Genomic DNA, 60,948 nt, shown 5'->3' with positions numbered 1-60,948 from the left:
GGATTATGGTATGGTTACTCACTTCCAAGAACACAACCATCAAGTGTAACAGTCATAATTATCAATCGACAGAAAGGTACTCAGAGTTTCTTTGATGGTGATGGATAGCAGAATTAATGTAGAATATGAAATACCCTGGGGTAGAATCTACCCCACATCACATCCAAGGTTACAGGTTAAATCAAAACCTTATCATTGATATAACAATTGATATTTATTAAATGTAAATCATACACATTACATATCTCTCTCTACATATATATACAAGCACACACTATAATAATACATAATACTTATTTCCACCATTCTATGCATAAAACACAGTTGAGCAAGCAACATTATTACTTTATTAGTTCAATCTTTTGCACATAAAATCTCATTACATGTGTGAATGTATTTATGAAGTTATATTTACAAGAACATATATTGTCATGCATTCTTTTCTTTGTACAAAACTATTTTACAAAAGAAGATTTATTAATGTATTAACAAAATCAACAGAGAAAGGCTTCTGTATATCTAATACAATTGTTTACTCTAAGAACACTTCCTGTAGGATCTAGTTTCGTGATTCATAATACACATAACGAAATATCAGTTGCAATACATGACATTTTATCTGTATATGAGTATTCACTAGTAAGAGTTTTTCAGAGTAATATATCAATTTTAAATAAAAAACAATAATAGTTTTCAGGCCAGCCAAGAAATGACAGTGTGTTACAGAAAGAGCACATTTGTGACAAGGAACCAGCTGATGTAATTTTAAGGAGTTTTATATTATAATATTGCTGCTTTCAAAGCTAAATAAAAAGTTTCCATTTTCTAAGCTGACAAAAATGTACAAATCACTTCTGTTTCATAAAATGCTGTAAATATTTACTGAAACATCTTTCAGAGGGAATGTAATTTTCAAGAAACTAGATCAGCACTTTTTGCTTTTTAGTTGATTAACTACCTTACATTATATGTGCTTAGAGTAGTTATGATAATTGTTTAAATTTTTGTTCATTAACTCAAGAGTTTATCCATACCTTCCTGGTGTTGAAATGTTTGATGATCACTTAGATTCATTTTCACTATTTTTATTTATAGCATGCTGTTTATATATTTTAATGAAAGTAATGGTAGATCGTGCCTACAGCACTCATTCAATAGAATATTAGTCCAAAGAGGAATTCCTCTATGTGAGTCATTTGAACCATAGCACTGCTGTGTACATTGTTTCTACCCAATCAATGTTAAGGCAATAATGATCTTGATTATAAATGTTATCATTCTTTCACATCCACAATAAAACATTTTCTGATTTACACAGAAAAAAGGTTGCTAAATGTGCTAGTTTTCCTGGACATGTTCTACTTATACTTTAGTCTTATGTGCAGCATCTGTGAGGAATTTTAAAGATGGTGGAAATTTGAGAAAAATTCCTCCTCAGAGAGGTGTGCTTGAAACACATTTAATAATGTTATTAATTATAAGTTTGCAAATTTTTTAATCAAGAATTTATTTTAAAGTCATCATTTTTGAGCTGACAATGTGTCAATTTAACATTATTTACTAACATTTCCTACATTATTTACTATAGAATTTTATATCAAAATGCCCTACATTTTGAGACAGTGTGTCCTTTATCCTTGTAGTGATCGGGTAACCCATACTCAGACAGCAAAACTTTGTATTGTTCTATGACTCTACTGAATATAATAAATATTGAATTTTAAAATTCATTGTATTGGAAGACAGTTGATTTCAATATTTGGTTGAGGACAACATAATATCTTAACCCAACATTCCTTACAGGACTGCTTTCCAATATTAATTTAAGTACACTGAATTAGACTAGTCATAATGGTTGAATTTTCTAAATAACTGCTGTTACTGGTGTTGGAAATTTGAAGCACAAAATGCCAGTATGGTGAGAAATTAGATTTTGACATCAGGCAATGTTTTCTTTTTCTCTGAAGTTTTATGTTCCTTCCTTCTGCCTTTCAAAAAGTTATATTTACGTACATTACTCTTCAAAAAATATTTTCATGCTGTCAGGAACTGAAACTGTAAGAAAACATTAATTTTTCAGAAAATTCACAACAAATGTGATAATATAAATTAATATCTCTATCTTGATTTAAGAATCCATTACATGTGAATGCTCCAAAAATTAACTGATTTGCAAGAATATGGGTTTTCTTGGCTGCTAATATAAAATCTGACTAACTCTGTATTGTTTCATGTAACTGTCAAGCAGATTTAAAAGAAATTAAATACTTATTTATTTCCGTTTGTTAGATCACAATATTGCACAAAAGTACAATAAGAAATCGTAATTCTGACAATTTCACCATGATGATAATTGTATCTGTAAACTTATTTGTTGTTAGTACTTATATTATGAGTAGTCATATCATATTTTCAGTCATAAATTCAACGGTTTCATGTTTAAAATAATTTAACTTTGAAACTAAATAAAATAATAATGAATGAAATGAATGAAACACTTGACTATAGAAGATACCAATATCTGGGTGACAAAATATTCCAATGGAAAAGGAGAAAGATAATAAAGGTAAACTGTATCAATTTTGTCTGTATTGAAATAAAGAAGCAGCAAAATCGCCTCTGTTTTGTACATAATTAACATATTAACAATATTTTTAAACCATTTGATCATTGATGCATCAAAATTAAATTAATTTCTTGTCTACATATGGAAAGGACATGGATCAAGAAAAAAATCATTGTTTATAAGATGTCCTGGATATGTGTCAAAGTGTCTAGCAAAATGTAAAACACCATACTCACAATTATTTGGCCAATGATAGTGTTGCAATATTATATAGAGGAAGTAATTGAAAATCAATGAAAAAAGGTTATTTTTTGTAACTTACTTTAAAATATGTTTTTATTTCATTCTCATTTTATTACAAAAATTTCATTGTCATCAATTTTGGAGGGAGACTGACTAGTATAGATAAAATACATGTCTTGCTTACACAGATTAGAGGAATTGTATGATCTTTATGAATAATTATAAACAATAAAACACAAGAATGAAATCTCACACTTCACTCTCTCTCTCGTTAAAAAAAATATGTTCATTGCACGTGTCCATCTACTTTCTTTAGCTTATTGCTGATGGAGGTAGGGTCTGAACGAGTAGCTTTAGATCACACCCTACCTAATTTTATCATGATAAAAAGTTGTGACACTGTGTCAGAATGTAATGATTGTCAATAAATAAAGACATATAAAAATGTCCATTAAAATTTAAAGATTCAAAGATGATGATCTGTTGCTATGTGACAAACACAGGATGTTGGGAATTTAAAGACACGAACAGCAGGGCACTCCTCTGGAGTATCTGGATCCCATGCTATCAAATGATGGTGCGTGTAACGCTGTACGCATCTAGACTTTATGCCACAATCTGCCAAGTTTTTGCACACTCCACCGGGATTTTTGCACATGTCCATAGCAACTCTCTGTGGCATTTCTTTAGCCTGTAGCACTACCATCCACTTGCCACTAACTTCCCGGGCATAACCTGGTTCCAGGTAACGGAACTCAGATTCGCAGACTTGAGTTTTCTTGGATCCATATGATGCCCAAGACCAGCCATCCTTGTTTCCTCTCTCATTGTTTGCTTTGTTGGTTTGTGTAGTTGGGGGGTCCAATGTATCCGGAATTGGCACATATAGTGAGCCAAGTAAAGCCTTGCAATTCTTTATCTGTTGAGCTATCTGGAGACTGGAAATGAAGCATTCAATTACAATAAAATTAAATAAATAAACTGTAATGTAACCTCAGTTCCATACCTTTCTGAGTGATCAATTAGGTTTTACTTGCTAATCTATGCTTTTATTTTAATCAGAATTGTAATATATACATATTAAATTTTTCTATAGTAAACATCAGCCAGGAGTGATTATAAAATATTCTATTAGCAAAGCGTGAAGAGGAAAAGTTAGCTGGGGGGATGTTTGGTAGAGCCTTGGGGTTAGTTGGAGGGATGCATCTCTGCATTTACATGATGACAATGGGGCAACTGGGGGATGCTTTGCAAAAGTTTTGCTAGTTGGGGACACCATCCCCCCTCACTTCTAGCACTGATTTTTAGAATAGTGAAGAAACTTTTGTCTGTTCAGTCTCTTGATTTTGTTACCTCATACTTCATTCATGTCTTTTGTAGAAGTGAAAAAACAATGTAAGTGAATTTATGGAGGAAATTCTGTTGTAACCACTGCTAACCAGCTACCTTCCTAAATGGCTGAGATTCGAATAAGGAAGTACTGTTTATTTTGCTAACAAATGTAACAGTAAATTCAGATCTGATATAATTTGATGAGTATATGACAAATGACTGTATGTAAAAATATCTTGTGTTTACATAGGTATATAACATACTTGCAAATCTGTATTGGGAGGTTTACCCAGGCAAAAAAAAGATAAAGTGCTCCCCTGTGCTTTGCACCACACCATGAAGGCGTATAGGGGGTGTGGAGTTAGGGTCCCACACTTTCTTGATCACGGCCGAAGGTAGTGGGTGATGTGATCTGCACCACGCCCCTGGCCACCTTTACCCCCCAGATTTTCCTCCAGGTACCCACTTCATAGGATGCTGAGTGGGCGCTGGAGCCAATTGGACAGGTTGAAAAAGTACCGATTCTCCACCAACAGGCATTAACTAAAAGTTTCCTCTATAGTAACCAAGTTTGAAATATTCCTTTCTTTCTTACTTTTACATCACCTTTGTGTCACTTGATGAGGATGAATACTGATAAGATGAAACTAATGCACACCCATGCCCAGACCAGGATTTTAACAAAAGATTTTTTTGAGTATGATCATGAGCCGATTACTTAGCTGCTAAGGTGGCTATTATTTATGCATGTTTCATAAGACTATAGTAAGAAATATCGCTCATTGCCAGAAATTCAGTATGCATGGTGCCAGTGTTTTTATGTTTTGCACAATACTAACTACAATAAATTACACAATTATCATAACATTTTCTTCTATGCATCAAAAGGTGTGGGAAAAAGACAAGAAATAGGGATTCAAACACAATGTATCATAAATTTTTTGTTTGCATTATCAGCAAATGAAGGAATAATATCTCAGACGAATAATCTAATCATCATCTGAAGCAAAATCTTTCAGTTGTGTATAAGAAGTTTATATTTAAACAATTATATTTATGATATATATATGACATTCTTTCATTTTCTTTTTTTAAATAACCACTAATTGAAACCCCAAAATATGTTCATAAATATAATTTACCAATGATTCTGAAACAAAATGAGATGAACAATTGTAAGTTTTTTTCCCAACTATAAGATATTGTTAATCCAATAGCTATTCATATCAATACAAATATTAAAAATAAAAATATGTATTTAAAATTTGCAAATTAAATCTTTCAAATAAAATGCAACTAAAATTGTCATTCGACATATAGCAAGACTTATACTTTCAAGTGCTTATTGAAGATTTTTCATTGAAAGCTATGAACAAAGTTGTTATTTCTTTATTTCTTTAAGAAGAATTATTAAAGTTGAAAATATAATTTATGTTTAGATATGGGAAAAACTGCTAAATGCGGTAATCCCAAATAAATGTAAATAAAATAAATAATTTATGTTCTCTACCACAAGAACAATGACAGTTGAGGTTCAGAAAAATATTTATCTAAAATACTTACGTAGGATACCGTGGAGGAGATGCACAGAAACCAAAGTCTTCAGCTCCACTACAATCTTCAGCCAAGATTTCCTTCAGAGTTGCTTTCTTTCCAGCTGTCTTCAGGGAAAGTTTTGTGGAGAGTGCTCGAGCCTTTTCAGTTGTACTTGATTCTGCAAAAGTTGGTGCATCGACTACCCTTATGATATCTCTGCTGGCAGATCCTCTGAAATCAGTGGGTGGTCTGTTACCTACAAGAGGTAAAGCTTGAGGTTTAGGACTGACTGCATTGAATTGGTGATTTGAAATACCGAACGGATTCTGATGAGTTGTGGCTGAGGCTTGCAACTGTGATAATCTTAGTTGTGGAGAAGGTGTGAAGGGACTTTCATTACCAAAGATTGGTGGTATTGGTGGACTTGGAGGTGGGAAGACTGATGAAATGCTGTTCGGTGTGGAAACTCCATGGTTTGGTTGGAAGCCAAGCACGGGTACGTTTGGTGTGGTGGGCAATTGTGCTGAGACTTGCTGACTGGGAATGGGCCTAGTTGCTGTGAACGGTAACCTCTGAGGGAAGTTTTGAGATTGTTGAACTGAAATTGCTCCTTGGTTCTCAAAATTTGGTGGCTGAAGGTAGTACAGAGGTTCATGCTGAGGACGAACCTGCTGTTGCTGTTGAACAAGCTGTTGTTGAGGAAGTGCAAGTGGTTGCTGATGGGAAACAATTTGTTGTTGCTGATTATGATGGATTATTTGCTGTTGGTTTATTGGCACTTGAAATTGATGTTGAGGTGCTGGAATTTGCACTTGATGTTGCTGCTGTATCAAAGGCTGTTGCTGTTGTTGTACCTGCTGTTGATTTTGCTTTTGGGGAGACCTTGTACCCGAAATGATTGGCCTACCCGTTGGCTGCACCGGTGAAAATCCATACTCAACCCTCAGTGGTCGATCCTTCTCCTGACCCGGTCCAATAGCATTTTGTGGTGGGAAAGGTTTTTCTGGACGATTAAATTTTCTGGGGAAAGGTGGCCGCACCATTCTGAACGGCCTTCTGAGAGGGGGGAAATGAGATCGTAGAGGTTTTGGTTTCACCATGGCATTCTTCGGTTTCATCAAAGGAGCTCTACCCCCTCCACCACCACCAGGGAGTCCACGTGGTTCATCCAGGTAGCGTATATACTTCTGCCTCAATTCGGAGTGTGCCTGCGCAGTAGACGCGGCCCATACCACTACCACCAGTACACATATTAACCTCTGGAAAGAGAGTAGAAGAAAACTGTTTTAAACCTGAAATTTTTTACATCTATTTTTACAACCAACAAAATATGAAAACAAGTTCCTAAACAATTAATAACTTGGATTATTCATATATCTAGATAATCTGGATATTTGGATGAGATCTCCCTGCTACTAATAAATCAATGCTGACCAAGGCAGAAATTTATTTTAAAAACACACTATACACGTGACGTTTCAACCTTCTAGCAAGGTCTTCTTCAGACTCAGAACAAACTTTGAATCAATCAATCAGATTCAAAGTTTGTTCTGAGTCTGAGGAAGACCTTGCTACAAGATTGAAACGTCACGTGTATAGTGTGTTTCTTAAAATAAATATCTGCCTTGGTTAGCATTTTTAGTGGAAACAAGGCTTAACAGTGTTATTAATAAATCAAATATCATGTTATCTGAATAAATGAATATTTGGATATATCAAATTGGGGTATAGCCTGGTGCAAATTCTCAGAAATGTGGCTGTAAAAAGTGTAGGAAGCATTTTTGAGGAAAAGCGGACAAACAACATTTTCTGAATGTAATTGATGTTCTGATTCCGAATATTTTGTTTGCCACTCTCGATTTTGATGTTATGTGCAGATTAGAAAACATAATATTTGGATTCAGCATACCTAAAAACATAATGTTTGACACCAAGATCACTATTTTCTTTCTGCTCCTTCAAATGTTATTAGGAACTCATTTCGTATGGCCGCCATTTTGTTTTTCAGCGATTTGGAGCACATAGCTTGAAATTTCAGATTAGAAAACATAATATTTGGATTCAGCATACCCAAAAACATAATGTTTGACACCAAGATCACTATTTTGTTTCTGCTCCTTCAAAAGTGAATAGGAACTCATTTCGTATGGCCGCCATTTTGTTTTTTAGCGATTTCATGCATATAACACCAGAGGGATAAAGCAATAATTGTTTCCAGGGAGGCAAACAACACTTCCTCAGGGAGGGCAAAGAGTATACTTCGAAATTGTGGCTGTACTTTATTTTGAATTAGTTGAATAGGAAATAACATTTACTTTACTTTCCAACGTGAAAAGTTTAATGAATCAAATGATTTTTTTCCCCACTGGTTTTGCAGGGGAGAGGGCAATTGGTCTCTCTTTTTACCTGCTGGATACGCCCATGGTTCAACCTTAGATAAAATGAAAGTGTGTTTAAATTTTTTAGGGTTTGAATCAACAGCTTCCAATGTTGAGTTATTCGCAATCCTAAGATATAATCTCTTTACTGCATAGAGTTATGTGTGTTGCCTAACTTTAAGGCGATAGGCGAACTTCCTATATTGACTGTGCGGATGACTGTAGCTATCACTTTGTATGTGTCTACGGTATGGGCATAACTTGGGACCTAACTTGGGGGGATGGGGGAGAGGCAGAATCGAACTTGTGGCTTAACTGGGGGGCGGGGCGGTTCAAAACCTTTTCTATCCAATAAAAATAGTATCCAGAACTATCTTGTTAAATAACTGTTAAATTCTGCGAAATTACTTTGATCCTCAGGTCTGAGGTTAAGAAAAGTACCATTAACTTGTAAATTTTAATAAACCTGCAAATTTTGGGGGATAAGTGCCAACCTTTGCTTGCCCCGCCAAGTTAAGGCTATGTTAATAAAATAAAGCTGTTGAAGTAAGTTAGGCAGCAATTGATATTTTGTCAAACAATTGTTGCGCTTAAAGTTCTTTTATCATAGCAATTTGTTGCTCCAGGTGCAATTTTTTCCCATTGTTGGTTGCTTCCAAACTGAAGTTTCAGCCTAAAAAGGAAAGCGTAATTTTAAAGATCGCACTGCATGTTTCACAAAGTTCATGTGCACATCTGCATTGATCAATAATTCCAGAGGCGAAGATATAGTACAAGCAATGCAAGCACTGCTTGCATAATTCGAATATCATTTAATGTACTTAATGTTCTAACCGTATTTAGTTTCCATCGCACTCGATTTCGCGAAAAAATGCGGCCGCAAACTCCCCCAGCAGCTCTGTAGCAAGCACCAGCCTCAATGCTTGCAGCCGTTCTGCGGGAAAATAAGGCCTCCGAAGGAGTCACATGGCGAAGCGTGAAATTCTGGTGGAACCCGTCCACAAAGCTTCTACAAAAAGCTGTGCTTTCCGAGCTTGCGTGATTCCCGAAAATAGCCGAGTTCAACCGAAAGCAGAAGGATTCATCTATGGGTACGTTGCCAGCAAAAACTAGTAACGAATATTTGTCTTCATGAACACGTAAACAAGATCGCAAATATAATAATAATTGTTAGTCATAAAATAACTAAAAGAAGTTATTATCACTGTTCTAAATTCCATATATATCATATTATATTACAAATTATTTTAGATTTCGCGAAATGTAAAACGCGTAAAAAAAGTTGACATTGGGAGTTGGGGCAGTGGAATTTCTGCTCCCCCGTGAAGAGTTTTCTCAGGGAGGGAGGGAAGATTGGACGGACCTTGGTCCTGCACCCTGCTTCCTGGTCGGTCCAGCTCAAATTACGCCAGAAGTGTTGACCGCTACCAGTGTTTGAAACTGCCAAATTATTTACGCAGTAATTCAAGTGAGCTCTTTCACAAATTTTACAATCAATAAATTGACTGCTTTGAATAAAACTTGGGGTGAAAATAAAGCTATCTGAGAAAGAACTATCTACTGATATTTGTACATGGCATAGAAGTAAATCGTATACATTCTGCATATTATGAGCACAAGAATATGTTTTAATGATTGATTGATTGTTTTAAGTCCACTTTATGCACATTAAGGCTAATCGGGACTGGACCTACAGTTTAAAATGGGATCTGAAACACTTGTGCCTCCACCGGGTATCGAACCCGGAACCCCTTGATTACAAGGCGACGACACTACCACTGCGCCATCGGGGAGGCCCGAATATGTTTTAAGTTATATTATTATGACGCAAGTGGTGTTCCCAGGGTCTTTTTACGGTCCCCATTTTGTCATCTTTTCCTTCCTTTGACGTTTTTTCTTAGATATACTGGGCCAAAAGGGGGTTATGTCTACCATCCACCCCCCCGCCCCCTTCGCCCCGGGCACGCCATTGAATGACACTTTATTACTTAAATATTAATGTACATACTCGTTCTGCTGAAATGATTCTGATTCCTCCGCGTAAATTTTATCTCCAAACTGATATATCTTTCCTTTGTGACGGATAAAATTAAGGAAATAGGTTGGTATCACTTTCTGTTGTTTCAGAGATTTTCAAAGTGATCTTGTGTGGATGCTTGCATTTGCAGTTGTGGAAAGCGCGTGGGATAGCGTGAGTGTTTGTTGCTTCGTGTTTTGTGCTGTGAATTTATCGGAATGAACGCGTATTTAGGAACGGTTGATGTGAAGTGCGGGTGTATTATTGAGCAATTGAAAATTGCTTCGTTTAGCTCGAGAGAGATAAGTGTTAAAATAAAAATCGTGGAAGGGGGTCGACCAACACCGCATTTACCGGACTTAAAACAAGTTAGCCCAAGGGGCTTTGTGCGACATTTCCAAATCAATTTGTACCACAAGAAGAATGGAGTATGAATATCGTCACTAAGGGTGGCATCCAATGGACCAAGAGTTTGAAATTTATTGTGGTGAGTACATCGTCTATGCATGTGTTTCTTTGCTTTGAAATGAATTTTTTATTGTTTGTGTTTAACTTTTTATTTAGTGTTTAAGTTACTCCAATGCGGTTTTTAGGGTGCCCAAAAATACTAAATTACATCATGCAGCGTAAAATAAACAAATGATTCCCATTTTTTTTTATCTAAATCGGTTTGGTCACCGTTTCACCATATTAAATAATAATGAACAAATAAAGGTACTAATAAGTAAGTAAGAAATTCCGTCTCCCTTTAGTCGTATGCGGAAAGTTCGCATATGCAAAACGTTTAATATCATATGAATAACGTTACCTGGATTTTTTTTAAAAAGTAAATGTGACGTTTGCGGATCATATGGTTTATTTTTAGTACAGTCACTTTATTACGATATTTTGACAAATCCAGCGACTGGGTAAATGAGGCTATAAACCTTGAATCTTTCCCCTCGGCATGTCGTTGTACTACATGTTTTGTTGTACTGAAACATTGCTTGCCTCCTTCGTAAGACTACGCTTCGCTACTGAATAATTCTATATAATTTAGCAAAATTGTGTGAGCTGAGGATCTGGGTTCGTGAGCCCCTGCCTGGCTACGCCAATGGAAATAGTTAAATGGAATACATTTACTCAAGCCTTGTAGTGCATGTATGGTTTTTAACATCCAATCAGTTGAGTGTACACTTTAACCACAGATAAGTTAATAATTAACTCATCTGTGATTTAACTAAGTTTTCTTTGCTGGGGGATGGGGGATAGTTATAATTAGTTAATAATAGCACCGAGCTTGTTTAAGTGACGTCATCACTCGCCTCCTTGGTAGACCTTCCTTGCCGTTTACAACAAGCACGATATAAGATCTGGCAACACTACGTGTGATCATTTCAGTTTCGATTGATTATGTAAAATTCAAGTTGAAACATGTTTTAGACATTATTTCATTGAGTGTAATTTAGTATTTGAAGGTTTACTACGGAGATATATTGTAAAATAAACAAATAAATTGACATTAAAAAGAAAATAATAACAATAAAAGCAAGAATGATGTAATTACACGAGTTCTATAAAATTCTTATGACCTATTTTTCCTGGATACATTTGGTGAGTATCACATTTTTAAAATCAGTATTTTTCTATTGTGAATCAGTAACAGTTTTTTACTCCTTAGATAAAGCTTTGACAGGAAAATTGAGGAAATCTGTACGAGATTTGAAAAATGAAAATAACTTTTTAGCAATGTCAAACATTACGTCAATTTACTCAGTACTCAGTTCTTTTATCATTTTATCATTCTATGCAGTTTCCAAAACTATGCATTTGACGTGAACAACTCCAATTCCATTAGAGTGTTGCAGGCAGTATCACTAAAAGAAATTTAATATTCCTATTCTATCGTTAATTTGGGACATATTTCGTTGTCCTACTCTTTATTTCGTTAATTGTACGTTTGAGTCGATTACTGTGAAATAAGACCACAACCATGAGCGGATTAAACAAAGGGAATCAGTGTTCAAAGTGAAGGGGGATGTGGGGAGGGGGATACGCGTAATATTCCCCCAACTGTTTCATTGTCACAACGTTAAACCACAGATTAGGGTGATTAAACCATGGGAACCCCTCCCCCCAGTTAACCCCTAGATTTGACCAAACATTCAGGCGCTGGAGAGGGTAGTGATTGATATCCGTCACAATTACAGCTAGAACGTGCAGAACGCACGTACAGTGGGATCCTTGAGTATTACCGTGCAAATTGTCCATGACTATTTTCATTTATTTTTTCTCTTACATCCGATGTGTTTTTAAGCCATGGATTTTTATGTACGATGGTGCAGAAGTTGTCAACAGTTTGTTTTTGAGTTTTCTTTTAATTCTTGAAGATCTTTTTGGGTCAAATAAAGTGCACGAACATGGTGATGGACAATTTGCACGGTAATACTCATGGATCCCACTGTACATTACATCTTCAATTAAAGTAAAGAGCTTTCGCCCGTTGTTTTAATATCTGAAATTTACAATAAATTTTTATTAGATATAATGGATGATAGAGGTAAAAAGAAGGTCAACGCTCCTAGTCAATTTCCAACAGTATTATATATGTATGTTCATGCAGTTTTTTGTTAAACGTGCGTTCATATTGTTAGTACATGATTTTTTCAATTCATAGTAATCCATAGTGTAGTGTGTGTGTGTGTGTGTGTGTGTGTGTGTGTGTGTGTGTGTGTGTGTGTGTGTAGGCTATGTATACACACACACATATACGTGTATACGTAAATAATAATATTGGTATGAGAGCTATAGTATGGTGAACAGTATTGTGGCAGGAGGCGATGATCAAATTTATTTTTGAAGAAAACAACAACAACATGGATTTATGGAAAACTGATGAAATCTACTACCAACAATTAGTAAACAAAAAGTACTTTGGTTTATAAAATTTAGCACGCTACTGATGCTAAGCAATCCAACACCATGGTTTACTTTACGGTAAAAATTATCACTAAATTGTCTTATACAAAAAGTTTAACTAACCAGAAAAATCTTTGCAAAGAGATAAGAAAAATTTACTGCTAGCTTACAGTGTTTTTGGATAATTATCAGAACCGGTAACCCCAGTTCACGTAAGCTATCTTAGGGCCTCCCCCATGGCGCAGTGGTAGCGTCTTTGCCTTGTAATCAAGGGGTCCCGGGTTCGATACCCGGTGGAGGCACAAGTGGTTCGGATCCCACTTTAAACTGTAGGTCCAGTCCCGATTAGCCTTACTGTGCATAAAGTGGACTTAAAACAGCAACTCAACTCAACAACGTAAGCTATCTTGGCAGATCAACAGCTCTGCTCAGGAAAATGCCTTGACTTAGCTACACCACAAGTCATTCCAAATGATAGGCGTTGATCGTTCCTGACATACATTTCCTACGCCCTACGTCACCTGACTCTCGAGTTCAGAGCGCTGGGCAATAGCAATAAGCTTACGCTTTGCTTCGAAACAAAGATGATATAATCTTGAAGATGGAAATGATTTCGTCCAGGGTCATTAGGAGTTCGGTCATTTCTTTATACGCCCTGGCGACTTTGTAGGTTAGGATCTAGAAATTTCTTTTCCTTCCTTGATTTGAAAGGGGAAGGTTAAAACAGCGTATTTGATTCTGGCGTGGAGGGATTAAATTGTTAGTAACTTAGTGGGGTTAGTCACTGGACGAATTGAACTTTGGTTTGCTTTGAGGCGGGTGGAAAGAAATATGTTGTATTTCTGGAATCACCAGCATCATCATTAGTAGCGGAAACACCAAAGCAACAGTGGCAAAAGTACTATTAGTTCTACATTTTTACGCTTTTGATACCAGTATTTTGGTCATGAAATGCATGTACACATGTATAAAGTAAACAGTGTTATATTTCAGATATTTATGAAGGGCAAAGAAAAGAAGGAGATCCGAATTAGTCCAACTGTACTACTCATTTTCCTACCTTCCGGTATTATTTCAGTAAATTATTTACTTATGTTCTTTCCAGTCTTTAGTGTGTCAGCTTCTTTTCTTTTGAGCAGTATAGTTTCTAAGGTACGAACTATTTGTTTTATAATTTTATTGACAACGAAGTAGATGATTTTCACGTCCAAATTCTTAGGATCTAATTATAGTATACACTTCTCAATGATAGAATACGGTAATCTAGAAATATTTCATCCATATACTTCTTCCATGCTTTCACATAGGAATGTGTCTCGGTCAAAAGTTGGTTCCGTTGTCGGTTTCGTCTCGATTTAAAAACACCCTTCTCGGTCTCGTTCTGAATCCCGAAATATACAGTATGTCACATTGTATAGAGGACATAAAGGTAAAAATTTTTTCCCCTACATTTATCTTTATGACGCTTCGTTTTGACTCTACGATCTCTTGAAAAACGTATGTTTGTTTCGTTGAGTTTTTTTTAAGTCCACTTTTGCACAGATAGGCTAATTGGGACTTGACCTACAGTTTAAAGTGGGATCCAAACCATTATGTGCCTCCACCGGGTATCGAACCCGGGATTGCTTCATTACAAGGCTTCGACGTCTTGAAAAACGTGATATTTATCCTAAATATATATATGTAATTGTACGTACAGTACAGGCTCGCAATTAACATTAATGGATTGACTTTGTAGTTACCATAAGCGCAATACATGATTTATCTGTATGAATCGGGTAGATATCAGCTTGATATACATCTGAAGAAGTATCACAGTGGAGTAAATTGGTTATATGTTAATTTTTCAGTAACATAGCAAAGTCTCGTCTCATACAAACGTAAATACTTGACAATCTTACCGACTCTTCCTACAGATTATATTAGGCTCTACGTTCAAGCCTACACCACATATCCAAGAAATCCCATGGAATTTCAGAATCCTGGTAGTTAATTAGACACCACAAATACGCTCCATTCAAAACAGCATAAAACCTACATTCACACGACATGAATTGGTACGCTACCTGCATGACATCACCAAGTCTTTTGGAGCAGGAACCGGTACTATCAGAGAGCAGCACCATCGCTTTCTCCATGCATTTAGACATGACCCCTTTCTATGGAAATATGACGTCACTCTTAGATTCGGGAAGTTCTCAGAGATGAACGAGGCGTATACTGCTGTACGGCACAAAATTGTACCGTGAGGAAATATACAGAACTCTAGATTCACATATTTATTCAAATTAATAAATAAATGTTCTACTTGAGCTGAATGGTTCAGGCGCTTTTTTACATGTCTGGCATATACTACCAAATACGTACTTCTGGTTTCACGTGATCGGAAACATATTATCGAGAAGGTTTATGCCACATCTACCATTGATTTTTGCATCCGTACATTTAAGGTAAAAGGTAAAGTTCCCCGTGTATACAGCACCATGCCAAAGGCACATTTAGGGGATGTGGGGGTAGGGCCGTACACATTCTCGATCTAGGCCATTTTGGAGGAGATGTGATCAGCACCACTCTCCGTCCGCCTTTACCCCCCAGTCAGGGCTGCTCCCAGGTACCGATTGATTTGAGGCTGGGTGAGCCGTACATTTAATGGAATCATTTGGATTTTTTTTAAAATTAGCGTTGCTCTTCTTCAACTTTTGGCTAATCGCGACGATGAGGATGAGTTATGGTATGATGAAATTGATGAAGGGGAAAGGTCACCCATGTCTAGGCAGGCAGGGATTTGAACCCGAGACCCGTGGCTTAATAATAATAATAATATAATAATAAGGTTACATAATTTAGAACTACATAATTTGTATTCATGTCCAGATATTATTAGAATAATTAAATCAAGAAGACTTAGGTGGGCAGGCCATGTGGCACGAATGGGAGAGGGAAGAGGAGTTTACAGGATTCTTGTTGGGAAACCTGATGGTAAGAGACCTGTAGTAAGGCCAAGACGAAGATGGAGGGACAACGTTGAGATGGACCTAAGGGAAATCGGTAGGGATGGAAAAGAGTATATAGAACTTGCTCAAGATAGGGAAAGATGGAAGGCCTGTGTTGCTCCAGCCATGAACCTTCGGGTTTAAGAAGGCTAGAGAGTTAGTTAGTTAGTTAATATAATAATAATAATAATAATAATAATATATCTTTATTGAGGGGGCAAGGTTCAGCGTACGCTGTTCTTCCATGTAACCCTTGTCAGAATACAGTCTACAGTTACAAACGGTATATATATATATCCAATAAGAAAAAAAAGAAAAAAAGAAATAATAATAATAATAGTATGTAAGTAAGTACGTAAGAAAGATGAAGAAAAATGTATGGACAATTTGTTGTCAATTAAGGACTGTAAAGATACAATTAATGAGTATATGTATAGGACATAAAGCTACATAAAACTGAATTTTAAATACACTCATTAAATACAATATTATATATATATATAGGCACACACACACACATGTACATCGGTGCACGCTGTGATAACCACATAACGGAAACGTTTCACGAAACAGCGGTTACCATCTGAAAATTTCGAGACTGCAGCACTATCAATAACAAAGCGTAAATATTGTAATTTTTACATTTTAGAGGTTCTGTTTTCATTGTTAGGTTCTGGGACATGTTAATAAGTCTCAGTTTCGTATGAAATAGGAGTATCCGGTAAACACGAAGACAGGAGTGGCGTACAACGGAACACAAGGCACCGCTGTCTCTCGTTTCTCGAGGTCAAGCCCATGCAGTGTTGTCCTCGAATTTCTACACAGAGACTGGGAGTGGGAGAAAAGTACGTGATCAGTGGGTCTCCAAAATGCACAGAAAACTGAGAAATCGTGATCAAGGCTCGGTGTGGGTGAACTTGACCCTGAAATTAATCGCTCGTCTATTCTCAAATGCTTAGGGCAATGACAGCTTGCCAGAACCAATATGAGGTTATCGCAGTGTGTGAATTGTTTTTGCTTTTGGACAGGGGCGTCGCTACCGGGAGGGTGTAAGGGGCTCTACCCCTCCGTAAAATTGTCTTAGCCCTTCCTCATCCTCTCCACCCACATCAGAAATTTCTAGAATTACTTAGAGTGCGCTGAAGGTAAGATCCGGTGTGGGGACCGCCTTTGCGGCAGTGACCTGCTGTTGCCGCGTTTACCTACGAAGAAACTTGCGGTTAAACAGCCAATTAGGTCAATAACTACAAAATTCAGTACACTAATTGTATGAAATGTAATATATACGTATATGTATGTATAAAATGATGGAAGAAAAGAGTGCTGGACGACAGAAACGCCAACTTAAGATAAATTTTGTGTAAAAAAAAGGTAAAGTGCTATCCTGTGCTATGCACCATGCCATGAAGGCGTATAGGGGGTGTGAGGTTAAGGCCCCACACTTTCTTGATCACAGCCGAAGATGGGGGAGATGTGATCAGCACCACGCCCTGACCGCCTTTAACCCTTAGGAGTTTCCTTCAGGCACCCACTTTATACAACGCTGGGTGGGCGCTGGAGCCGCTTGAACAGGTTAAAAAAAAACGGTTCTCCCCCGCCGGGGATCGAACCGGGCCTCTCGCATGGTGGTCAGACGCCCTAACGACTGAGCTACAGCGGCTGTTAATACATTTTTTGGGGAGGGCAAGGATAGCATAAACAATATTTTATGTGTAAATATATATGAAATCTGTCCTTCTATGTGAAGATGGGGGGCAGAAAGTGCCTTGCCCCCCAAAGTCGGCGCCTATGGTGCTGGACATCCACTCATCTGGTGGATCGAGAGTCTTCCCAATTAATATAATAATAATAATAATAATAATAATAATAATAATAAATTTGGAATGAAATTGGTTTATTTTATTAGTTTATAATAGTTATAATTGTAAAATAACAAATTTGGCAGTGATAATAATAATAATTATCGTTGTTATTTCTACAAATCAAGTTCTATCCACAGCGTGAATCCCATTACAAAAATTTCTGGCGACGCCCATGAGGGAGGGGGAGATGATTCTCTTTAGTTTTCTAGTATCATGAGTCGGACTTATGTTCCCTACACCAGTGATTCACAGAGCCGTCGCGAAATGAGTCAATATTTTCACTGAAATGACATTTTCCCCAAATATGTGTTTATTTAGCACTTTTTACTCATAAAATGTTTCTGAATTTGAAATATGTGTTTATTCTTTAACTTAAGGCAAGCAAAATAACCACACTAACTGAGCGTTGCAAGTGTTAGATAGACCAACATTCTGACTTGGACGCCGCGGAAAAATCTTGAAACACTAAGGGCGCCGTGAAACGAAAAAAGTTTGGAAACCCCTGCCCTAGACATTTTGGAAGAACGAGGTCCTTCAAACAGTACACTTGATAAGTGGGAAACGTTGCACACCCCTAACGGCGGCGCTGCGCCTCCACTTCTCACTGATTCTGGCAATGTAACTAACCTTGAAGTACATCTTTCTTTAACGATCATTACAAGAATGTGAATTTGTCTTCTTTTTTAAAACAAAAAAAAAGGGAACAATTGAGTTAAATCGTTGACAGCGTAACAAAAAAGCCTGTCTTGACGACAATGAAGAAACGCAAGTTACTTGTTCCGCTTGATGGAAAGAAAATTGAACATGTTCGATGCAGATGGTTAACGTTTGTGTGCTCTCGTAAGAAACCCAGTGAAAGCTCATCACCAAGAGTCGACAAGAGCAGATTCACTTATGGAGAAAGTCCTCCCATGAGAATCTATATTGTTTTAAGTTTCACTTACATCACGGAAAGTGAAATGGTTTTCCTTTCATATAACCAAGTTCTTTATGTTCTGCCGTTAGCACCCAATTAAAATAATTGTTTTAGAGGCATGGGCATCGCCTCAAGGAGGGTGATAGGGGGTTGTATCCACTCTCCTTGCCACCGAAACATGTGACATTTTTCTTCTTGGTAGTTTAGTAGATAATTACAGTCTCAGATTCTATCTTGCTATTTCTATTAGTTCCTGAGATATTTCTGAGCGGTTATTTATCCATATATATATCTTCACTCAAAACAACAACTATATTTTGGCCAAAGGTTCCATTTTTAGTCATTTTTGTGATAAATTCACCTTTGCACCTCTGTACAAAACAAACGCCCCATCAAGATCGAAAATTCTGGAAGAACTCCTGTCTTAAGCCATTGTAGGTATAGATTCTTGATTCGTACTTGATTGATTGATTGGTTTAGATTATTTAAAGTCGCTTTTCTGCCATATTTGGTTAATCGCAACGATGGAGGTGGGTGATAATATGATAAAATTGATGAGGGGACACTCACAAAGAAAAGAACATCCAAGCCCAGGACGGGATTCGAACCCGGGACCACTGGTTCCAAAGCGCGCGTGCTAACCACTCCACCACGGAGATCGGCTCGTACTATACTGAACGCTGACTTGGAAAGTGGTTGAGCGTTGTCCCATTTGACTGGAGAACGAGCGCGCTGTTGCCAACCGAACATCACGGGAAGTACCGAATTCTGCTTTTTGCTACATTCCTTTGTTTTAAGCTGGCCAAGACCAGTCAGTGTATCACACTACAAACGACAAACTGACCCCAAGAACTGAGGGGATCTTTCTTCTTCGCCTCTCCACCTCCCTCGCAATGAATAGAAGTGAAGAAATGACAGCAAGGCTCCACCGCTATTCGTTGGCTTTTCTGCTAACCCTCTCCCTCCGGGAATCTCTGGAGCAAGGTCACGTATAACCGAAGGGCAGAAAACGAGTCGGCGGAGAGAAGCATTATATGCTACTGCAAACTGCTGGTAGCCGCAGTCGGTTTTCCCCTTCCACGCAATCCCGTTCGCTTGCTCCAGAGATTCCCGGGACAGAGAATAGTTGGCGTTCCCTCAAGCAGAGGGATGCGTAGCAATGATCTTGTTTTTGTTATACAAGTATTTCTTCATGCGTCCAGCAAGTTTTATCTTTCAAGTTCTATTAGTTCCCGAGTGTTCTTGCCAGCTTTCCTGGACAGTTCTATTAAACAAACGTCAGTTGGAATGGGCATGCCGTTAGCAGCGCTTCACAACGTTTACGTGCACCTTCACACACCGAAGTAAAAACCTGCTTGTCACCCGGACTTGGAGGTCATTGCAATGCGCCACTTATAAATTTACCCAAAGTCCTTTTGCACACACGAACCTGCTTTCACTCCAGTGCTGAATGTCACCAGACAAACAACGACTGAAGCTGACACCCTGCTTGTGCAATTGTACACATGGGGCAGTCCACACACTAACCCAACGTCTAGGCGTTTTTTTTAGTTTTTTTTTTTTTTTTTTTTTTTTTTAGCGAGGGTCGAGAAGCGGAAGTCAACACTCGCGGATATCCTCTTTCTGTATTGCAAGAAAGGAAAGCCACTCATGTGATTTTAAGAGGAGAAATTTACAAGTTGCAAGAAATGCACATCCGATGACATATGAAGAAATGGAGCCTGTATCCGCAAGTGATTTATTTGCATGTTGACCAGCAGAGGAACGCGGAATATTAACTAAAGGAAAGAAAGTGTGTGCGTGTGCTCTTAACGGTTGACAACTTGTGTAGAATATTCATAAGTGAACCTATGCTAACTACAATACATTAAATCGCCAGATTTTTGTAATTATTTTTGTAAAATTTTCTGCAATGTACTGAAATCCTTGGATTCTTAGAATGATCTCTGTTAAAATTTCTACAATATACTGCAATCTTTCCTTCTCTAAAATTTCCTACAATGTACCGAAATCCTTCGTTGGATTCTCAGAATTATCTCTAAAATTTTCTGCAATGTACCGAAATCCTTCCTTGGATTCTCAGAATTATCTCTACAGTTTTCTACAATGTACCGAAATCCTTCCTTGGATTCTCAGAATTATCTCTAAAATTTTCTACAATGTACCGAAATCCTTCCTTCGATTCTCATAATTATCTCTAAAATTTTCTACAATGTATCATAATCCTTCCGTTGATTCTCAGAATTATCTCTAAAATTTTCTACAATGTATCAGAATCCTTCGTTGGATTCTCAGAATTATCTCTAAAAGTTTCTACAATGTACTGAAATCCTTGGATTCTTAGAATGATATCTGTTAAAATTTCTACAATATACTGCAATCTTTCCTTGGATTCTTACAATTTTCTCTCTAAAATTTCCTACAATGTACTGAAATCCTTGGACTCACAGAATATTCTGCAGAATTTTCTACATGTAAAAATAAGGTAATCATGGACGTATGAATTGAAGAGGAGAAGTAGATTCATAACAATGCCCTAAAGGAGAGAAAATAGACACCAAACTAGATAAAAATCCATATTAAAAAAGAAACATATCCCTAATATAAGAACGATACATAAAAAGAGAGAAATGTTCACTATATGACGGTAACACACGCCACATGCTGGACATTTTTAACCGCTGAGCTATGAGAAAATGCTCTAACGAATGGAAAAATAGCCATTTATAGTAGAGCAAGATTCACACAGAGAGGGGTTACACAGCAAGAAGGGAGAGAGGTAAAGGGTAAGAGCCAAATATAGAGAAGGGGAAGTCATAGCAATAGACAAACAAAGGAAGGTAGAGATGAAGATATAGAGAAACAGAGAGAAAGAAAGAGAAAAAGAAAAATATAGAAAGGAAAAATGGGTAGAAAATGAAAGGAAAAACGAGATAAGAAATAGGAGAAAGAGGAAGACAGAAATAAGAGAGAATAAATAATCTCGGTAGCCATGGTCCGCAAAAGAGTATGACACTGAATTGAACAAGTAAAAGAGACACAAAAACCGAGAATGATAAAATTGCTGACATGTACAGTCACCGGCAATATAAATGGGACACCTAGATCCTGAAATAATCGCTTCCCTGCAAGGCATTGTCGCCTCCGTAGAGCTACTAGGTAACACAACACCTTGCAGGGAAGCGAGCATTTCGGGATCTAGGTGTCCCATTTTTATTGCCGGTGACTGTACATCGCTTTGGCACATGGGTGCTAGTATGGAAGGAAAGTAGAATTATGAACAAAATAGGAAACAAATATGTGACGATCCGTTTGTGTCTATATGTGCGTGTAACCAACACGTGTTGAACATGCACTTTACTACGGGTTCGATAGGATACACAGTTTCAACGCACACGAGAAAAGATACTTACCACAGCCCGTTTTGTAAATACAAGAAACGTGTTCGCGAATTCATGACCTTAATTCAAGTGCACAAGTGTGTCATTATTGACAGAATGCACTGCCTTTGCATTATCAACTGAATTCAAGGATATGAAGGATATGCACTCTTACACAAGAAACGCGATAATGTTTACGTTACGACTGCGTTTATTCAATGCGCCTGTTCTAAATTGGGACAATGGGGGACTTACTGCAGGGCTCATTTGACAGAGAGGCTCACACCGGAAATATATATTTTTAAAAATCCTATAGTTTACTGTGTTCATATGGGACATCAGTGTCCGAAAAACTAAGATATGTAGCATCTCCAGACCTGGTTCCGCGGAAGTTACATTCGCAAGCTCGATACACGGTTCGGAGACAGATTACATCTTTTAGTCCACTTCCGTGTAAGTCCTTGTGAAATTATCCAGGTATTTGTACGCCATACATAGTAAGATATTTTAATGATAATTATGTATTTGAAAGTAAGCGTGAAATAGATCAAAAGAGAAATATTCTAAATTTCATGGCCATAGCAACTTCGTTGTTGATGATTGTTGAAATTTAAAAATAGATTTTTCAAATATTTTGCTAAATTGTAAAACTAAAGAACGTCAAAAGTTTGAAATTATTGATTTTAGAGCTCTTGCTCTAGGCTATTAATTGATATCGATAATAATAGTGTTGATAATATTTCGTTTTTTATCCACATATACGTCATTTTATGAAGAAATGAACTACATACCCTTCATTTTTTTTAAAGAAGCACATATTTTTCTAACACATATTGTCTATGTATAGTAAAAGTACGAAGATATAAGAAAAATAGGAACATGAGAAATATAATTTTAATACATATACGGTAGCACAATAACAGAAAAACATTCCATTAAAAGAACGGTATTTCGAGCAGGTTACAAGAAGAAAGATTTTGTTCCCTGTCATATTTGTTGGAGGATAATTTATTTCTTTAACATTCCCAGGGCATTTCATAAAGGAAAGTGACAGGTTATTTTTGTACTCGGTGTTATATTTCTCTATCTTTCCCTTTCGACGTCATTTTCCAGAAAATTCAGGAAAATATTGGTGTCATAATCCCTTTCACCAACGTTAGAAGGTCAACAATCATTAACAATGATACTGTGGACGTCAAAATTTCAGAAAATTGCAATTTTATTCGGTGGTGTCACTGGTGTGGGGGCCACTGGATGACTGTTGGGGATTTGGGTGGACGACATCTTCAAATAAAGATGTACTTTGATATTAATTGTTATTACATGTTCCAGACAAGGGAGGTTCACATAATATTCGCTGTAATAACCACAAATATGTAATTAATGTAATTTTAATGGTAAGCTTTTAAAAATTTGTTCATAGCGAAATCAAGTAATTTAAAATCATTATCTCTCTTTATGCAACATAAAATATTCCAAATCTAAACAGTCGGGTCGCTTCCCGTTTTTTGTAAACTAAAAGATAGACTGTTAAATTTTAACTGCACAATTTGTTATTTTTAATATATCATTATTATTACAGCACGTTTGGTAAGAACCATTATATATTCAATTTAATTTAATTTTTATCACAAAATTTGCCTATGAAATATTGACAAGGCGGGCCAACATGATTTTTGTGGGTCGCTGCCCACTCTGACCCACCCTTGGTACCGCCTTGGTACCCTTGGTATTTCACTCCATTATATTACTTTCCCCCAAACAAAAAAAGTCATGAAAGTCTTAAACCATGAGGTTCTAAAATAATTCAAATCTTGTTGATTGGACATGGAATATCCCGTGTTCTGGGAGTAATTAATGTTAAAACCCATGATTAAACTACTCAGACTATCGCCCTATTATTGGTAATTTCATTCTGATTTTTTGTTCTGTTGATTCTGTTGATCTCGAGAATGATACATGCTAAATGTATTTACAACGTGAAAATGTAAACTTTTTTAACTGATAAAATATTTTTAAAAAAGTCTACAATTTTACTGTTACAAATTATTATTTATCCAAACTGTCATATTGAATTGTGTAAATAACGATTCGTTACTGTCATCTTGAGGAATCTGTGTGTAAAAGAACGCTTGTTTTTTTAAATTCCAATGTTAACGTTCAGAGTTCTGCTTCCATTCAGAATCTGTAAATAGCTTGAATTCAGTCCAGATTAGCATTTTTGTGCATGCGTGGATATTTTAAAGATATTTTAAATAATATAATATTTTAAATAAATAAATTTTCTTCACATTCTTATTCCTTAGTACGTATTCTGTTAACACACGTTCTTGCATAAATAACTGAAAAAGTTTCCATTTTCATATGGTATAAGAAGGATCCATGTTAATTTAGCACTGACCACTCAAATTCTATGAAAACTTATATCGAATCCAGATTTGCATTGTTTTGGACATTGAAAAGTTATGAAGTCATATTTTCTGCACAAATTACCAAATTTCTTTGTTCAGTATGTGTTGTGTTATGTCCGTTTTTGTGTAAATGACTATAAGTTATCCCTCGTGTTATTATTGCAGAAAAGGGTTCCATATTAATTTAGCACCGCAGTGCCATCTTTGTTTCGTAGTGGGTTATAGATACACTGGTATTTTACTTGAATAAACCAAATAGTAGATATTGATTGGGGGTGTGTCCAGGAAAAAAATTCGGAAGTGGATTAGACACTGTCATAATTTTCATAATGTATGTGTGTGTGTATGTGCGCGCGCTTGTGTGTAGATATACGTAGCCTATAGGGTATAGTATCACATACCGATGAAATAATTGTTTTGTGTTTTTTAAACATACCATGCAGTTAAATGTGTTCATGGAGATGCAGAAGGGTGACAGGAAACCACACCCCCTGTATAAAGAATGTCAACCTAAAATTATATATTCCACAGTCACAGTAATTGATGTTAATTACTATAAGGGAGCTGCAAGAACATACCTTCCTGTTGATTTGAGTTTTGTTACTTAGCGCGTCGCATTTCTGCCTCGTTTGGCTAATGGCTACGATGAGGATGAGTGATATGATGAAATTGATGAAGGTATCATAACCAAGAACACTCATGACCATCTCGGAATTCGAACGCGGCACTTCTGGCGTCGCAGCGCGCTGTTCTAACCACTCCGCCGCAGAGGTCGACGATAGCCCCTTCCAAGAAAGGTAGAATATGTGTATGGGGGCAGTTAAAAGAAAATTTGAAGTGAATTTTGTTCCCTCATAAACACCAGAAAAGCTCTGTGCAACAGACTGTAAATTACTATTGTCTATGATTGCCCATTGCTAATTGCAGTTTTGCTTGTGATTCAGTGCTTTGTCAACACCAACAGTAGGCGCGTAATGATCACTTTAGTATTAAATTTTAATTTACACCTTCCTCTAAAACTGTAGTAACTACTAAGATTCTAAACTCTCGGTGAAGCCAGTGCTCAAAGTGAGGAGGGATGGTATCCACCAAGATAGCATTTTTTTTTTTTTTTTTTTTTTTTTGCAAAGCACCCCCTCAGTTGTCTCACTGTCATCATGATAAACCATCGGAGCATCCTCCCCAGCTAACCCCATGGCTCGACCAAACATCCACCCAGTTAACAATTTCCAGATCAAGAGATGGAGACCTCCGCTGTGAATGATAAATCACATTTCCATCACTATCACCAACCCACACATGACATTGACAATGACAATGACACAACACCTTCAGAACTGTCACACAAGTATTGCCGATGAAAACAGTTACGGAACAACGCTCTGGATGCAGCATCCCTGTAAGCTACCATAATAGAAACAATGATCAGCAAGGTAAAGAAAGAACCAACTTACCGTTACCATGGCAATGCCGGGAGATCTTGCAATCAGAATCGTGCTGGTAGACGTCAGATCTCCGCGTTGGAAGCACGAGCTGTTCTGTGGTCCTGCGGAAAGAAAGAGAGAAGATTTAGTTCCTCCGCGGATCTGGGACAACCTCAATTCAGCACTCGCGCAGCCTCCTACGTCCACACACACACCCTCCGGTGAAAGCTAACAATCAGATAGCGCACTGATATTTGAGGAAGCACAGGGCATCAGTCATTCCTGAAAAGCAGTTTTTTGATGCCCTTACCTTTCTCCGCGCTATGTGATTTGCGAATGGAAAATTATATGCACTTGGCTAAGCGGTGATCGCATGCACCGGAGATCTTGTTTTGGTTGAAACAAGAAGACTTGAGGAGGCGTATCGTGCTGTAGCTGCGGGATTGTAAAGAAGTCATCCGAAATGATTATGCCAAGTTATGGATTTTCTGCCATTACGCCTTTTACCAATGAGGAAATCCAATAGTCCTATTTTTTGCGGGCAAACACTCGAGCTGCATTTTTGGCAATGAGTCTGTGTCAAGGCATCTTTAGGTCAGTGATCCCCTCCCCCCCCAATATATGAAGTTGATTTACGTCCGCAGAATTTACATAAAGATGGCGATTATATTGTGATTATACACCTTTGTGTTGAATAGTGTCTGTCAAAATTTATTACCACAATGAACAATTATAAGCATAAAAGTAATGATTAAGGTCTTTACCTTTCATCACCTGAACATAACAATCATTTTCGTATTCAACGACGACAGGGGTCCCGAGTTCTAATCCTGGCCTGGGCATGGATGTTTGTGAGTGTCCATTCATCAATTTCATCATATTATCACTCATCCCCATCTTCGCAACTTAGCCAAAGTGGCACAAAAAGCGAAGTAAATTAAAGCAAATCAATCAATCATGCATTTTAATTTTATTTATAATAATTTCTTTGGTATAACACCTATTTTTTTACACAGTTTTTAGTGATCTTAACTTGCCATAAGCTACATAATGAATACGTGCTCTTATGTCTATATTCTTATATCGACTTTTTACTATTATTTTATCTATTTCAATATTGTTATTATTACTATTAATCGTGTATACCTATTTATTAAAAACTTTAATATTATTATAAAATGCAAATCACTTGATTCGGATCCTTCCCGAAATGTAGTTGTAGGTAAATGCTTGTTTGTTGTCTCATCATAGTCATTGAGGAATGTTAGATTGATTAAATACAGTAGTAACAAAAGTTTAGGGTCATATTCCCATCCCTATGAAAATCATGACTGACGATACAATTCTGGGTCCATTGATCAACAATTCTCACGTGTAAATGTTACCACGCGTACAAGCTTTTCTCATTGTGAGATGTTCTTTCACGTCTGACACAGGAGGGGTGTGACTTGACGTTGTGTAACATTCACTGTCTTCAAAGAAAGTGAAATTGGATTGTTCTGTTCGTAAATGTAAGAAAAAAGAACTTTCTCTTATCGTATAATAAGAGTAGTGAAGATAATTTAGGAAGCTTTGTGTTGAATTATGATTCAAAATTTTACTTTATAATGCTGAATTTCTGGTCAGTTCTATGGAAATAACCGTGGCTTATGTTTTGGAGTAGATAAGTGGCGGATATGAGGTCAGGAAAAAATCAGCTTTCGTGAGCTAACCTTAGTCTCATCTTCAACCTTATGGCTTGATGGTAATGCTATCGTGTTGTAATCACGGGGTCCAGGATTAAGAACATAGTGGTTCGGATCTCAGTTTAGACTGAACACAGACAACGAAATGCGTTAAATAACGTAAACAGTACATAAAAGCTATAGCTTCAAGAAAACGTCTAAATGCATCAGATTCTTATATCACATTACTTGCTTCCAAACAAATATAAGTAATTGTGAATTCATAGCGGTCTCCCTTGATGTTTACAACGTTACCTTTTTGGAATGTAGGAAAACATGTAATTTTTAAAATAATATATTGAATGTTAGTCGTTTTTAACTTGCTGTTGAAGAGAAGATAATGTATAGTTTTTTTATAGTTATTTAGCAACAAATTAACAAAAATGACATAAGTATTCATAAGATTAACACAGAAATACATGCAACTTGAAATGCAGAAGTGCAAGAAAATGCATTACATTTTGTTTCAAGCACAAAAAGCATTCCAGTGTGCCTATGGGTTCATGTCAACGTTTCTGTTTTCTTGATGCATTCAAATACATCGGGTCAGAATATTCGGTCAACCAGGAAACCAACAAACGGTTGTTTCAATTAATGTATTTGAAGAGCATTTGATTCAATCTCTTTTGTTGTGTGTAGATCTGATTAGAGTAATTTTTGTGTATAAAGTTGACTTAAAACAAACTCTGCTAAACTTTTTGGTCGCAAGTTCGAGAAAATGTCTCATTATTCGTCGTCAGGAAATCTTCGCGACTTTGTATACTTGCATCAATCAAAGGAAAGAAAATCAATGCTTTACCCTACATTAGAACCTACAGCATCAGGCTTTAGGGTGGCGATATGACAACCACGAGCCTAGGTATTGTCTCAGGAACCCAGCTAAGCATGGTATAATACTCTATTAAGTTTATTACAGTCATTAAGGATTTCATTACACTACACATGACACGCTCCTTAGTTCGTGCTGAAATATCTCGCTGGATCTTTCCTTTAAGAGTGAACATTTCAGGTCCTCTGAGTCTATCTAAGGGAGAGGGACTCTCACGTGAAATATCATTTAATGTAACAGCTTTCCCTTTTATCTCTGCATGGCAGAACGTCTGCTGGAAAACCTTATGAGAATTAGGATCACAAAATAAGTTCCGTTCGCATCTTACAGTGCACCGGTCACGATTGCAGGTATGCGTACAGTCACCGACATGTATAATAGTGGGCAAATTGTCCATCGCTGTTATCCATACCTGTTTTTATTCTATGTACGTACATTCTGTGTTGTTTTAAGGAATGAAATTCTGTTGATTCGTAGCAGGTTCCTCTGTTTATTGACGTTATGATTTCAATTCATTATCATCACATTGTGGAAGAACAGACCGAATGAAAATGGTGATGGACAATTCATCTACTGTTTCTTTTGCCTTTGTGTGTACATTCAGCGAAAAATATTTTGACGACAGTGTTTCGGAAGTAGTTTTTTTAAAAGTGACTGTGCTACAATTACAATTATTTTGCTCAAAAAGTAACTAAGTTACAATTACTCTTTTAGAAATGTAATCCCATTACAGTTAAAGTTATAAATTAAATGTATGTTACTTTTCACAGTTACTTACTCTGTAACTCGAAGAACCCACCCTCGGTGGGTGCAAAGCCTGGGTATACAATACATTGGGAGCTTATAACCAAACCTTTTCAGTGGTCCAAAAAAATCAGATCTTTTTCTTCCTTGATCTGAAGTGCAGGTGTCGTATGAAATTACAATTTCAACATTATTACAATTGAAGGGCTCAGGTGTAAAACATGTTCATTTCTGAGTTCATTAAGAAACAAGGTTATAGAAGATATACTGTAGATTACTGTACTGTAAATTATTATTGTGTTGTGTTTACCAATTTCAGAAAGCTTCACTGAGTCCAATGCAAATTGTAAACATGGCAATTTCACTCTAAAATTGAAGAATGGCACATTTTACTTTGTAACTAAGAAATAACCAAAATGTCACTTACCACCGAGCCCTTCAATTAATAAACTATATATATATATATATATATATATATTTCACATTATTGCCGAAGAGAAATAAGTCGAATATGTTCATGGTTAAAACAAAAAAACTATGAGAGAGTAAAAAGTCTCTAAACTATTGTTTTTTTTAATTTCCTATTTGACTGTGATGGGACGATTTGTAAAGAAACGTTGCCACAACAAGGTTAAGAATTTTATTATGCTATTTTAGGTATGAGCAGACCGTAAATTTCAAATTTTCTCCAACTAATTGTCTAACTAAAGACAAAATATGATACCGCTCTCCTACTTCTTACTTTAATGTTTGCCCGCTCTTGCCCCCAGTATAATACATTTCCGTCCAATATTTGGGGGATGGCCCCATAGCCTTTCTGTGGTTGGACCACTGTGGGAAACCGGGAAGGAAATAAATACTTAAACAGGGGAAATAAAGAAAGAATGGCAGATAAACAGAGGAAGAAGAAGAATGAAATTATAGGAAATAAATAAAGAAAAATATACCGGTGAGTCTACTAAAATTACCACCGGAAATATTTCGTGAACAACAATAAATATTGAAAAACTGCTTTCGCAGATATAAAGGTATGAGAAGGGCTCATGAAATTTGTCGACACAATACGTTCAACTACGTAAGGAAGTACGATTTTGAACACAAACTTAGTTTTTTTAAAAAAATGGAAACCCCATTTTTACCTCATTTGAAAGTAGGAATGGCATTTATTACATTGTAATACGTCAAGTAGTTTTCAAGTAATTGTAACGTGAAGTTGAGCGTGAAGGCGCATCCTCACTATGCCTGTCTTAAAGAAAAATAAGAGAAAGAAAGATATATATATATAGAGAGAGACCAGTGTAAGAAAATAGAAAGAGAGAAATAAAAATGGATTGAGATGATCTTGGCAATCATGACCACCGAAACAGAACTCACCAAAAAAAGAAAAATATTCCACCCCCGAGTCCAACCTCCAATGACATTCTCTGGGCACGCCTCTGAGTATCAATATAATTTCATTTCTTAAAAAAAACAGATGTAAAAGAATAATGAAAAATAGTGATTGACATTGTTTGCCTGATAATAAACTTATACAGAATATAACTGGCTCAGCACCAAAAAACAGTCCAAAAAAAATAAAACGCCATTTTTTGCATGTAAACAACATCAACGCCTTTGTCGTGCACATGATGGATCTGCGGTCAGAAGAAGACAGTTATTATTGAGAGAAAGCAAGTGAGTGCAAGTCATAGACTTCCATGTAGTCCACAATGACTTGAAAACTCACTAAAATTGCCCTTTTTTGTCCCCGTGAGTAGCGGGGGAAAGTTTCGACAATGATTACTCAGTTCCTGCTAATGTTAACTTCAAATCATTGTTTTGCTGTGAAATTCTAGATTTGGCTTGTGACCTACAATCGCCTTTTGTTATCTTCTTCCCCCTGTATCTGGTGATTCATGGCTCGTAGTACTGCAAAAATGTCATGTATATTACTGTGATGAACTATACAGGGTGAGTCACCTAAAATTACCACCGGAAATATTTCGTGAAGAGCAATAAATATTGAAAAACTTCTTTCGCAGATATAAAAGGGGCTCATGAAATTAGGGGACACAATACGTTCAATTACGTAAGGAAGTACGATTTTTAACACAAACTTAGTTTTTTTTAAAAATGGAAACCCCATTTTATTTCAGCTCATTTCAAAGTACGGAAAAAAAAATTAAGAATGGCGTTTGTTACATTGTAATCCGTCAAGTGCTTCTCAAGTAATGTGTGCCTCCGTCGGAAATCGAACGCGGGACCCCTTTATTTTAATGTGACCGTGTTTGTCGCGTTATCAGAGAGGCTCCGTAAACATAAGAGTGAAATAGCAGAGTGGTTATCACAGCGCGCTATGACTCCAAGGGTTCCAGGTTCGAATCCTGGTGTGGGCAGTTGTGTTGTTGTGAGTGTCCCTTCATCAATTTCATCATATCATCACTCATTCTCATCTTCGCGATTAGCCATAAGTGGCCTAAAAACGAATTAAAATAAACCAAATCGATGAACCTTGTCTAACAGCAAGTCATCAACACTGACCTTACAACCGAATTTGCATTTCTGTCTCCATAATTCAGTCCAAAAGATTGTGTACAGTTCAATTCAACAATGCCTATGGGGCATTTCATTGCTACGGGTGGGACGCGAGGACTACATTTTTTATATTAAAAGTAACTATTCTACTGATAGTTAAGAAACATTTTTCATACAGTTTCTGTGCAAGAAATTTATTTTATTTTCTGTGAATTGTCAAATGATGGAACATAAATTACTTAAGACAAAGAAGGTAAATGGCCTTTGAATATTCTAGTGGCCTAGAAATTTATTGTTTTTTTGTTTTTTTGGTGTCACGGGTGTGACACAATAATGAAAAAAGTAAATCAGAAAGTTAAAATAAAAGAGCAATATATAAAATACTTTCTAATTTCTAACTTACTTATGTATAATACTCGTACTTGAATTTTTATGCAAATAACAATATTAGATTGTTCAGTCTCAAGGTAGGATAAAGTAACATCATTGCATTTAATTTGAAGTACACTTTGACATGGAACGCCCCCTATAGAAGATTATATCCCAATGAAACTCATCAATCAGACAGGCAAACACAGATTCGTTCTGCATACACTTTGCACTTAAATTTCCTCCTTGGTTCACTTAGTTGAAATGTTAATTTCACTCTAAAAGCTAATGGTATTCAAGTTCGTGCAGGGGCGTAGGACGGGGAGAGGATTGATGTAGATGAACAAGTGGAGCTGGTTCTCAAATGGCCATCACTTTCTCGCAGACAGCTGATAAAAGGAGAGCTGTGCAGTTCCATGAGCAAGACGCTAAAGTCACATCTTTAGGGGAACAATTTTATCGCTTGACAAGTACAGAAGTAAGTCAAGACCTGAATATATCTACTGGACGATATTCATCTTATCCCTCAGATATACTAATGCATTGAACTAAAATTTAGCTTTAGCGGAGAGGGAATATCAGGGTGTATCGTCCATTGTTGTAGCTAGGGGTTCGTAGAATGGAATGTACAATAATCATGAGTATAATTGATTCCATATATCTTCTATATCTTCCCCAGTAGCTATTCGCTGTAAAGGATTTTTATTTTTCACGAATTGTGTTTCCATTCTGAAACACACATGTTGGTCACTACTTGTATAGAAAATTTAACTGCTTTTTATGTATCCTGTATTACAATAAATTAATAGTTGTAGAATCTACATGTGCAAACTTCTACAAGTTGTGCATTAGCTCCATCTTCATTAAAAAGGTTTCATATGAGAATAATGAAAAAAAAAGCCTTGGAAGGTGTAGAATTTCCTGCACTAGAGACTTTTTCCATTAAATTTATTAGCTTAGTTTTTTTCATATACTTATTAAAGTTTCACATACAGTACTGAACGATCATATTATACTTGTGCAACAACACTGCTTGTTGACGTTTATACAATCGTACTTCAATGCATTACTCGCACGTTGAGGAAAACAAGGTGAATAATCATGGTGAAGGACAATTCGCCTAGTATAACTTTTGTCGTCAGATGTCGTACTGTACATGCTGTGTGCTTTCATCAATTGATTTGATGGTATTTGATAACTTGAAACAATCATTGCGTCATATTTAAAATATTCTAATATTTATTACATGTAGCCTATTAGATATGACTATTCGTTTATTGTGAGGACGATGAAATTATATTTCATACTAAACATGCAATTTCGCACCACAATTCAATTGAACAAATTAAACGTTCATTTTAAAGTGCTGGCATTATCCACACAATCACTGCACCGAATCAATGCATCAGAGAGTGACGCAATTCCCTTCTGTCTTTAACATTGATATCCACGTTAGTAGAGGAAATAAACGATTTCACCCTGAAATAATTGCAATACAAATGTTTCTTGTGCCAGATTGCGTGGAATGGTATAGTGAATAATATATTAAAAATCCGCTATCAAAATGTTTGAGGAAAATCCGCCACCTTGGGAAAATAGCGGCAGAAAGTCAACTTAAAAATTAAAAAAATATATCATATCTCGAAAAAGGTGCATTGTATATAAAAAAGTAAAGATAACCAAAATGAAAGAGCAGAAAATTTGCTAAATTATGGTTTTTGTGGTGGTGTTCGTTACCGACACAAATATCAGCAAATATATAAGAAACTATATAATTCACGTCCTAAAGTCACTGAAACAAATTCATAGCTTATGATCTCCTCCAGAGATTAGTTTTTGCTTCGTGCCTTTAGAGTTAGGGGTTGAGAAGATATGTAGTTTAATGCAGATGCATGAGTATATGCGTTAATATATTATTCACTCCGCACAACCTGGCACAAAAAACATTTGTGTTGCAATTATTTCAGGGTTAGACCTTTCTTTTCGTTCGTTTCCTCTTCTACGTGGGTTGTTCGGACGTTTAAGACTCCTTTGGCATAACGCCTTCTGCTCTTGGTTGTGGCTATATGAAGTTACATCTTTCTCGAGTTAGTTCTAAGTATAATACAGCTTCGAGCTTTTATTTTATTCTTGCTCCACATTTAGGATTCTTGTCACATAAACTCGTCTGGCACTTAGGAAACAAACCTGTTTCGATTATTCGTTTGGCCAGGACGCATTTGTCAAATGGCCTCACTTTCTCACTATCTCCTATTTTCCTTGCAAATGGCTTCTTCGGTTTGCATCATTGCTTGGTGTCAAAGGAATTTCTATCCACTATTTAAATATTGGGGCAAACGTTTTGGAGAAGTTTATTTGACATTGGAGCTTTTCCTACAGTTGTCAGTGGGATCGGAACGGGGAATCCAATTCGGGACCCTCTTGATTACATGGCCAATGTTAAGGTAAAACCAGTTCACATTGCAGTTGTTCCTTTCTTCCTTCACCCCCCCCCCCCTTCTCTCTCTCTGTCTCCCTTCATGCGCTGCCTCATTCGTAGCTTTAGTTATTTTCGTCAGTTTCCTATCACTTACAACGGGCCACCATTAGGGATGTGCGACGCATGCCACCGCACAAGGCCTCGCGCTTCCGAAATATATTTAGGTAATTATCAGGATTCTAAAAGGCCAAATCGAGGACAATGAAGCAAAAGTGGTAGAAAGGTAATTCAAAATCAGAATACATAATGCAATTATTAGGAATTATCAAATAAATATTCCCTACTAACTTATGGTAATTCTATCAAAGGTAGCCCGAATGCATTTCTACATTTAAGTTACAACAATGCGGTGGTCTAGTCAGTATGAAGTCTGACTACCACGCAAGAGATCCGGGTTCGATTTCCGGGGTGAGGTGATCTAAGGTCGGAATTTTCCGGCCTTGTCCCCACATAAAACGGCTTTGGGGCTCACACTTTACCTTTACCTTGCTTCAGCAATGCATGAATTGAGTGGAAAGGTTAATCTCAGGATTTCACCCTGTTGTTTTCCCTGTTATAATGATATCGTTTCTGTAGAGTACCTACGTCATGTTATCCGATATATAAAATTTCAGTCACATCATTGAATCAGTAGTGTCTTGCTCTTGATGATGTCAACATGATTCAAACATGATGCCTTGAATGTTCTCTACACAGTGACAAATTTTGTCGGTGTTGAACGGCTAGTCCTTATTTTAATACTCTCTCTCTCTCTCTCTCTCTCTCTCTCTCTCTCTCTCTCTCTCTCTCTCTCTCTCTCTCATGTGTTCAGTCAGCGGCAATAAAAATAAGACAACTAGATCCTGAAATACCACTTCCCTGTAACGCGTTTTGTGTGTTGCGTGACTCACCGGCGATAGCCAAACTTCCCATTGAAAAGTTGCCATTTGAAGTTGGCTTGTTACTGTGAAGTTAAGCAACACACACAATGCATTGCAGTCAAGTGGGTATTTCAGGATCTAAGTCTGTCGCATTTTTATGGCCGATGACTGCATGTATGTATGTATATTTTCCAGAGGCGTCTGCTGAGCGCATGCACCGACGCCTCTGATATTTTCACTTTTCAAAAGGCAAGGGCTTCGCGGATATAGTTCGCAAAGGGACTCACGCTTCCTGATGGTGGCCCTGCACAACGATGAGAATAAATGACGATTAGAAGAAAGATCCAACGCATTAGAAGAGCAATACACACACTGATTCGAACACATAACTTTCGGAGGCAGTGTTCTTGCGACAGCTGAGAATTTACGAAATACAAATGTATGCTTAGATGAAAGTTCGGCCTCCCCGATGGCGCAGTGGCAGCGTCGTCGCCTTGTAATCAAGGGGTCCCGGGTGGAGACACATAGTGGTTCGGATTCCACTTTAAACTGTAGGTCCAGTCCCGATTAGCCTTACTGTGCATAAAGTGGACTTAAAACACCAACTCAAACTCAGATGAAAGTTCATATCCTGCCTTCCGACTGCTCTACCAAAGTGAAGTTAGCACACCGAAGCAGAAAATGATGTCTGCTAACCGGTTCAACGTTTGCCAAGACAATAGACTCTTTCTTGTTCTCGCAGTAGAGAATGGCATCGGTGTCACGTGCGGTAGAAAAGGCGACGGAGTCAAGTGTCTCTTCCTTATTAGTTTGAACTCATTTCAAACTGGAACCAAATTGCAATCCGAGGAGGAGTTTGCTGTCCATTGTTGTACAGTGATGTGAAAATACTGCTGCAATCAGGGGGCGGTGGTAATGTTAATATAACAGGGTTTGTCCTCACTCAATGACTGCACAACGCACAGTCCAAGACAAATTGGACCTAGAAACCTGAAAATTTAGTGTTGTTTTACTTCTTATAACGTAAGAATCCACGAAGAAAGTATTTTCAGAATTTCAAACCTTATGGTGGGAAAGAGGTGTGTTAAACGGATCTGGAAACATGAAAATATTTATATTTTAGTCAAAAGCTCTCAAGAGATGGCGCTCTATCCATTATACATCTCTGTGGGAAGGTCGCTAGTGGATACTACAGAATCGAGATAGTCCTCTGAAATAAAAAAAAATATATTGCCAATAATAGGACACAAACATTTCAAAACAGGGCCAGCATTATTGCCAGCATTTATTAACTAACATGTCATATTATTAATTCTCACTAAAGCTGATGATAATTTATACAACAAGTTATTCAATCCTTAGGTGGTTGATGAATAATTCCAGATCATATACAATGTATTTCAATAAAACAAATGGACCTACGCTACAGCAAATTATGGTACTTTTGATCGGTAGAATGTCCTGGGTTTTAATGGTACATGGAATATTTTTAAAGTTGGTTTCACTTCTCTACGAGGAGTTTTTCTCTCTCACTCTCGTTCTTTCTATCTCTCCCTTTTTCTCTTACTTACCTATCTCTCTCTCTGATTATTCATGTACGTATTTTGTGGCTTAGGAAGTTACAGTTCACTCTAGTCCACCTAGTAGTCAAGCGATTTCTGTTGTGGACACATTTAAGAAGTGTCCTTTACACCGTAACTCCCATCCCTATAAGCGGAACTGTGCACTGATAGACTTTAAAAATTGTCAAGATGAAATTACTTAAGCTATTTAGCCACTTTCAGACTAAAAAAAAAGAATAGATTCGTTCTTAATATCAAATATGAATATTGTTTTTCAATCACGGAATTAAGGAAAATGCTGCGAATATTAGTTACAGAAAATTTCTCAACCTTTTAAAATGTGGAATGGTTACGGTGGCGCGTGTTGATTGGTCGGCTAACGAAAGTTTCGAGTTCGAGTCTCGTCACGGTATACGTACTTCTTTGAGTGTGTCCCTTCATCAATTTCAGCAGTCACCATTCCACCCTCGTCGAATTGTCTAGCCAAAAGAGGTAGAAAGGTGACACAAGATAAGTATAAGTACAACATTTAAAGGATGTCAGACTTCCCCGATAGCATAATGGAAAAGTATCACGACCTCCCTGGTTCGATACTTGGTGGAAGCATATAGTAGTACGGATCTCATTTTTAGCTATAGATTCAGTCCAGATTGACCTATGTGTGCATAAAGTGTACTTAAATAAAAATTGAAACATTTTAAAGAGTGTGCAATTTTACCTGTTCATGAGTACAGTCACGTACACTTCTGAGTAGCATCAATCCCACTGTCTTTCAATTCTTTACAACCCAGAAATATCAGTGTCTGTACACATTTGAGCTATAAAAGCCCAAATCAAAAAGTTCGTACTTTTCATGCCTTTTTAATAATAGAACAAACGTTTTTTGGGGGGTTTTAAATTTATGGTGAGGATAAAAAAAATAATTAATAATATATTAAATTTAAAACCACAAAAAACGTTTTTTTTTTAAAAAAAAGGCATGAAAAGTACGAACTTTTTGATTTGGGCTTTTATAGGGAAATAAGAAACTGGAGAAAAAGGTTGAAATAGAGAAAAAAATCAAATTTATGAAACTTTATCGTACTTGCGGCACTTCAAGACATGCTCCGATTACCATCAAATTTATTTTTTGTCGCTTTTACATCAAAAGGCAACTTTTCCGCACTTTTAGATTTTTTTATATATTTTTTTTTCGTTCCACCCTACTGTACAGTCATGGACATGGCTGAGTTGTAACGTTTCCATTGAAAGTTAATGGGATTGTTACAAGTGTGTTTGTGACTGTTCAAGTGTATCATAACGGCATACACGACATTTTTGTGCATGCATGTGTACGAAATGCACTCCGGTGAATGGAGAGTCGTCGATGGCATGAACAAAGAGCAAATGAGTCACAAGACAATCACCTTCATGTAAGAGAACAATACGGGAAGAAAGTATGTAGAAAATTCGAAGGGGCAACCTGGATAGGTAGTAAGTAGCCCCATGGCACAATATCGTAAGCAATAATCAAAAGCCAAGCTCTCGTAATGGCTAAATCAGCGCAGTCTAGCAACTTCGTGTCTTGTTCTGCTGGTAAAGTTCCACGACCTACTACAACTCGGAGAGCAACATGTTTACAATAATCACGACCTTCAAGATGAGCTAGTAACTAGTAAGGAATCCTCCACTGTTTCTGGTAGAGTACTTTTCGGTTCCAACCTTTTCTCTCTTGTGCGACAAGACCGGTTTCTCCTTCCCCAGTTAGAAGCTTTCAAATATTTATTTAGTTCTGTACAATTCACGGAAGTAAGTGTGACTCCGAGCATGGCCGCCCACTCAGAAAAAACGAAACTTTTGTTCACAGGAGCCAAAATTATTGCACGTGTCTTCATTGGTGTCACAAAGATTTCATTTATTGGGCATGACATTGTTGTTTGGGACATCAGTATCGATTTGAATTATTGGGGGAGCATAGGTATCCTTCAAATACTATGTGTGTTAGGCAGCATTCTGTTTAGAATATATTTTGTTTGTTAAAATTTTTGAAAATGCTCATGTGGGTTTTTGTTTATTTTACAATATTTGCAATACCAAGGGCGAATAAGCGCAACTAACTAACTCTCTAGCCTTCTTATACCCGAAGGTTTATGGCTGTAGCAACACAAGCTTTCCATCTGTCCCTATCCTTGGCAAGATCAATCCAATCTTTTCCACGGTTACCGATTTCCTTGAAGTCCATCTCAACGTTATCCCTCCATCTTCGTCTTGGCCTTCCTACAGGTCTCTTACCATCAGGTTTCCCAACAAGAATCCTGTAAACTCTTCTTTCCTCTCCCAATCGTTCCACATGGCCTGCCCACCTAAATCTTCTTGATTTAATTATTCTAATAATATCTGCACATGAGTACAACAATCAGGAAATTCAACAATTCAATCCTGTTTCTATTAGATTCTCTAGATGACAATCACCTGTTTGGCGTTGAAATAGACAATTCTAAGTTTGAATGAACACAACAATCAGGGTATTCAACAATGCAATGTTAACTCTATTAGGTTGTATAAATAGCAATCGTTGGCTTGGAGATGAAAAATACAGTACTAAGCTTAAAGGAACACAACAATCAGATGCAATCCTGTCGTTATTAGATATTTGAAATGGAGAGGCAATAATAAGATTGAATGAGCACAACAATCATGACATTTAACAATGACATTTAACAGGAAAAAAAAATCAATGATCATTTCCAGTCTTCAATATTATCAACATCCCATACACCTCCTAATAATCTTTATGCCATAAACTAAGACCAATTTCGTCTCAAATTGCAAGCTTCGGATACAATTGAACAAAAACGTGCACTAGTCACCCTCAAATTAAATCGCGCGTGCGTGTGTTTTTCCAATGCATTAAACTGTCCTTCTAAACCATAACCGTGACAACCTTGGCACATCAAACCCTCCAGGGAAGGAAATGTGTGCAATAATGCGAGAATATCACACGGGCATGTATAATAAAATAGCCTGGACGTCCAGAGACTCATTAATTTGAGATTATGCTTCCATTTTTGCTTCGCGATGCCGCTTGGAATCATCGCCATGACTATTGGGCTCGATTCTTATCGCCTCGACATTCCAGGTTCGGTCTACTTCCTGTGTTCCATGTTCCGGATACTTTGGTGCCGATGGGGAAATGGGGGCTGCAGGCATGTCCTCCACACCTCGAGCACCTACCTTTCATTATGTAATTATCCTCACACATTACCTTCTCGGTAGAAAGCACACGTGATATATTTTTGACGTCGAGGATGTTGTTCTCATCTCTTCTTTCTTTCATATACTGCCAACAAGGGTGTACCCAGAGAAAGGGTACAATGGGTCTTTATCTGGGACCCCCAAATTATAGTTTTTCAACAGTAAACAATTGAGGGTATTGGAATTTTACAGTGAATGTTACATAAGTTGTTGTTCAACTGTGTTGTTGAAGGTAATGCAATGAATTATGGCAATATCATCTCGAAAGATAGTGGGCGGGATTATTTTAAATCTTGATACAGTAGATGAAGTTTATTACTGGAATGGGAATAAGGCAAACTGGCGTGAGTCACTTGATTCTCGCTAGGAATAAGAAACAATTACCTACTTGTTCTTTATTTTTCTCCTTTGTTTGTAACTCTTTTAACCTTTTCCTTGAGTCTTGTTTTTAATTTTCGATCTTCTTTCCTGTTTTAGAACCTCTTTGGGCTTTTCTTTTTATTCCTGTTTTTGTCTTATTTTCTCTGTCCCTCTCTCTGTCTATCTGCCTGTCTGTCCCTCTTCTACATTATTTCCTTTCCTTTCTTCCTTCCTTCTTCTCTCTCGTTCTCTCTCTCTCTCTCCCTTTCTCTCTCTCCCTTTCTCTCTCTTCTTTATTTTTCTTTCTTTCTCTCTTTGTAACTTCTTACTTCTCTTCTTTTTCCCTTTCTCTCTCTCTCTCGTTCTCTCTCTATCTTACTTCTTCATATTTTTGTTTCCCTTTCCTTTTTAGATTTCTCGTTTCTTTCTCTTCATTTGCTTCATTCTCTCCCTTCTTTTATGTATTATCTTTTAAAACGTTTCTCTCTCCTGATGACACGTAAACATAACAATATACCCCACTTTAGAATAAAAACTTTCGATTTTGGCCTCCCCCTGTAAAATTTCCAACGGTTGCCCATGCATAAGGTGGTGCAATACTAGATACAAATATAAAATGGCTATCCAGCCTCGTTTAAAGACTAAATGCCTTGTTTGGGTAGAAGTAGAAAAGTGTTTGTACATATTATACAACCACATGTCCATGTATATAATATAGAGGAGTAGGAAGAATCATAATTAGAGTATAGAAGTGTATTTTAAAACATAATCCGAATAAATTTCTTACCAAGAAAAATATTTTTCAAATATATGAATATATTACAACTTTGAAACTCTTATTATTTGTATTAGTCAAGAAATTTTACGATTTTGCATTTTAAAAAAAGAGACATTGCTGCAATATAAAAATTCGTATCATGAAATTATTGGTTAAATTACAATTTCTTTGGCAATTTCGTTATTTTCGACTGATTGCTTTTCTTTTTGGCAATTTCAGGCTATTTTGAGTATTTTAAATAGTTGTCTGGAAGGCAATTACATTTTTTGTTATTTTTGCGGTTCTATCTATTATTGTATATTCTTAATGCCTGTTCACACATAAGCAAAGAGAGCATAAAATAGAGCTATGAGAATTGCTCCTAGCCCTATTTTTCTAGTCTTGTCAGATTATTTTTCCTTCTTTGTTTTTAGTCATTAAATGCTTTGCAATGATTATTATTATTATTATTCGAGAACAAAATTTTAAATATATTTTATTTTTCATTAAGAAATGAAGAAATGATAGGCCTAAGTTACAAATCCATAAAATGCACTTAAATTCACATGAAGCGATGACATACCAAGAAAAAAATAAATGGGAGAAGCGAAAATATTTTGCAGGGGCACATTTAAACCCAGGTGAAAGTTCATTCAATTAGCAAGCCATTAAATAACTCGTATAAAATATCGATAACTTTTTGATAATCGAATAAGATTGAAGATAAATCTACGCATGTAAAAGATACACAAAGAATTAGAAACATTAATTGCTGAATTTTACTAAAATTATACAGAGTGTCCCATAAAGGGGTTTACACTATTTGAATGTTAATAACAGAGATGGAACTTGTTGTATCTGGATCTGTCATGATTAGTGCTCGTTGGCATTCATTTGTTTTTCTTTAATTTCAGTTCAGTTGCCAGTAGTGACAAGTAATTGACAAGATGGCTGGGAACCTTTCCGTTGAGCAACGGAAGTGGATTTTAAAGTGTTTTTTGGAAATGTGAGAACATGAAAGAAGTGAAAAGACGATGGCGGGTAGAATTTGATGTGTGGACTTCTTGGGGGATCTTGTGAAAGTTTGTGCCACTGCTTCCATCCCTCTTTCGTCCGATACTGATTTCTTCCTGCCACCGTCCCAGATAACACACAGTTCCTTCCCTCTCAAACTTGTCGCGTAATTTCGTAATTGTTACATGTGACGGTGGCGCAGTATCAAATTCTGCCCGCCATCGTCTCTGCACTTCTTTCATGTTCTCACATTTCCAAAAACACTTTAAAATCCACTTCCGTTGCTCAACGGAAAGGTTCCCAGCCATCTTGTCAATTACTTGTCACTACTGGCAACTGAACTGAAATTAAAGAAAAACAAATGAATGCCAACGAGCACTAATCATGACAGATCCAGATACAACAAGTTCCATCAGGTTATCTATATTACGTTCTCTGTTATTAACATTCAAATAGTGTAAACCCCTTTGTGGGACACTCTGTATAATTCTTCATTCTCTCGATATTTTTACAAACTAGCAAAAATAGAGTGCACTGCTCATTGACTGTTACAATATTATTGCAGCAATTTATAATCATGAATTTATCTAACAAGGTAATTGTCATTTTAATGCAAATAATTAGTAGTTCTTATTGATTTTTAGATTAACAGCTTCTGTGGCCCAGCACGTTCACTGGTCAGCTCAGAATCTCGCCGCCTATTGGTAGGTTCTAATTTAGAGGAGCTGTTTGTGGGTGTTATAACTTTAGATCTATATCTGTAAAGGAACCAACAAAAGGGGAAAGTTGCTTCGAATTAGGTCACAAAAAGGGAAAGAAAGGTAGATATTTAAAGTGTGGTAAATATAAATTGATCTAAAAGTTATAGTAACTGAAATTTTATATTCGGGGTTTCAAGATTATTACTAGACAAGAGTGTCCATATATATAAATCCAGACCTGACTAAAGGTTCCAGAAATGGGCTATTCTCTCTGTTTGTACCTATCATCTAATGAGAATTTAACCTCATACTTGCCATTAGCCTAATGAAGCAGAAAAGTAACGTATTTTATTTTAAAAAACAAAGAACTATAAATAAGATTTTGAAATTGTCCATGACATACGTACATGTGACATGCGTAAAATTAAAAATTGCATTTCTTAGTTTTCTATGCTTAAAGAAACTTGTTCCTCTTTTCTTAAAAAATCATTATTTACATAGTTAATAACATTTGATCGACAACAATTGATCATTCCATTGTTGCGATAACTTTTGGTCTGTGAGTTATTCTCCACGTCGAAAACTACATCTCCAATCAAGAATTTGTTTCACTTAAATAATTTAATTGCTTACATCTATATATATATATATATATATATATATATATATATATATATATATAAATGGATGTATGTGTGTGTGTGGGTGTGTGTGTATTTGTTTGTTCCGGCATAACTGGAACGCTTGGAGCAATTTCAACCTAACTTCGTACACGTATCACTTGCAATCTGGAAATAATATTTTGTGGTAAGACACCCCTGGCACCTCTAGGTGTGGGGTGGGAAGGGGTGACATGTAAAAATAATCGAGAACCACCGATATTAAATTCCGAACAAACAGACATCCGTGACTCTATGCAATCCGCACAACGATAGTGTTTCTCGGGTTGTCTAACATTCAGGCTGTGTTGCGAATGGAATCCCAATGCGGTTCAACTCCAAGTTCATCACCTATCGGCATGGGGGGTGAGAGGGGGTGAAAAAGTAAATGAAACAAATGACCTACATTAGTGTCGAATCCATAGTTTTCAGAGTCGCTAAGCTAATTGGTGACATCATTCACGATCACATTTAAAATTAGTTACCTTTTACACTATAGTTAGAATTCATTATTTTCCTGTCTAATACAAGATTGGGATAAATAAATACCCGGGCAACGCCGGGCAATCAGCTAGTAGATAATAAAGATGGATCTACAAAGATGTCCATTCATTGTTGTGATAGATGCAGTGAAAGTTTAGAAGGAGTTTGAAGATACAAACAGAATAGGAATATAATCATGAAATTAAGTTACAATGTGGAATCATTTTATACAACAGATAGTCAGTCTACTGATGATAACATTTCAAATCTTTCTTACCCTTCACTTTGGCTTAAGAAGTGAGGTATTTACGAAACCAAAGTGCAAATCCAATATTATGTTTCGTTAGAAATTAAAAAATGTAATTATTTTTAATCAATTATTCAACCAGTGAAAAATAATAGGGCATAAAAGAAAAAGAAGTCCTTCGAAAAATACAGATAAGACATTTGTTACAGCATCCATATATTTATTATTTACAATTTATGGCCAAAGTTTATAATTACGTTATTCACAATATAAATCACGGCCTTAATACTGAATTGAAATATTAATTGCAGCAGTTCAGGTTAATAACACACATTTTTCACTTCTTGTGAAAAGAAACCGATTCATTATTTCCATGTTTGAAGATCGTCCCTAAATAATTAATTAGAAGGTCAATATTTTTCTCTTAAAAGAATTTCAATAAACTAAAATATTTGGGTTAATGTCTCCTATCAATGATTTGTCATACTTCGCTTTAAAGTTAATGTGGATACTTTGAGTTGTCTGTAAAAATTTTCACTTATATAATTTTAATTAGTATATTTGAGTTATATTTTACGGTGTACTCATAGTAATTCTATTGGAACACGAACATGAATACTTTGGCAGTCATTTTAAAACTTTTAATTCCTAATTTCAGTATTTTTATCTAATTTTAGCTTTAATATGTTCTTTAAACAACTATAAAAGTGTTTAAATATCTAATTATTAAACTGTTTATTAAAATTTTAGTTCTTTATAACTGTTGCAAAAACATGGTAAGATTTTTTAATTAGAAAGAAATGAGTGGTTTTAAATAATTTTGGCTGCTGTAACTGTACTTATCTGTATATACCTGTACTGCTATTCATACTGAAGCACAAGATTTCCCCGAAGCAAAGTGCAGGTGGTGCATTGGACACACTAGAATCCTCAATTCGACTTCATTCCAAAGTTGCAAAATAAGATGATTAAACTCATACACTTAACGCAGCTAATTAGTGCTTCGAACATCACTTCAATCACAAGAAGGAGAACTTGTCGAAGATATATTGGTCCCTTTCCGTAAACTTGGGTTTGATTGGTATTCGATCAACCAATCATCTTTCAACACTCGATCGCGCGGACGTCGTCGAAAGCAATCACAGAATACACTTTTATCTCACTTACTGGGTGTTTGATTTCGTTGTCCAACCGTCACCTGGTCAGATCCCGCGTTGCAGCATGTGGAAACTAAGGCTCGCCAGCTGAGCAAAAAGAGCGGTTGTCACCTCCAAAGAACACAGATCGTATTTTCTCATGTGTGGAGCGGGGGAGAGCGTTTTATACCTGCACGTCACGATCCTATGGTAAAGTGTGCCACAGCGTAGGATCATGGGCTTCGTTTGTCGTGCCCAAGCGAGCAAGCGGGTGACTTTGTGGAATTCTTTAGAAATATTTTTGCGTGTCCTCATGATAGGGACTGAAAGTCACTTGCGTTGTGCTTTCGAAGATGTGGGAGGGAGGGGAAACGTTTTAATTGTACGTTGACATGTGTGTGCGCGTCTTCATTTTCACTTCTGCAGGCTCAACGAAGACAATTTTTTGGTGGGTAACGAGAAAAAAAAGAACAACCTACCACAAAATAGTTGCACGCAATTGTGCGTTGCTTGCAACGTGCACGATTTTTTGTAGAAATGCATTTTTTTCGTCTCAAGGTCATTCCGCTTGGTGAAGATGCACGCAGATCTCTTAGAATATTTCTTACTCTACAAGATTGGAAGACTCGCTTCATACGTATTTGAGTTGAAATGTGTGAAGTGGTCAACCTTCGTAGACTCTTTGTTAGCGTTAAGTAAGAATTTTTTAAAGTCCAATTTATGCTGATATGCTCATGCTAATACAGACTGCACCTCGTGTTTAAAGTCTCCCGAGGACTGAACCCAATATCCTTTGCTTACAAGGTAACAGCGTCACCACTACGCCATCAAAGATCTTGAGTTGAAATCGCGGTTGAAACAAATCCATTATAATTATCTTTCCTTTACTTCATTATCTTCATTACATTCATTGTCATTGCTAAACAGGGTCCCGAGTTCGATACCAGGTGGAGGCACATAGTGTTTCGGAACCCACTTTTTTAAACTGTAGGTCTAGTCCCGAATAGCCTTACTGTGCATAAATTGCACTTAAAACACCAACTCAATCAATAATTGCTAAACTATCTGTATTAGGAAAACCTACTTGCAAATTGGATCCCGGTACAATTTATTTCATCAAATTGGATCCCGATTAGCCTATCCATGCAGTGGTGTCACAATAGAATTTCGTTATTGTGTATCAAGTAATTTCAGGTGAGCTCTGCTTTAATGGTGCCTCCGGTGCTTTGGCGGATTTCAAAAGGGATGACTGAGTAGCCTATTATAAAAATATAGCAATTATTTTCTAGATAGTAAAAGAATAAAACAAAATTTAGGACAAATACGATAATCGGAATTCAATTTAAATAAGTCAACACCGGAAATAGCATTCGGGACTTGTTGGTCATAAGGCAACAACGTTAACTGATGGGCTCAAAGCGAGAACTAAATATTCCTCACGTTTGTGATAGTTTCCTTGAGAATGTGAATTCTCAAATTTATGTGTGTGTGTGTGTGTGTGTGTGTGTAGCTAGATAAATAGAGAGAGAAGGGGAAAGCTGCTTTAATATGTATAAAATCTGCAAAATATTCTATACCGTGTCAAATGATTGCAGCATATTCTGTGCATTTCCTTGAAAAAAAATCCATGTGTGTCTGTGTTATTTTGATTGGCAGAAAGGAGGTTTTTGATAAGGTGGCTGCGCCCCTGTATTCTTGCAGAAAATGGGTACCTAAAACAAAGAGACAAAATGAGTAATGCAGTTCTTATTATTTAGGCGAAATTACTTATGTTCCTCACATTGGATATCTATTACTAAGGTCTCGAACTACAATTTCGATTGCATAGCTAAAGAGACATGCATTTGTGACCTTGTGACTGCGAGCAGGTTTCTTTTCATATTATTTCAACCATATCATAATTCATATGTAGTATACAATCAAAGAAATAGGTGTAGGAAAGTTGTGGAAAGTCTTATAAGTATAAATACAAATTTACTACGATGTTTTATTGTTGTCCTATTCTTGTTTTATATTATTGCTTGTACGAGATCTGTAAGAATAATTATATTTATATCTTTGGGCTCTTTTTAAAAGTGACATCTGTTAATAAGAATACTAATTAGGTGTGTGAAATCAATATTGCTTTATAATATACCTAGGTAGACGCTAAAAGGAGACATAACTTCAAATGCTTGTCGTAATGAGACAGACATTTGTAAAATCGGGATGAGATCGAGACTTAATGTGCGAGAGCCTCGTCTCCTTCAACATTTTAGTAACTTAGAATGTATATCGAAACTGGATTAATGTTCGAATTATTCATTCATATTAAAAGAGGTGGCTCGTTCACTGTGTTGCTTATTGTACATAAACTTATGCTTCAGGTTTTTTACAATATACATTTTCTTAAATATATCTATTACTTTAAGATTCGAGAATAGAAGAAATCGAGATTAAAATAGTGTTTAAGAAATGAACGTGTCACAGTTATTTTCTTGTTGCATCATTTGTCTCTCACTGTATAAGAGGTTAAACCATCTGAATTCACCTTTCCTTAGTTACTTTTCTTTGCAATCTAACGTGTGTGGTTTTTGCAATCTTAGAGGCTAAATTTTAATAATTCCTAATCGTAACTTGTATCCATTGGTTCATTTCGGTCGCCCAAGGTGTTGTTTGTGAACAAGCAAGCGTGACAGGTTACTTGCGTAATTGTAAGAAAGGAATTCTGATTACATCTTGTTGACAAGTAATGCATGCAATTAACAACATATAAATCCTTACGTTTCTAGGTGCTGCATTTCAAGACAGACCTTGACACTCGCTGATATCATGCTCATGACAAGAAGGTTCTAACTGTTACATGTTCTAACGTAATAATCTGCCGATTATAAAACTTTTTTCCGTAATTGATCGAGGTGGCAAAGTTATACAACCGGCACTTTTTCCATAGACATGTATTGAGATAAAAGTCTTTACTATGGCAACGTGAATATTTGCTCATCACTTTTCAACTACTGGAGAAAGAAAAAGGATCACAACTTGCTCCATTGCCATTTCTATTTTAAATAGAAGAGAACCGAGTAGTGTCTTTTCCAGGAATCGTGCCAAAGGTAGAGAAGACTCACAATAAATAAAATTTGCGATTTTGAAATCATATGCTTCCGTCAATAACTATATTTTTGTCTGAAGTTAGTCATGTTATTCTTGTGCACTGGAAATATGTTATTCCATAAACTATGCGGCTACTGGATAATACTTTAGTTTACTTACAATAGTTAAGTAGATCGTCTGTTAAATTAAGTGAATTTTAGCTTTTCTCCACTTTAAGTGTTAAGCTTTTAGGACCTCTGATGTTCGTGACGTATTGCCTTTATCCAAAGTCACGGAATATGCTTTTATTATTTAAAAAAATAATAAAATACATATTCTTATTGTATATATGATTGCTAAGTTCAATGCCCGTCCTATATTTACTTCATTCGCAACACTAGTCGTCCTTCTGAACATTAATGTTGCTAATTTCGCTGTTGTTGCCACGTTTCTAAGTCCGACACGTGCGACGGTGTGAGTGTACCTAGGTATTTTCAATCATTCCATATTAAGCAGTGTGTCGGTTGCATGTGATAAGAAGTGCCATATTTTTTGCTGCCTTATTGTAAATGACTTTTCTTACGAATACATGCATTTTGACGTTTCTGTTACAAGTACTTTTATCGCAGGGTTCCGTCACTGATACTACGTGAAATACGCCAAAATTGCGTAAAAATGAAAGATTGCATCAGACATTCTTTGAAATTAATTGCCTTCCAGAAAATGTTCAACTCCTTCTGGTTGCATAAATGTTGTATCTGTTCCTCAAACCTTTTCATATAGCCTAGTGTTTTGAACAGCTATCCTTTACAAGAAACACGATAAAATGCACAATTATAATTGGGACAGTTACAAGCGGAATTTATTTATAAAAAAGCTAAAGTTACTAGTATGTATCAAGGTTCATTGGTATATTCATATCGTATTGTTCGAGGATCTTCAGTTTCAAGTGGATATCTCGTCAAGAAAGTTTCGAGTCCCTGGTCGCTTGCTTCTTTGTCTCTGTCACTTCTTTTCATCCAAATCATGATTTCATCCCATGATCGTGATTAGCTTGCTGGTGCACAGGAGTCACGCATTTTTTAGTGGAATCCAGCTTCAAGTAGGGGAAAGATATGGAGACAATATTATTTTTGCATGTTTTATTACACAGAAAAAAACTGATTTGATTGAATGAAAACAACACATTTGGTTAGGTTTGCAGTATATTAGTGTATACTCCTTTTAAATTACGCTAAAACGTAGAAAAATCTTACTTTCCAAGTTAAGGGGGGAAAACGTCAAATGCCACATGTACCATGATTTAAATTTCTACTTTGTCAGACTACTAGAAAAATTTTGTATGAATTAATTATAAGTAAGGCAGTTATGTGAGTATAATTATAACATTAGCACTGCACGCACATTCAATCAGGGCCAAAGAATTCATCCTTGGTAATGCAGCTGCAGCACACACCGATTGACAGAGTAGGACTTCCGGTAGCAGCGAATGGATTTGTTTCTAATTTCTTTGCTTGGAATTTATCAGACTGTGATTTGAGGAAATTAGGGTGTGTTTTTCAGCACTCAATTTACTCAACGTTATCTTCTAAGCTTGGAAGTCTGATTTATCGAGGCAGTTTCTTGGTTCTGGGTTTCTGTTCATATGTAGGATGGTATTCTATAGCAATGAAATTCTGAAGTTGCTTATTTTTGTTAAATCAAATTCACAATCAAGGGCCATACAATTCTGCGTAAATGGTTTATTTATGCTCCTATTGCACGAAAGAAATCTTCATTATTATCCACTTGTTATTGGTGGGCTCTTGGATTCACACTTCACTGATAATACGACCACGCAGGTCACATACTGTTGTCATCTTTGTAATGGTTCCATTCATTTACTTAAATTTATTTCCTCAGTACAGTACATGTCCAATGAATTACAGAACTTTAGAAAAATGTTTTTTTTTAACATTTTTAAAATAAACTTCGGCTACAGATGGCTGCAGCTTCAAAGAGGCATGATTTGAAATGATCGACTGTGCACACAGACGATATTTATTTAATTCGAATTGTTGAAATGTTAAGTTAATGAAAGACGTAAATTCTCGTGGTACTGTTGGTAGACCAATGCAGAATAGACTTCTGAAAGTTATACCAGTGTATGTTTTCCTAAGCCTCATTTTATTTTACTAATTATATTATCTTCTTCACTGTGACCATCATTGCTCAATTAATCTCCTTGTTCATATGGACGTCACAAATTACTATATCAATGTGCGGAACATGAAGCTAAATTGTCTGGCTGACAAACAATATATCAAACATAAAGTACATAATAATGACTTTCTTTTGTGACAGAATAATGCTTTAGTGTGTTCACAAAAAAATGTTTACAATTTACATAATAAATTCTAGCACCAAGATACATCGAAATTCCTTTTAGAGTGTTCTAATTATGTTTACTATGGCGATAATTGTGAAATGTGAATAACAAATAGTTTATTTCAAATTCATTTTCATGAGTAGATGTAAATATGCTCGGTTGAGAGTCTTGACTTGTTCGTTGCATAGCATTTGGACTTGCATGTCCCACATCTCCCCAATCAGATTAATTGTGCACGCAGCGCATTCACAAAGTGCATTGATCTTATGTGTGTTCGTACATGCTCTCTCTCCCAGTGATGCAATGAAGCTTATATGTCGCCAAGCAGGTGTGAAATCGTAACAGAGGCAGTGAGGAATAATTTACAGCGCGCACGGAAGGAAGTGATATGGTTTAAATAGCGCGTGGCGAAGCTGAGGAACTTTTTTCGCATACTGATACACATGCATTCTCCCGCAAGCCTGTAGAATCTTCTCTCATGCATTGTGACTTGTTAGTTTGTATATTTCTTTGTTAACTAGGTTAGTGTCCGTGTTATAACAAATAGTAACGAACAAATTACGGTAAGGATGGTACCGAGCACGAGACAGGACTCTATAAATCGAGACGAGACCGAGACTTCGTGTTCGAGTGTCTCGATTTGTTCAAAACGATATTTGAAATATTTTTATATCCAACTTTTACTCTGAGCTTTCTTCATTGTCCACAAGATATCCACCCGATTATTTACATGTAAGCCGTATATTTTGTTTACAGGAATTAAAAATCCGTCCATAGTTGTAACTTTAGTAAGCTTTGAGTCGTATGGGTACATAGTCTACATGCATTCAGGTTAAAATAGTTTTTTTCGAGGATTCGTAGAGTCGAACTGAGGCGTGAAACAGAAAAACACTATTAAGGAAAGTTGTCAGGTTTAATGATCTCATACGCTGTCGAAGTTTATGCGGTGACACGTTGTGTGTACATATTGTTTGCACTCTGTCTAGTCTCTTCATGATATCATCCCTAAATAAAAAGGTGGGCATCTGTCACAGCTGCCGCAGGAACATGTTCTTTCTCAGCAGACTTTTCCATGAAATAAATCAATGAGCGATCTTCTAAAACGTTGAAGTATTAACAGAGATATGGGAGGAGTAGAGAGGCAGCACTTCATTCCTACGCGTCAGCAAAAATTCGATGCCACTGGTGTTATGTTACATCCGGTGGTAGCGGTGTACGAGCGATTTTATTGTTGAGTCAGCAGAACGTGTCTGATCACGTTGAAGACATCGGAAACGGTGGGGGAGAGGGGTCAATGGATTTGTCACGTTGTTTCTTGATGTATGCTAACCTAACACGTGCGTATGTTTGTGTGTGTGTGTGTGTGTGTGTGTGTCTTTGACGGAAATGCGCGCGCAACCATTGCGTATGATGCAAACACATGAAGAAATGATTTAAAGATGGCGCCGAAGGTGTTGTACCCCGAAAGCTTAGCGGCTAAGGTTATTGCTCTGTAAAACAAGAGGCGTCGAGGGTTCGATTCCTGGTAGAATCAATATTGATTGATTGATAGATTGAGTTAGTTTTTATTAAGTCCACTTTATGCACGGCAAGACTAATCAGGAGTGGACCTACAGTTGAAAAGTGGTGATTCGGACCACTATGTGCCTCCACCGAGTATCGAACCTGGGACCCCTTGATTACAAGTCGACGATGTTAATATTGAATGATTTCGATTAGCCTGTGTGTAAATAAAGCCAACAAAATGGTTGAGTTCGAAAATCGAGTTGGGTTAGTGGTTAATGTTGTCACCTGGCAATGAAGAGGTCGCGGGTTCGATTCTCTAGGTAGTTAAATTAGGCCAATTGTTTAATCCCGCCATTATAGGTTCCGATTAATCCATCTGTGCATAAATAGTGATTGAATAAAATCAATATGGCGGCCTTGGGGTAGTGGTTAATGTTGTCGCCTGGTAATGAAGAGGTCGCGGGTTCGATTCTCTAGGTAGTTAAATGAGGCCAATTGTTTTGTCCCGCCATTATAGGTCCCGATTAGTCCATCTGTGCATAAATAGTATTTGAATAAAATCAATATGGCGGCCGCGTATTGTGTTTAGCGGCGGCGGCGGCGGCGACCGGGGCGCGGCACGGGCGCGGGGGTGTTTTTTATTCCGCGAGATGTTTCAACCAAGTGGTTGAGGGTTCGATTCCCAATGTTGGTGAAAATTGGATATTCAATTGTATTTGTTTAAAAGTTCCGATTAGCTTTTTGTGCACAAAGAGAAAATGAACTAATTGGAAATAGGATGTTTATGCTGTAATGAAAAGGTCCCGGGTTCGATTCACAATGTCAAATTGGCTGATAATGATGTTTTTTTTTTTTAAAAAAAAGAAGTGTGTTGAGTCCCCATTAGTATTTAGGCAGGAACAGATATTAAAAATCAAAACAAAATGCCTTTTGATTACAACGCAAAGACTTTACCTCTAATGTATAAAGATAAATTAGAATATGTTGTTTTGCTGTGTGGGGCCCCAGTACCGATTAGCTTAAATGCATAAAGAGTAGGTAAAATAAGCAAGATGGCCGTCACTATTGTTTTGTGATCAAAAAGGAGTCACAGGTTCGATTCAATCAAAGGAGGCAAGATTCTATGTTTCAATTGCATGTAAAAGTCTAAAGTTATGTTTCGATTAACCTCAATGCATAAAGAGGAATTAAACAAAAACAAGCAAAATGGCGACAGATGTGATAAAAGAAAAATTGAATTAGTTTTTTATAGTGACAAGAAAAAATAGCGAATCATTGTTAGAAATAGAATGAAAATAAAGATACTTGCCTTTGCGTGTCCAGCGCTGTGCAGAAAATCTCTAATGCTTTATCTCCGACAAGTCCACAATACACATTTTTTTTATTGTATAGTTAATTATTAATGTTGTTATTAACACAGATTCTTACCAGTGTGAAGAAAAGCTCTCATGCTTTATCTCCGACAAATCCACAATACACACTTTTTCATTATATAGTTAATTATTAATGTTGTTATTAACACCGAGTTTTACCAGTGTGAAGAAAAGCTCTCATGCTTTATCTTCGACAAGTCCACAATACACACTTTTTCATTATATAGTTAATTATTAATGTTGTTATTAACGATTGTTACCAGTAAAAATATAAACCATGAGGATTTTTAAAGGGGTGATAAGTGAAAAAAAGCCAAGACATATATTTTATCCCTGTTTATTACCAATATTTACAAAATTCAAAAGAGCCGCACACACACACACACACATACATATGTAAAATGTTTATATTGTGTCACCAATTTATCAGCATGTTATTTAACAAGTTTTTATTCTTCAAGTTTGTTCACTCACCCACATAAGGAATTGTGTCACTATCATATCCATTTTCTGCTGCAACCACTGAATTAAAATGTTTCACTATTTTTTCCACAAGCATGTTCTCGCAAAAAACAAACACTTCTTTGGAAAGTCTTTTTCCGTCGATGTTTTGTATAGACAAAGGCTCAGGTTTTGTACATCCATGTAGATGGGAAAGCACAAACTTCTCCTTATTACATGCATGGACAGGGGAAATATCTGTGCAACCGAAACATTGTTCGCGAAGGTCGAGAATGCAAGATTCCACACAGTTTCCAAAATATGATTTCAGATACGGCGACACTGTTTCACACATAACTTTCGCATGCTCGATGCACACAAATATCTTCATAAAGTTCCGCCACGAACTTTCTGCGATGAACACTATCTCCAGGGAACCGTAAGCTGGTTTCTTCCTTATAATGATCTGACGGCGATTGTACAGTGTGGTTATCAGCAATTCATGTTGCTCACTTAGTGGGTAGGAAACACGAGGCTGCTCACCTGGAATAGCGATGTAATTGTCGATTACTGGAAACAATTCCTGAAGAGCGTGCCACTCCTGCAACTGTAGTTCAACACCGGCCGCCCCGCTTCTGTGTAGCCTGACCACAGGTTGGAAATCCAGATGAGAGGAAAGTCCGATTGAGATAACTTTTGTTTTCGAAGCATTCAAATAGTAGACGTGATCAAATAATATCGACTGGCGTATAAGACTAGTTACTTGTTTTTGTTCTTCAGGTAAATGCTGATCGCTCTCTTTCTGAAGAACCCCCTTGAAATTAGTCTACGGTTGAAATCTTTTTTTCAGCGGCATCGAAATAGAGGATTCCATGACTAAGAACTGCGAGATACTGCATGTCGCAGCGTGCAGGTATACATTTCAAGAAATGCGTGGGTGTGTTTTTGAGACGCATGCGCGCGTAGCAAACCAAGCATGTGCTGGACAAAAAAGGTGGAGGGGGCGGGGCATTACAAAGATCAATGGTGAGAGAAAAATCAGCAGAATATCATAAACGTCATATTGAGGAAATATTGGATAACAAATATTAATTAATTTAATTAAAGCATCAACCGCATTGTCGATCTGAAATTAGGTTTATAGACAGGGGGCAAAAGGGAAAATATCGACGATGTTCTAGTATTGGATTGTTTCTGTATTTCCATCGGTATAATCCTCCACCACATTTGAAGCATACTGTTTTATCCTCTTTTTGAATGTAAAATAATCCTGCTTCGGACAGAGCTTCTACAAACGGGAATTCTTTTGATTGCCAGTTTCTGAAAGAGGACAATCTAGCATTGAAAGATCCCATCTCTGGATATTGCGTCATTGTTCTGTAAAGACACAAAACAAGATATATATTATAAGTAAGCTGTTTTAAACTGTAACGCTACAAAATTATTAATATACTATTAGGACTATATGTAACTTGTATAAAATTTCAAACAGTATTTACTGTCAATATTTTCTAGTATACGTACCGAGTATTATAAATTTAATTTACGAGTCAGCAAATAAGTTGTTATAATATTGTCGTTTTTTATCGGTACTGGGAATAAAATTTGAAATTTATGCATGGGTTTACCAGAAGCTCTATGGAATAAATACAGAAAACAGTAATGCCCACAGTACACAGACCCGTAACTTTGTATCTCATGAGTGTTGTACGTATAGAATTTAGAGTTATTTTCCAAAAATCGCAAATGGTTATGCACATGTGGAGGTTTTCCGTAACTATCAAAAAATTCCCCCCGGGAGTTACTGTCTATGTAAATTGCTACCCAGTGCTTCCCGGGGCTATTTTTGGGATCTGTATTTACAATCAACGCTGCTGGTAGTTCCACATGTACAGGTAATTCATTAGCTGCGAAAACCCCAACATGATGATTGTCAAAGGCTCTATTTGATATTAACCCGTGAAGCAAATTTAAAGTCGACAGCATTGCTGGACACTAAATAGTAATATTGTGCAACTCACCTTGTTATACAATTAATCCACATGAATATCTCTTTGATTATTAATTTCCATGAGAGCGTCAAATTCAGAGTAGATAACACAAGTCACAGTAGATTCCAAAGCCGATTTGAAGTGGACTTCCAAGCTAACAGCCCCATGCCGTTGAAGACTGCAGTGGGATATGGCACTTGCAGCTGCGTCTGGTGTTATATCGAAAACAAGTAATGCGTATCCCTGGGGGGATATTGTTTCCTTCATCCATATAGTGTATCCCTGTTCCAGAGAATAATGTGTGATATGCTGTTATGTACTTGTTGTTTTCAAAGTCTGGTTGAAGTGGTTTGCCGGGAATTTGGACTCCATCAACATATAAAGTAAAGAAGTTGTAATTGAAATGTTGAAAATTGAATGGGTTTGTAGACAGAGTGCCATTGAATGCATCTTTGGTAACAAACCCCACAACTAATCGTTTCGGAAGACGTCCAAGTATCACATTGTCAATTGTTTTTGAAACAATATCTTTTGGAATAGTTACAGCTTTAAGTTGTACTCTTGTTAGAGGGTATTTTGCTGTATGTTTTTGCAATATGCGATTGTGACTAAGTTTGATGGATGAACTGACCGATACTTTTCTCACATATAGTGTAGCATCCAGAATTTCCACTTTGCCTTCACTGTCATCTAATCCCATCAAGCAGAAAGTGTTTTTCGAAGGAATCAGTTTTATTCGCATTTCCACTCCATTGATCAAAAATTTCTCTTGATTGAAAATATCAGAATGCAAGTAACCAAACATATCAAATGTTTTACTCTGTTTTGTTAGTTGGTTACGTTTTGTAAAGCCTTTGTTGTCTTCCGAAACGTTATCAAAAGCGCCTGCTGTATCTTTGTACCACAATGCACTTTGGAGATGAGATGATTTTGCAGATATGTCATAGTTCAGTGCTTTTTCAAAATAAGACCTGTATGGGTGCATGTGAGATGGAAACGAGATGAGTTTGTTATTTAAGTAGATTTGTACTTCGCTGAACATTGCATTGAGAAAATCATTGACAGGTCCAATTGTTTTATCTGTGGGTAGCAATAACTGACCATTCGCTTTTACAATTCTGGCATCTATATTCAACATTGTGTGTGCTAAATCCATATAATCATCACCATGTCCAGGTATTACAAACTCGGTGGGGGCATTATCTGCCAGAGAACTAACAGGTTTGTATCCGATGGTGTGGTGTTCTAAGATGCTTGTCTGAGTAGGTTTTACCGAGAAAATATCCAATTCACTTTTAAAACACTCACATGATTTCTCCCTAATTAGCGCCATATCTAATCAAAAATATCTGATGTTATTTGAATTTTCTTACGGTTGCGTTTGGTTGTTTTCTTGGTGTTTGTATTGGCACTGGATCTCTTCTTTCTCTGAGCGATCCTTCCAGTTCGCTGTCCCGAAGCAGAGTGATTCCTTTTGAAATGTTTATGCCCCTGATAACCTGAACCAATCATTTCCTTTAGCTTTGTTTCAGCTTTTCTTTTAAGATTTGATCTGGCATCCGAAATTCTGGATTGTATTGACTGTTTTAGGGGTGTTTTGTCTACAACATCACCTAACACATTTACCCCTGTTTTTAACATTTCTTTCCCTACAGCTTTCGCTCCTTTTTTGATAAGAGGCAAAGCTGACCGAAAAAGTCCTCCAAGAAAACTTCCAATGCCATGTCCTTTTTGATAGGCAGCACCGTAATATATGTTACCCACACCAGATCCAGCTTGTTGATGGTAGTATTGAAAATATGGGTCATTCATAATCAGAGCTTTTCACCACAACGGCTAAAATGAAGTTTCAAACACGCTAGTCCGAAGGAGAATGGGATGTGTGCACCAGTGCTATCCCTTAAGTCAATTTCTATTTGTTCGAAATTATGTTTTTGCACTGGGATGTAATGTGGTGAATCGAAAATTTGCACACCATCACTTCCAAAAGTATGTTCCATAGGATTAATGTTTATAATACGTAATAGAGGGGCGACAGCATCTCCCACCATATGTGATTCCGCAATATCTGTGTAAATATACATCTGGGAAGGAATTTCTCTCACAACATTTGGAGGCGAGCGTCCAATTTTTACTTCTGATAGATCATCGGTCGGTTTAAAACCTAATATCCGTGCCAGTTGAGGTGACAATCGTACATTTATGTTTCTCTGCTTGGTAGATATATCAACAGTCACATGTTTGTACGCAGGATGATTTCGGAGACTAAAATTTAATGTTTCAGAATATTTATTGATTTCTGCAACAATGCTGTTTATAGATGCGTAATAGCCTTCGGATATTCGAAGGTCGTTCCATTTGACATCATCCATAGATTTATATTGAATATAGTTGTTAAATCTTGTAATGTTTAGTATTGAATAAGGATAATGCACTTCTACCAATGCCATCTCCCATTTGTTGGTGTCCAACTCCACACGGTTCTGAAGCTTTGTGGTGTAATTAGTTAGAGTATTACTTGGGAAATATTTCATGGAACTGTTACTAGGCAAAGTAAGGTAGAAACCGTTTGCTTTTCTCATGATGTGTTATGAAGGTTATTTGTACCACTGATGAGAAAACCTACAAAAATTTATGCCTCTCTCTCTTTTTTTTTTTTACTCCAAAAACGATGCGCTAATCCAACTGTCAAATAATCTGGAGTAACCTTTCCAATGAACTAACAACTTTTTACTGGCTCCTTTACCTTTGGTCGCAAGGATTTTATCAATTTCATGCATATCCGGTAAGCGGACCAATTGCTACTCTTCCGTATAAAATGTTCCATCGATTTTATGTCCTTGTAGATCTTTTAATTCATACACTTGAGGATTTCTTTTCAAAATACGTTCCACCACAAATATTTCTCTTGTCCAATTTTCCATGTAACCTTTGTCAAAGCGTTTTTTGGTTTTTGTTATTCTCACTGTATCTCCTATTTTGAATGGCATCTTCAATGACAATAGTGGAGATGAATCAGATTTGAGTTTTTTGTAATACATATTGTGCCATACTTTCAAAACCTTCTCAGGAGTAACATCTGCTGGTGCCATTTTAATACTCGAGTGAATTTTATGATTATAAGCTTTCAAAAGCTTTGGGAGTACATTAACATAACAGCTGGTTTTTTGTTTAGTAAAATACTTCCACATGCGTTCCTTTAAAGTTCTGTTGAATCTTTCAACAATACTAGCTTTAATATCAGGATTCTTTGTTGTAAAATAAATTACATTTTGTTTTTTGAGATATTCCTGCACAATAGTGTTGGTAAACTCACGGCCTTTGTCAGTTTGTAATTTCAAAGGTTTTCTTTTGCTTTGTTTGAAAATTTGCTGGAAAGCCTTTTTTATACATACACCAGTTTTATTTTTTACAGGGACAGCCCAAGCATGCCTGCTAAAAATATCGATAACTGTGAGTATATATCTGTACCCTTTGTTGTGATTCCGCAAACTCTGCATGTCATTCAAGTCAGCCTGACATTGGTCATCGATATTATGCACAAAATAAAAGTTTCTCGGAAATCGACGCTTTACAGGTCTATGCAAAGTGTATGCAGTTTGCTTTGTCAACCAATGTTTGATTGTTGACAATGGTATGGATTTTTTTACAGCTTTCCATAGTGTTGAAGCTGTAGAATAGGATGCTGGATGAGATGGATTGTACCAGATATTCTCTAATATTTTTTCGCTCATGGTTTGTATCTTGACCAAACTGGAACAGTACGTTTACGTTTCTGCCCTGGAAATGATGATACAAAAGAAATTGGTTCCTTTTCTTCCTCTTCTTCTTCTGCTTCTGTTAATTCTTGTGCCTCTTCTTGGTTAGCTCCGGAAAGCGGAACATGGCGTCCGGGGTTGCCAAAAACAATCTGTTGAATAAACTCCTGTCTCCGGGGGTTTCCAATATATTCTTGAGGAATATTAGATAACGCCAGAGCTCTATTGAATAGTTGCCACCCAACAGGATTGCTTGTTTTTCGTGGTCGAATTATATCCGATACTAGATCGACAATATTTGAGCCTTCAATTTTATTATTGTTAATAAAAACTGCCCCATATTTATCCCAATCAATATTACTATTATGTAAAAGACGTTCATACAACAGTTCGGCTTTTCTACGATACATGCTAGGTGTAGCAGCTAGAATTTCTTCTTTCATATCAGTCAACTTCTCACTAGATTCTGTAATCGGTAGCGACACAGGTTCTCTTTGTTTTCGAGTAATAGACAGAAATTTTTGGAGCACAATACTGTAACGATTCCATTTTTCATCATCCGAAAGACCTTTGAGATTCAAAATTACTTGCATATCCTGATCCAATTGCGATAAGGATGTAGACGGTGCAGACATAACAGGATGTCTCATGTTATCCATAAATTCTTGAGGTATTATAACCATTTTTTTGGCACGCTCCATGTTCAGATTTTTTTTTTACTTAAATAAACTTGATAACACACCTCCTATTAAAGGGGCTAATAACGCAGGTAGAAATCCTCCGTGTTGCACTAGTATCTGTTTCTTCTGCT

General features: G+C 36.6%; 1 protein-coding gene across 1 annotated transcript; it reads right to left on the bottom strand.

The window, feature by feature from the left end:
- Positions 1-236: 236 nt before the first annotated feature.
- Positions 237-45,775, bottom strand: LOC145994808 (uncharacterized). The gene is made up of 4 exons (XM_083131115.1): positions 45,660-45,775; positions 25,987-26,078; positions 5,705-6,936; positions 237-3,747 (listed from the first exon to the last, which is right to left on the bottom strand). The coding sequence occupies exons 2-4, from the start codon at positions 25,993-25,995 to the stop codon at positions 3,276-3,278; spliced, it is 1,713 nt and encodes a 570-aa protein (XP_082987241.1). The 5' UTR covers positions 25,996-26,078; positions 45,660-45,775; the 3' UTR covers positions 237-3,275.
- Between the last annotated feature and the right edge of the window lie 15,173 nt (positions 45,776-60,948).

Source organism: Lepisma saccharinum, chromosome 11 (genome assembly GCF_977018435.1).
Source record: "Lepisma saccharinum chromosome 11, izLepSacc3.1, whole genome shotgun sequence".
Lineage (NCBI taxonomy): Eukaryota > Metazoa > Arthropoda > Insecta > Zygentoma > Lepismatidae > Lepisma > Lepisma saccharinum.
Note: the sequence above shows the minus strand (reverse complement) of the source record. Positions and strands in the feature narration are given on the sequence as shown.

Excerpts from the sequence above, each read along its gene's own strand:
- LOC145994808 (XM_083131115.1), bottom strand. Across the intron at positions 3,748-5,704 it reads TCTCCTCCACGGTATCCTAC|TCTCCAGATAGCTCAACAGA; the intron begins GTAAGTATTTTA and ends CTTCATTTCCAG.